This window comes from Strix aluco, chromosome 7 (genome assembly GCF_031877795.1).
Source record: "Strix aluco isolate bStrAlu1 chromosome 7, bStrAlu1.hap1, whole genome shotgun sequence".
NCBI lineage: Eukaryota > Metazoa > Chordata > Aves > Strigiformes > Strigidae > Strix > Strix aluco.
In genome coordinates, this window is record NC_133937.1 from 13248630 (window position 1) to 13320718 (window position 72089).

Below are 72089 nucleotides of genomic sequence, written 5' to 3' on the forward strand. Positions count from 1 at the left end.
CAGTTACATAAAACTAGAATAAAATCTTTACTGACTTAAGAAAAAAAAAAAAGTAGTATGCTTTTATTTCCACAGGCATCATAGAAATTACTTTAATTCATGAAATTTAGCATGTAAAGAATATTTGCTTAAGTTCAAACATTGTGACACAATTTAAAAATTTTGTGTGGAAAAAAGAGTTTGTTTACATGTCTTAAGATAAAAATATATTCCAAATTTAGGAAAAATATGTACCATCACAATAATTAAAAAAAAATACTATGTCCTGTTTTCATTTTATGATCCCTTTCCCCCATCCCATTTTTTGGGGAAACACATGGGGATAGGGAAAAATTATTACTATTTTTTCTCAGATGTCTTTTAAAGGATTTTTTCTGGTTCTGGGTGGTTTTTATCCATTTTATTGGGAATAGTATCAGGTCCAAATTGTACTTTGCTTCCATGAGGACTGATGTGTATAAATATTAATGAGTCAACATCTGGGGTTGGCTATATTCTAAAAGCTGTATAACTGTATTTCAGTTGTATCTGTGGACTGTAACATCTCATTTGAATTCATGAGACCTATTATAAATTTTAAATATATATGAAGTGATATTAAAGTCTAATGAAGAACAAGAATCCCATCTGCTACCTGCAATCTAGTAATACCTTTGTAGCATAAGAGAGGGAAACAGCAACATAAGCAATGAAGATGGAAACTTGGTTTTTTATTAAAACTTCAAATTTGTTTTGATCATTCCTTCTAATTCCTGTTGATAAAAGTCATGGTCCAAAGTGGCTTTTTTCCAGATATCTGTAGAGATCTTTGTGTTTTAACCCACTAAAAGTTTGGCAGAGCATCTAACTGCCATATTCCTCTTAAAGAAGAAAACTATATAAATTCCCTAACATCAGCCTATTTTATATGCAACTTTGCTCACACATGAGATTCCTTTGAAGATGCCTGCTCCCTTATTTCTGTGGACTGTACGACAAATTTAATTTAGGGTCTTCAACTGAGCTTTGTGTCATGAGAATTGCAGGGACAAGAAAGGTACTACTTGAACATTTATGCTACCTGTAAAGATGCAAGATGTTCTTCATGATACTAAACAACACTTTTTTTCTCACTTGCCAATACTTTTCAGAACAGATTTTCTACAAATTTCCATCAAGAGTTATTTCTGAGTTCAGACACAGAGAAAGATTTAGCTCTCCAAAGTGTCTACCAGGAGGTTGTGAATACATACATGATGGTAATCTTGGTGTTTCTCGTATCCCTTGCCTAGGGATTATAGGCCATTGTAATATATATTTAAAGTGCATTTTTAATTGCTCTTTAAAATTAGATTTGTGGTGAATGGAGGAGCAGGCAAGTTTTCCACTGATATCAGCAAGGCTGGTACTTCACAATGTGCCACCCCTTGTCCCATTCACTGGCATCACTCACTGTAATATGTAAAGGCACCGTGGACCAAAAAGCCTCACCAACCCATTCACAGAATATCTGTAGTATAATGAGGTGTCACTACTGACTGTAGCTTTACCTAATATCTCATTTACCAAGAAAATATTTTTTAATTGAGTTTTTATGAAACCTAGAGAGTAACTGAAGAAATTTGGCACGCTGTTCAGCTGTGGGTTGAGATAACTCCCAGGAAAACCTCTGTGCTTTTGTATAGGTAGATACTAGAAGTGTGCCATACTTTGCTGAGAATATTGCATTTGCTACAGTACAAATCCATGACAGTATCCAGCAGCCTGACACTTGCACTCAAAATTATTTTCATTATGCAATGCCAGCGTGATCCCTATACGTGTTTCTGAACAGGACCCACGATCATATTTGACTTGAAGGAGCAGCAAAACTGTAGTTGCAAGAAGGGTCAGACAGCACTCTCCAGTGCCTCAGTCCAATGGGATCATTGACGTAGAACAGACTTGGAGTTCTGTACACTAGCAAAGCTGTTTAAGCTATTCAAACTCAAGTTTGTCCCAGTATTTTTGGCCAGAATTTCTAGTTTTTTTCTTACATTTCTAAACATGTTGGAATAAGACTGACTGTTTATTAATAATTTGTGCTGTCTGTAATAATTCATGCTGCCTGTAATAATTGTAACCCTAGAACACTGAACAGTCAGAAACAGAGAAAACACTGAAAAAGTATCTGTATTTTTACATATATATCAATATATGTAACAGAAAATGACACACTTTTGGGTTAAACTCTAGTTACTCATCACACCAGATGACAACCAGGGGTTTAACCTGAGAGCTTCCTGACATCTCATTTTCCTCTTGGTATTTTCTCAGCTGCCTGTGCCCATATACTTCCAAGTGTAAATGGAAGAATCTGTCATACCACCAGAAAAATAGTTGCTTGCTAGTTATTTCCATAGTCACTGAAGGCAAAGATATTAAAAAACTTAGAAGAAAGACTAGTTTATAGGAACTCATTGATGCAAACTTTAGTGCTGTTCACATAAAACTTATGCACATTCACAAACAAGTGTTTATTCTTACCTATTAGATATAAAAGTAGAAACAGTCTAGTAAGAATACTTATAGGATAAAAGCAGTCTCAGAAAGAACCAATGGAACAATGATACTATTGCTTTTAGTTAACATGCTCAATTGTGTCTTAGAAAAGACAGATTTGGACTTAAAGAAGATCTTATATGCTAAGTGCTTAAATAACTTTTGAAGAGAAGCCACACTACCTTAGATTACTTGAAACTGAGAGATAGAATCCTTTTATCTGTGGGCTTTGTGGGTTTGAGTTTGGGGCTTTGGTGGCTTGGGGGTTTTTAGTTGGTTGGGTTTTTTGGTTTGGTTTTTTTTTTTAACACTATCAGCATTGAAATTGCACTCTGAATATTGTCCAGTCATGTCATGTTGACTTCACATACAATTACAGCTCTGATTTTCTATAGTTCCTAAGCAGGCTTCTAAAGGAAACAAACAAACAAAAAAACCCAAAAAATGAAAAACAACCAAAAAACCAAACCCAATCAAAACATAAAGGGGTTTGTTCTTTCACAACGTGCAAGAAATTGAAAACTTGATGGTTTTTTTAGGTCCTACAGCCATCTAGGAAAAAAGTTTGCAATAAGGTCTCTTACTAACATGTAGACCATCAGAAAGTAGAGAGAGACAAAGCCATTGGCAAAAGATTACCTTGGAGTGATCACATAATAATTTCAGGATTTAGGGGAGTAAATTCTGCCCTCAATGCATGAAAACCTACTGCACTAAATATTATACAGTATAATATAAATGGTCCAGCCTAAAGTGAACAGAACAAACAGAAGCATTTTCTTTGTGTATACCTAACATCTGAAATCTACTATCAGTTCTCATTAACGAGCTATGACTACATCTGTGCAGATTCATCAGCATGTTCCCCATCGAAGAGCAAAAAACCACAGGGCTATCACAGTTTTCATAGGTAGGGTCAAGAATTTTCCATGTTTCTCAAACCAAAGGAAAAAACAGCAAACAGGGAGGAAGGACTTAAAAGATTTCTTATTTCTTTCTCTGAAGAGGGGAGGAAGGAAACAAGAGCAGAAAGGTGTAATAAGATTAGAGAGAAGTACAGAAAAGCTGGGCTAACAAGGAGTTAGATGCACAGACAAGATGACATCTACTCTCTAGACTTCAGGAAGATAAAGAATTTTTTTAAAGTGCAGATTAAAAGCAGAATATCCTAATGAACTAAAAATCTTCTATTTTCCCTATATACATCAAGCTGTTTTACTGAAGACATTTATAAACTGTCAATACTGGACCCTTGTGACTGCCTCCATCATGCACCATAAATAAAGAATTTCTGTCTCCATATCACTGAAAGATAGGCAATCAGCTAGAGCATTTCCCTCGGCAGATGCATTTAAATGCTCCAGTGGTGCCACACACTGACTTCTACAACTGCCTTTCACCCTGCAGCTGCAGCAACAGGAAGAATACACCTCTCCAGAGGTAGGAAGAGGAAGCAGCAGCAGCAGCAAAGCTGACTTGTTACAATTTCTGTCACTTCACAGAAGAAAAATTTCTGCTCTGCGAATAGAAATGTGAGTGTTTTACAAATGGCACAACAGATGCAGTGCACTGATGAAAATGGTGTAGACAGTGATGCTGCAAAAACTCTTCAGGCAGAAACATAGTTGTCATGTACTGAACATCTCACACACACACTGCCACAGCAAAGTCTTTAAGAACGTTTGGCAGGGCCCTAAGCTAAACCCCTGCTCTTTCTGAAGTATTCCTTGGGGTTTTCATTTCCAGATGGAGAAACAATAGAGCTGAGTTCATCATGTCATCTTCAGGATGACATCTTCCACGATGAAACACCCCCTGTCACTGAAATACAGTGCCAAGCATTGGGTATGAGCCTAGTACATGAGGTGGAAATGGAAACCACAGCCTTCTGCTACAGAGATGCAAGCCAATAGTTGAGTCATCTCAAGACCTTCACATAAATCCTTACAGACTGCTTTTTACATTAGAAAATTGATAAAAATATGTGCTGCCAGGATCAGGTCATTCAGGTGGCAAGATGGGACTAAAGAGAACAACCACAGAAGTAGGCGTCCAGGTAGAGTTTTATAATGCACAGTATGCTCTTTATGCATTCCTGGAAGCATACAAGACCATCACAAATCTTAATTAAAACTGAATAACAAAATAATTCAAGAGTAAAAATAAAAATCAATACTACCTGAAAGATAAATCAAGACCTTACCTTGGCAAACAGGTCGGCAAAGGGATGACTGGCAAAGAATTCATTCAGAGCTAATCTATGCTAGATATACTGTTTAGCTGCATTATCTGATGCTACCTCATCTTCTGACTCAAGGTCTGTCTCATTTGTTAGCTCCTGTTCTTAACCTCTGAATACAATGGCAAAGCGATTGCCCGTGACTTTATGCTTTTCAGTGCCCAGGAGAATGGGACTACTGAACTGCCTCAAAGAGCTAATACATACTTCATGATGAGAAAGGAATGGCCAGACCCACCAAGGAATGTTTTGTTTTTTTTAAAAAAATTATTTTATAGCATCTCTAGCAGCATATGGAATTTTCAATGCTATAAAGTGCCCGAGATTTTCTTAAAGTAAAAAAGCATGGCATATTGAGACAAAAAATTCCCAGACGCATTCCATCCAGTTAAAATACTCAGGATTCATTCTGAACTATATGAGTCCACTGTGATTCAAAATGTTAAGTGCTTCATCAAATACTATCAGATAGAAGGATTTCAGTAGCAATCCGTGACTATGAAAGTGAAGTAATTGCACAGTGGGCTTCTACAGCAGCATATAATCTCCTTAACTCTTATAGAGGAACCTCAGTTTGACACTTGCTTGGCTTCCTGTGGGCAGCCTGTGTGTCAGATGCTTTACGCCTTTCAGACTCATTAGAAACTATATTATAGCTCACTATAATTGAAGTGGAGCCTTCTCACTGCAACAAGTTCAAAAAGAGAAGAGGACATTTACAGAAAAAGAAATGAACTTGGACATTCCTCTCCTTTGCTTTTTCTTTGTTCAATGTTAGATATTTGGACATGTATGAAAACACATAGATCCCTTGAATCCAGTTTCTTCTACTGCCTAAGCCAGGTGTGAAGTTGTAGTTCCATATCTGCAACATTACTCTCTTCCTCTGGATTCGATCACCATTTTACAAAATCAGCAGTTTGGAATTGTTTTGTAGAACAAATCAAGAGGGAAAAGGATCCAGTCCTGTGTGACACTAGATGCTGAATGTAAAAGCCCTTGGAATAATAACTGTGTAAATTGTTTAGGTTTATGGTAGTAAAATCCCAAGAACCAAAAGGTCAGTACAGAGGAAAATAATTTTGTACAAGAGGAAAAAATTCTTTCCAAACAAACAAAACATGACCATTCTACCAAGCATTATTTTATACATAAAATATATGTACACATACGTGTGCACACGCATGCACATGCATACATACACCCCTATAAACTGTATCTGAAATAATATTTCAGAACTATTTTCAATTTCATTTTAGAATGAAATACTGATAAAACCCTGACTGGGGAGAGGAATATGAGGAACTGCTATACACTTTTAAATTGTGTGGAGCTGCAACTTAAAATGAGATTAAATTCCTTTCAGTCTTTGCTTAAGAAACAGCCCTGGCACTTGTAACACCATATGGCATGTCAAATAAAAAAGACACAGCAAGTTAAAATTAGGTTGATATTGATTGAGTATATACTGAAATTTCCCAGTATAATTGTATTTATGTAGAAGGGCATCTCTTGACTAAGAGACAAATGTAAGGTTTGCACCTTCATCGCCACTCACCAGGCAATTAGAGGGACAGAAATCAACAACTGAAGTCTACACTCCAAAAAGACTGGTCTTATAAAAGGTGCTGCAATGATCTGTCTCAGTTCAGGATACTGACTGCTCAAGTCTTCTGAGACTGGAGCTATGAAACCACCAACAACCAGGTGTGCAACCTATGTCTGATAGGCAAACTCTCCCCTAATATCAATCTGTGTTTCTATCCTAGGTAATTCTGAGTGCATTTGATATTATATTACCTCACATGGATAGTAATAGAGGAATCACCTGCTTCATGTAATGGCTAGATGATACCACTTAAAGAATGCTTTTATGCCAAAAATAGATAAAACATTGAAATAAAAACCTTTCTGCTATCAAACATTTTGGCAGTGTAATATAGAAGACACAGCCAGTGTCAAACAAGAGTTGAGACTGCAACAAAGTGAGGAAGCCTTCTTTAGGGAGACTTCCTGTTCGGAAAGAGTTTTGCATGTGCTGAGACAGCTAATGACAACTTACTAAAAATTTGATTTAAGAAGAAACATGTACTCATTATCATGGAAATACTTTCTCTTTGCCATATTTTTTCCTGCAGCCTCTAAGAGATGCCAGACAAATATCTGTCCAGATCTTTAACAACATATAGAGTATAGTTAATATAAAGATAACTGGAACATAAAACATGCAGTTAATATCTCAGATGGTGGGAAGCTTTCAGGACAGAAGATTAGTATCTGACAGCATAAAGACTTACAATGACAAGACAATACTCTGTTAGAATAGCAACTAACCTCTTGCAAAAGTGATGACATGAATTATAAAATCAAAAAGATAGATAAAACTACTGCAAAATGAAGGATTAAACCCTACTTATACTGCAACATGATTTCTTCAGAAGCTTTGTGTAAATAGTAGAATGAACTCAACTGTTTAAAATAAATTACTGCAATGGTACAGACAACAATGAGAAGGGGGTTAATTAACCTGATGAAAACACAACAATAAATTAAAAAAAAAGCATTCAAGTCAGCTCATTTAAAAACTGTAAGTAGAGGACATGGTCTCAGGAGCATGCTGGAGGTTGTTACAGTTAGTCTTAGATGAGCAGTAAAAAGATGATGTCTTCTGCGAAAGGGAGATAAGGATCTCATTTGTCTAATAAATGGCATGTTGAATCCCCAGAGAAAAGGAAAATGAAACTGGTCTTCACAGAGAGCACTAAAAACTGATGCACAAACCTGAAGTGCACCTGCACCTGCACATACATCCACCACCCTTCCAAGAGATACATGCAGGAATATAATGCTGGTCACGGATTTCTGAGGAAAAGTTGTAACAAAAAATAAGAACGAGTTTGTGCTCTTTGTTTTCCCTTTTGATTTCAAAAGCTGTAGAATGTAATGGGTGAAATCCACTGCCATTAAAGTCAAAAGCAAACCTCTTGCAGATTCCAAAGCAAAGTTAATTTCACCTAGCAATTTCATAAAATACACACATCATGAAATAGGAAAATTCCTTACTGTTTCATTATTCTTAGTGCAAATTAATGGTAATGGATTAGGACAACTCCTCCAGTATTAATTCCAGCCCATAGAAGTTTTGGCAACTTCACTGCGTTCACTGGGACAGTGAGCTTGAAGATTTATTCACATCAGTGATGATCCAATCTAATCTTAATTAAAAATGGTTAAAAATTAGTAATAGAACTAAAAAGATGTGCCCCAAGTATATCCTGCCAGATGAAATGAACAGTGCTATCAGAATCGGAATTGAAATAAAATCCCATCTGTTTGCTCAGGTTTTATTGCAATGCACCTGCATGCTTTGTGCTTTTTCATAGTTCCTCTCTTCTACTACCAACCTTGCATTTTCATGGCTGGAAAGAAAATTACTTCTCTTTTGGGAGAAGCTCACATTCTTTGCTGATGATATCCAAGATCATGCTCTGCCACACACAGAGGTTGCAAGATTTCATTGACTTGTCATCACTTAACAGTTCCAGTGGAATGGCACACATAATCCTTTAACTGAAAATCCTGTAAAAGGCAAAAATAAAATAACTAAATAAATCCTGCAAGGACAGTGGATCAAGCCATTATCATCATCCACAGACCATCGTATACACCCTATGTTAGCACAGCCCACTTGTACAGCTCTGCTTTTAATCACTGAACTGTGGCACCATATTGTTTCAAACCAGAAAGAAGAGTGCCTTTTGCTAAATCATCACCAACACAATCTGTAGTACCAATATCAGATATCCTAAAAGAAGACTTAAATTATTACAGAAAAACTTAGAAAAATGCGGTCACTGCACACAGTCATGTAGCTACCAGCTACATTTATAATTTATGATTTACAGATTTATAGTGTGAAATTGCATTATGCAGTATCATTTACAGTATGAAACTGCTTAGATCTATACAATCAAAAAGCAAGTTTCTAGGTCTTTTTTCTTATCAAACAATGAAGTTATGGAAGTGTTAGTAGCATCTACTACAGTAAAGTTAAGATTTTAACTTTAAATATGGGAATATTTAAAAAGAGATGAATGTACTTATGTAGTTAATGCATAATCCAGTCAAATTCTTCTTCTAATCCCACTGAGGAGAAAATAAAATGGAGGAAAAAGTGAAGCAAAGAGCATTCAGACTTTAAAAAAAATAAAATAAATGGAGAGACTAGAGAGTGAGAAAAGAGGAAGAGGGAGAAACAGCATTGTGCCAAAAAGAACAATATGCTTACTCAACCTGAATTCTGTTATAGCTGATGCAAAGTCTCCTTTGTTGTACATGGGCTTTGCAGTGAGTCCAGTAAAAATCTAGATAGTGGGTTTAAACTAGTTAGTGTTTTAGGATTCATCCTCCCCAACACATAGCTGGGAAAACTTGACTTTAAGATGAATTTACCTTTGAAGAATAGAGGGGGAAAAAAAAAAAGGGGGGGGGGAAGAAAAAGAAAAAAAGAGAGAGGAGGAGGGAGGAAGGGAGAATAATCACTACAACAAATAAAAAAAAAAAAGATTCAAGAGCTTTAGATAGGTTCGCAAGTAATTCACAAAACCACGGTTACCACTGTAGAAACTGCATCTGAGCACAAGTTTCTCAAGAAAAATTTAAGAATTGTGAGGATCACAATAAGGCAGGTATTCTTCCTTTCATAAAAAGCTGAAATCCAAAGCTAAAATGTTCAGTTTAATCACAGATATTGATGCCCATTATCTCACTGCTTGTGACAAGGCAAAAGGAAGAAGCTAAATGAGACTCCAATACGTTCGGTTTCAAAATTTTGGTAAATTCTCTCAATCTGAAAGTGAACTGGCCTTCATGAGTATCTGGACATGGACAGCAAAAATTCGCAGAAGAGCAAGTGACATATTAAATAAAACCCCTTACAATTAAAACTTACAGTTATACAGTTTTCTGTGATAACTTTTGCACATAGAGATGCTCCTGCTTTCATTCATAGCACAACTTAAAGTCCACAGATAGGTCTTTAATAGCAATTACTATTTTTTTTCACTTGCAAGTTACACCAAAACCACATGGATTTTAAACCATAAATAACTCTACATCCAAAATCTCGTATTCAAAGTGGGCATCATTCACTTTTCTTCCAATCAATTATCTGTTTTCCCTATTGATTCTTCTACTGCTCTGTGATTCTAGGTATGGCTTTATTCACACAATGTAGTTAAAATTACTCATGCCACATTCTAGATAGACAGATCAAATAACATATATTAAAGGAGTTTGGTCATTTTAGTCCATAATGGGAATGATATCACATAGCCCAGATGACAGTGACGTTAAATAAAGAACAGTGTCCAGAGACTGTGAATAGTGTGATGGCAGATATTTTTCCACATAAATCACAAAGAAACAAAACCACACAGAACTTATGAGTATCTGGAAGAGTAAACGATTCATGGGGAGACATCACATTTGCAAGACTATGCTGTGGACAAACTTTCAGTGACATTCATGGAAATGTTGTTCTTGGTTTAACCTTAATCTGCACAGTGTGTTCATCTTTCTGCTCAGCCTAACACTAGACGCAAAGCCAAGACACACTAATTACCTCACACAACAGATGCTGAGATCAGATTTGACAAGAGTATACTGAGGCTCAGATCACAAATACTGTCACCTTAGAGTGGTCCTGGATTTACATATCCTAAGCATTTGCGCAAACATGTACCAGTTTGGGAAAACTTGGGAAAAGTTCATGAAGAAACAAGCCTTAGCTAGGAGGTAGGAAAAAGCAGTTTCCTAAACTGTGCATCAGCTGTTACAGACTGTGTTAGCATGCTGGGCCAGCTCAGGGACAGAGGTAGCAGCAATTTGGGCACCCAGCTGCACTGACATGGGTTGAAGGCAGCTCACAGTTGCACCTGGGGAAGCAGAGGAGGGAGCCAGTCCTTCCTGCCTCAGCCAGCACATGGCACCCCGCGCTGCAGCCTCTTTGACAGGCTTAGCGGGTCAAACGCAGTTGCATGTTTCCCACATTACTGCTCCTCCATGACTGGGTGAGGAATGCAGTGCAATCACATGGTCATTTGAGCATACCCATTTTCACTGCATTTCACTTTCTGAACAGCTACCCGCTCTCTGTTTAGGCATTTCACACTCACTTACATTAACAGCTTTGGTCCACTCTCACATGCTGTTCCCAAGGCGGGTATAAAATGAGGAGTGAGGCTTATAGCTGTTGGCATTTTATATCTCAAGACATCTGATATGTTCCTCCCACAGACAGATTTTCCATGCTCTAGCTATGCCAAGTTTGTTAAGCTTCATAGCCAGGCTAAAAAGAGAAGGGAAAATTCTCTTTTTTCCAGGTATAATGTGGTTTGCAGCATATGATCAGGTAGTCTCTCCCTTCCTAACAACCCTATACAAACATAGTGGGTGTTTGTTTAGTTGTTCCCGATGGTAAGGTTCTCTGCACAGCCCTTGCAAAATAACTCGCATGGGTCCAGCCTGATGCTGCAAGGCAGAGGAGAAGCTGCTGCTGGCGAAGCTCAGCATATGGCAGGCTGTGAACACAGCCAAGCCAGGGGCAGAAGCAGCTACTGCCTCCTGTCAGGCCATGAACCTCTCACTGCTTGCCTCAATCTCCCAGTCCCTAATGACAGCATAAATGCTGACAGAAGTGAGCCGAAAGTTATTTTTTGTCCACTGATAAATAGTAATACTGCACCTACCAGTCCCTATCTACTGCTTAGGAGAGAATGAGAAAATGAAAGCTCCACACAAACTATTTATTTCCCCCCCCCTTTCAGAAAACTATTTTGAGTAACAGGCGTTTCGGATATGTTTCCAATTCTTGTGTTTGCCATATAACACACATATCTGAAGGGGTAGATGAATTGCAATGATATAACAAACAGTTCACGGGAATGAATATATGCATTACAATTTTGTAGCTCTCCTGTGAATTGGATGGATTCCTGTAACCTTTTGTTTAAAAACACTTAGCATGATTAGAGTGGAAAACAATAGAAGCCCTATAGATGATTTAAACAGACTTCTGAAATATTAACATTACTCCAAATACTTCCTTTTCCCAACTGTTTTGCCTTAGTGATCAGATTTGGATCAGGTGGATTACCTGGTTTAACTGAGATTTTACTTCAAGCTGTTGTCAGCAAGAAAAGCCGAAAATGCACAGGACAACATTATTACACAAAAGAAGTGCTGAGACTGTAATGCCCACTTATTGTAATGGCCCATTAGTGCCGAAACATTACCCACTTTTGATGGCAATCAGACTGTACCTGCTAATTACTTGTACATATGGGTGTCATGTTGGCTTTTGCTACTTGATTTAATTAGATATATACATAGCACGTATGAAGGGACTGTTAGAGGAAAACAGGAAAGGAGTAGATGAAACTAATAGAGTTTGTAAACATTATTTTTTTCTGTTATGACTCAATTAGCATCACACAATTTTTGTATGTGTGTGTGAGATATATGTATCAAAAGTGTCAAAAGAGAGACAAAGAAAACAAAATGGTCTAATGCATTAAAAAGGAGAAAAAACAAACAATAGGATCAAGAAATAATAGCTTTAATTTCATGGCATTATGCCAATCGTGTCCGTTTTCTTCCCTTTGCAGGGAATCATTCATAGCTGTAAAACTCTTTGGTGAATACTCCTATCTTTATTTCACAGAGAATCCATAAAACACAGCATCCCTACCTCCATTTCACACGTTTCCTGAATCATCAGAAGAAAAGAACAAAACATTTAAAAAGTGTGGATCCCACCACAATAAGAAAATATCACAGAACCTCTAATGCTATAGCTGCAACAGTTGCTGCTGTCTGCTTACATTTTCAATAGAAAAGGACAATAAAAAGGGAGTTTTATGTGGTTTAGGTGCAGTTTCCATTTTAGATTTTGGCATGAAGGCTTTTCAGCTCTTTCTCATCTGTTTAGAAATGGTATGTCCTAAAGACTGTCAATTTTCATTGGAATACAATGCAGGCCAAGACTATTTATGTTTCCAAAGTGACACATTACCATGCTGATGGTAAAGCCACACAGAAACAGTAATGTTAAATACAGCTTACTGCAAACCCAGGACATGTTTTGGGATTTTTTCTATACCTGTGAGGATATGTACCAGAAAACTGCTGCTAGGAAAAGACAAAAAATTGCTGATATATCACAGTACTAGAATTGTGTTAGTTTATGAAATGTGTTTGGTAACCATGGGTACTAGACAATTTCATAAGGAATTCGCATAATCTAGGAACTATAAATAGATTTGGAAACAAAGTAGGAGCTTAATTGCAGTATCCATGGGTTGGGAAGCACAATATTCTTTGTAACATAATTCATTTCTATGTGTTCCAATAAGCATTTTTAAGGTATTTATGGCAATACCATCATGTCTTTTATTGTGCGTGCATTTCTTCTTTTCTAGCCTACCTCCCCATCTCCTGTGACTCAGTCAAGCTGAGCCTGGGTGATAATGAACAGGAGAGTAATCATGAGCTCTCACTCAATTTATTTAAATTTTAGAGGAAAGAGTGCAGAATAATGTGTACTAGCTAACACTAAGAAAAATTAACCATGTGAAAGATGCACGGAGTATTAGTCTAGAAGTTGACAGAAACTACTGCTAAAACACAATCATAAGTATTTTTTCAATGTTAGAACTATTTTTTAACTCTTTGCACACTTACCTTTAAAAAAGAAAGGCAGAATAACTGAATATCTCATCAAATGGATAAATATAGTAAGCAGTTCCCTACCTGAACTCTGGAGGACTCAACATGCAGGTAACTCAGTTAACTAACTCATGGTCTAAACCACTTCAAAACAAAGAAAACAATAAATTAGGTTCAGTATTGCAGCTTTTGAACAGAGCTTAGAAATTCATGACAATACAGAGAACTCTGCTTCAACAGATAGGGGCTGCTATAATTATAACGTCTATTCATATTTTAGCAATCTCCTTCACCAGCCACATCACTCCTTTCAGTGTCTGTGCTTTAAGAGGGAAAAACACTTGTAGATTTTTGGGGAGATTTTTCTAATGTAAACAGAAAAAAAAAGCAGCAGCTTGTTTCAAGATTACTCAGAGACCTCACAATGAAAACACTTCAGCCTCATAAGCTGAATCTGCCATCAACTTTGTGAACATTTCTGATGAGCTGCTTACATTTGAGTGACTTACTCATATCTTTATTCAGCCTTCTTTCATTGCAGTATTAGCAAAAGCTATACACATATATATTTTCTCTAAATGAACTCCCATCCAATCACCGGTATTTCTAATTTAATTTTAAGAAATGCTTCAAATCTGAACTAGTCAACCTAACAGGGCCTGTGGCAAAATATTCAAACTCTACTGAGAATCAGAGTAATAATGCAGTGGGGCTTCAACCACAAGCCACAGTTCAAGTTAGCATAATTCATCATCTGTTAATCAAATCACTCTGGTCTCCAAGGCTGTGGCTAGGCTGGGTGAAATAACCAGAAGCAACGCTCAGAGTGAAGACAAAGGCTGGGAGCACACCAAGCCAAATCCAAGCAAACGCTCCAGCAGTTTTTCTCTGTCAAACTAATTCATGGGTGCTCATTTTTTAATGGGAAAATCTTAATGAATTTAACACAAATTGCTCCTTTTCTAAAGGCTAACTAGCATATGGATTTGTACTTACATAGCTGGAGCTAATTATAGATTTTTTTCCATGCTTTTTGGCTACCCTTATCATTAAAGTGGAAAAACGTGTACAGTAAAACATTAAGGCAAAGAAATGTTTTTCTCATCCTAGCAAGTCTCAGTTATTAGATTTCTCATTTAAAAATAAAAGTCACCAGTAATCTCTGCCAGCACTGACTGGTCACCATCAGGTGCTTAGCCAATAGCTAAGCATTTTAATTGTCTAAAGAGCATTTTCATTACTTACCTATGAGTCTTTAAAACATTTACATTGTTGAGGGTTTACTTGCACTCTACACACAGAGGCAGACTGAAGGATGCCCCAGGGAGCTCAGAGTACCCAAGATACACAGTGGGGCTCTCCAACCTCAGCACATCAGCACCCAGTCCAGCTGGCAGGTCTGCAGAGATCTCCCACTGAACTGCCCAAAGAAATACACTCCTGCTAGGCAGGCCTCTGCCTAGGGAGGGAGAGCAGTGCTTTGCAAGGAGAGACACAGCGTGAGATCTGAGATCAAGGAGAAGGCTAGGAGGACCACTGCCATCCCACTCTGGAGGTGACTGGGTCATTTCCCAACAGTCTTAGTGCTTTCCCATATGTTCCTGGGACTGCATTTTGGATCATTAGCCAGAAATTAATTCTTTCATGTATGAATATCATGATCTTTGTGAAAGAAAACTTATGAGAACAAAGGTGTTAAAACAAAACTTTCCTTTCTCTTAGTTTATTCAAAGTTATGCTTGACTTCACATTCATTAGTAGGCATCCTCATGGTCAAGCTTGACATTCAAGCTAATAATGTAACCTCCAAGTTTCAGGAATGAAGAAAAGTGTATACAGTGTTCTTACTTGCATATCTTTCAGACTAAACAGGTCCATTTAGGCATTAATTTTGTTACAGTGGAAAAAAATTAAAACTTTACCTTGTGTTGGTTTTTCAGTATTCCCTAGAGAAAGAAATCCATGCCAGTTATCCCATTAGATAGTACTTTTTCAGTGAGGGTTAGAATGTTAATGCAACTGTAAAATCAGATTTCCTTGCAGAACATGAGAAAACTTCATTAATTAGTATCATTTGCAGATGTGGCCACCCACCAAAATGGTTGGCTGCCAAGCTTTTTGCTTCTCATAAGTTGAGAAGTCAAAGACCTGTCACAAAGCAGAAAGATGACCAAATGTTTGACAACTTACAAACAGAAGTTAACCAGGATATAATTTAGAAACATTACATGCCTGTCAAGGTAAAGGACATATATCTACCTACCTGATGGTGAATGTATATATGTCTGTGAGAAGGGATACAAGATATGTTTTATCCATGTGTTAGTAATTCCATTTTTGGATATTAATTCTAAGAATTATCAGCTTACCATAAATGCCACAGGAAATTGAAAGTACAGTAGAAATTAATACTCTTCGGCTCAAGCCATTTTCTTCAGAAGCTACATTGAAATCTTTTTGTAAGTTTTACCCTAGCTGAAATAAATCCTAGAATTTTTATTAGTTGTTAAAATGAAGTAAATGATTTTGCTCTTTCTCTGCTTCTCCAATGAGGTCAGATCACAAAAAGAAAAAATAAGAGCAATTTTACTTCATCTAAACATGAAGTATAGGATAAAAATGGCAATTGTACAAAGAATATGTGATGATTCACATATTAGACTTGTAATTGGCTAAGATGAAAAATAGGGCACCATTATCATCACTTATATTGAAGGAGCTCTAGTTCACGGAATAAAATTTATAGAGAGTAAAAGACTGTTTTAAGAAATAATTAAAACAAATATGCACTAATTACAGCAGAAGGAGATTGTAAATTCTTAAATACTTTTTTATAAGTCTGTACTACTAATGAAATCCAAACACTCCAGATATTTCTCTAGTACGAAAATATTTGGGTCTCACAGTAAACCAAGAATGTTGGTCCTAAACTTACAATTTGCTCAGCACCTTTGAAGGCTTCAAAGAGATTCTGAAAATCCTGTGACAAGCCATTATGGAATATCTATCTTAACATGGCCTTATCAAGCAAGCCAGCTATTGGAGAAATTGAAACCACCTCCTCCAAAAGCAGTAAATATTCATCGGTGGAGTCCTGCAAATACGTACGGTAGTCAATATAAAACCAAGTTATTTAACAATCAGAGATTAAGAAAAAGCTTAATTTGCATCCGTTATGTGAGTTCATTTCTTTGATCAACATTATGTAATGGAAAGGGTATTTGAAAGTGAATGGTTTATGGCTAACATCTGGGCCAAATTGCTCTCTGTCAGATTTAGTGGGACATTTAAAGAAATTCACAAAATAATATGATTCATCTTCCTATCAAACCCCGGCTTGGTTTTCCTTTCCTGAGGTTAGGCTGACATGCATCTCTCACTTATGCACCAGTGTAGTCTTCCTGTGAAATTCAGTTTTGGAAAAAATTTCAGTTTTGGAAAAAAGTCTGTCCAGCCACCACGTTCAACCCCTCCCATAGGGCTACAGATGTTCTGTATTTTAATGTTTGTGTTAACCTTACTGCACACATGATCTTATGAAAGACACTAAAGCATACTGGGTTTCCATCTCCATATTCCCATCAAAAGATCCAATTCCTTCTTTCCATTATTAGAGACAAAACCAGTACTCTACAATTTTATGTTTTATGGGACATAAACTGACCAGTCCTTTTTAAATTAAACAGTTCTGAATTCAAATTTAAGGTTTTGATATTTTGAGGTAACTGATCTTCATTTTTTGTATAAGAAAAAAAAAGACTGTTTTATTAGTTTTATTAAAAACTAAACTAATAAAACTAAAAATTATTTATTTTTCATACCTTTTCTCTTTCTTCCCCATGCTGAAGTTGCCCAAAGGAATTCTTAGCCTTTTCTCTGTGAAGGGCAGGAGAAAGAGGAGACAAGACATTGTGGATTTTGCCACTGACAGCCTCTTTGATTTGACAGGCTACATCACTACTCCATACCTCAGAACACCATTCCTTATACAACAACATTCAATATTTGTGAAGTGCTTAGGACCATCTGGTAAAGGATGTTCAAAGAAGAGACAGGTAAAGCTAAGGCACATGGGTTTTGGCCAGACCTTCAGTGACTCCTAGGAAGAAGGTGATAATCTGTTAGGTAAGAAGATAGTGTGTTATAAGGTCATTAGTTAGTCTTCTCTGTACATAACAACCCTGACTTTTGTTAGACAATAGTCTTCTCTTAGCTTTAGATGCCTAGCTCTCAACCGACCACAAAATTTGGTTCTGATTTAAAACCATAATGTACATCACAGGTATTGCAAAAGTCAAAGCAATATAGACAGAGATTTACTCAGATCAGTTGTTAATACTGTTTAAGCAGCAAGAGCAGCTAGTACCTGCAGATTTTAATGTTAACTTCAAAATGTGAATTACTATGAAATGGAAATGTTTAAAAGGAACATAGTATACAGATAGCCAAGTAAGCACAGCTTCCAGTATAGTATCATGAAAATCAGTGTTTCATGAAACTAAGCTAACATGAAACTGCAAAATAAAAGCAAAGAGGTTCTTCTCTTAGTTCTTCCTTGCACAGACTTTTGAGGAGTTACATACAAGACAGTAAGCTGTGTGGAAACTTTAGGTTTTTCCATTAAAATTCAAACTCAGAAAGAGCTTTCTCCTCCATGTTATCATCCTTAGGGCCTGTTTTATCTTTTCCAAGGGACAAGCACAAATTCCACCACTCTATTAAATTCCTGCTGCAAGGATGAATAACTTGAAGGCTGAAGCTGCCTACTGTTTCTGTGGTTACCAAAGTTTCCTACTCACTGAATCATGTTTCAGTCTGGATATTTCAAGCTTCTATTACTGGTAGTTGTGGTTGTTTTCCTCTTTGCTGTAACTCAAACACAGAAGTATTTTGTACCTTTAGAACAGTCTTTGACTTTCAACCTCTGGCCAGTGTCCCAGGATGCACCACCTCCTCACCTGCTATTCATTTTAGATGCTTTCATTTACTCCATCCTACTCCATAATTCCAAACCCTACAGAAAAACTGATTCTTGTAGTGAAAGGAAATGAGTTACCAGACGACATGGAACATCTTCCAGCCATAGGGCAACTTGTCTACCCTGCAGGAACTACGTAACAGAGCAGTCTGATATATTGAACAGGTACTGATTAACTGTACAAAACCTACTTCATAGGGCTAGTGATTTAAAGAAACAACAGACATCCTAAACACAGATAATCAACTCTGAAATGGGCACATTTTTTTTCCTGCTTCTAGAAAGCTCTTTGGTGAACAGTAACATCAGCAGCAGGACAGTGTTACTTCTCTGCAGTATTTTGCTAATAAAACAGGCCGTTGTTTTACGGAATTCAAGTTGGCAGTTTTAATTCAGGATAAATGCCTGGTTGGACCAAACTACAAAGTTACTGATGAAAAACCATATAATAAGGTCACTCCTACGTTACATTTCTACCTAGAATATAGTGAAACTAGTAGAGCAAGATTTTGATTATATCAAATGGCATCCTTTTTACTGTATATGCTTTGTAATTTCTCACTTTTAAAAAATACACTGTCAATCCCACTAGGAAACACACACAAATATTCATCTAATATAAAAGTGCAACAACTTGCCTGCATTTTCCCCTTGTATTTTTCCTCCATTGTGCATATACACTGTCTGAAGCATTTTTTTTGTTCTTTTAAAATTAGCTACAATTGTACTGAGTTTTTAAAGTGAAACCTTTGAATCTTGACAGGATTTAATTAAACCTATCTTATACTTATTTAATTTTAAAATAACTACCCTTGTGTTGGGGTGGAGGAAGGCAAGAATAGCTGAAGAATCAATGAGTGACCTAGGGCATTAATCAAATTCAAATTGGGGGAGGGTATAAAGACTCTCTGAGGAGCTATTAAACACCAATTTGCAGGTTCTAACGTAAGAACGAAGTGAAGAAAATAGCCTTAAAATTTTCTAATATTTGTATCCTTAGGCAACTGCAAAATTTAGAAACTAATTTACTAGGTACACCTTTTTAAATTACTAGGATGTTTTCAAGAATAAGATGCTGATCCTTTGCATATTTTCCAGGAAAAGTTTCAAATCTTGGGAGGGACTTTTCTGAAAATTACTTTTCTTTGACTCTGTCTTCCAGTTTTATTGGACTTCTGTTATAAGGCTATGTCAAGTTCAGATAAGGAGAGTGTCATGGAAGCAGTCTAGTGATACAAAATGTGCTTGAATGGGTTGATCAGTTAATTAAGTCATTAGAACTGTGCAAATAATTCATTTTTTCACAGGGATGCAAAACTTAGAGAATGAAATTCCTTGTAAAACAAACATACAAAAATATTTTATGCAATTTTAATTTTTTTTAATTTTTCCTTTTAAAACAATATTTTTACTTTTAAATTTAAGGTTTTTAACCCACAAGATTTCGTTTAAATGTTTTGCTTAAATGAATTCAAAGGGAAATTGCTTGACCTTAGGTTTTTTTAATTTGGCAGGGCTGAAGTAATTTTAAATATCGTAATGCAAAACCCCATGTAGATTAATTTTAGTAGAATAAGCAGTGCTAAGCAAAGTGCATTTCTGAGTTGGCAACAGGAATAACAAAAAACAGAAAGCCAGATAATTTTGGAGCTTCATAAGGAATTAATTGTCAACACAAACTGAAAACAGAAGGAAATCAGGGAATTGCTGAAGTCCTCTGTTTCCAGGACAGCTGATACAATACAAAATGAACCTAGGTGATAAACTCCCAGGAAAGTTTGATTTTATGAGTTAGGGCCTTCAGGGTTCATGCTATATATAAATCAATGAGATCTATGTATTGTGATAAAAGATTGGCTTCTTTTTGCCTTCTGTTGACTGACAATGCAGACAGTTTTAATCAACAGAAAGCCACTGAGAAATGAGTGCGTGAACATTTTTAGGAACATATCACAGAACATCCTGGAGCTTCAGGATCCCTGCCTCATACCCAGAACATCAAACAAAGATGTTCTCAAACAGAGAGAGATGAGAAGCCTCTTCAGTAACAATGCTGCTGCCCATCTGCCTACTGACAAACAGATCTATTTATGGCATCACAGTACAGGCCCCCAAAATCACCATGAGTTTTGAAAGCCTTGGCCTGGTGAATTTCGCTAAGCCTGTCCTTTGACATGATGGGCTGTTAGATTTTTGTTATAATGTTAAAACAACACTATCATTTCCCTTGAATAACATACTGCAAATCGCAAAACCAAGATGATGGGCAGACGCAAAGACTGGCCCAAGGCAGTAAGAACAGTTGATTAACTGAGTGGAACACCTACAGAAAACTACTGCAAAACAATTGTGCAAATACAAAGGGATGTTTGAGGATTTCTAAACTGCAAAGGCAATGAAGCTCAAGATGAAGGGAGATCTAATTTGGAAAACTATGCAGCTGTCGGTATGCTAAAAGAAGATGAGTTCAGGAGGCTCTCACCCCACCTGACCCCCAGCCCTTTGGAAGATATAAAGCTCTACAAGTTTAAAAAAAAGGACATAGAAGAATCAGTAAGACTCAACAGTAATACAAAGAACTGGGCAGACCAGACCTGCCTTTCCCAAATTTTCCTAATAAAGTGTTGATTAGATGTTCACTGTATTCGAAGAGTAACTGTCTAATGAAAACTAACATCTTCTGATATCATATCTGCCACTGTATATTATTTCACTGTTGCTAAACGATGGTATTTAAGGTGACATTAGTAGCAGATTGATTTAATTTCTGTTTAAAAGGAAAATATACAATTTTAATTCCATTTACTTTTGCAGTGCCTTTTTAGCTCAGCTCTGACAGAAAGGAAGTCAGACATTTGGATAAATGAGCTAGGTTGATTGAATATTGATAAGCCAATTTTTAATTTATCAAGGTTATCTAGAGGTGCTAACCTGACGCTGCATACTAACAAGAAATATCACCACACTAAGTGATGTGTGCAGTGAAATATTTCTTTGGGGAAACAGTTCTGGATGGACTGGGATCATTAAAATTAGAACCTTGCAATGGGGATAGAAAGTGACTTCCTAAGGGGAAATTGAAAGCAGGTGAAAGGTGTGACAGAGAGACTGAGATGAATAGGTGGAAACTTTAATATTTTGCACAGACTGCAACGTAAATACCACATCAAATCAGTATGGATGAGAGAGAGAACTACCTTTGTGAAAAGTAGAGTTAACATGGCACAAAAAATGCTAATGCTTCAGTTCTCCAACTTTTCATAGCAAGCCAGGTAATCATTACAGATCTTACCATACAGTCTCCACATTGTCAAAACTCTGCAACGCTTGACAGCCCCCTACAAAGGACAATGTCCAAACAACTGGGAGGAAGCAAGTGAGCATTATTCTTCAGTCAGTGTATTGCACCAAGAGTAATGCCAGAGGAATATGTATGATTTCAGAAAAAGAGCACTGATTCCTCTCTTTCCTTATAGAAGAAATTTAATAAAATGACATTTTATAGCAGCACTGGACCAATCTCAGAAGTCTGCATGTTTTCATTAGAGATAAGTAATTAGAATACTTCATTTCATAGATTTTTCAATAACTTGAAAGCAATGTGAGACAAGTGTACATCAGTGTGGGCAGGAAATACTAGAAATAAAGGTTTTCTTCAGGAATTCTTCCTCTTGTGAAGTTAAAAGTACTGAAGCCTTACTTAAGAAATTTTTTGTGGTTTAGCTTCTGCTCACTCAGTATGTCAGCAGTAAGTAGCGTAACTGTGGCATCTTGCACATATCCTGACTATTCCCAGCCAGGACAGTCACAGCTAGTGGTGTCTCAACATTGACTGCTGGTAGCGCAGCACTATGCATGAATTTTCTACCATAGCTGTGTTAAGATTTGATTTCACAGATGACTTCCCTTACTGCTGTCCTGCATGAAAGAAGAGTCTCTGATGTAAATTTCCTTTGTCAATAGTAATTTTTACATCTTTTCCTGTTCTGCAAGACCATACTTTCTGTAATCTTTCATCTGTACTAATAAAAGTATGGGGCAGACGGATTGAGGTAACATTCCTCCTGACCTGGACCTTATAACTGACTCCTTTCATCAATTCCTCAAATGCTTTTCACTAATACTCTCTCAAAGTTTCAAAGTTCGTAACAGATTAATGCTGTAGTCGCTTTATGCTTCAGAGACAGATACAAAAAATGTTCTTACAGTATTTTCCCCCAAATAGGAATATAATTGAGTAGACTTGAGAGAATCTGTATCTCCCAATTGCATGCAGCATTCTAGTGGTGTATTTTTCATCTTTTCATTATTCTACATGTTCCTGTGATTCTTCTCTTGTATGAGATCAATTACTCCCTTGTTTGATGTACATGCTTAGTTCAGGATTTCGTTGATTCTTCACTGGTCTAAAATAATATCTCCATACTTTGTTAACTTTGTTTATCTTTCATTAGGGATATCTCATTTGACTTTTCAAAGGCAAATTCTTTTACACCCCATGCATTTGCCCTTGGTGAGTTTGGAGTTGAATTCTTTTGTTCATGACTTCACAACTCGTTACAGTTCAGCACAAGTGACACTATTAGCTGCTTATGTTTTGTCCCCCTTTTAGGACAACTTAACACCACCACCACCACTTGTAAAATGTGCTCTTCCACTTTCCCCTGCCATTTAAGGAGACCCATCCAATAGGACAGTCTGATATCAAAACAGGTCATTGAAAAGCTAGTTTTTGACACTATCTTAGCACCCACCTATTTACTCTACCATTTCAACACAAGTGACAATATAGTTATAAGTGCACTATTATTTCTAAAAGCTTGCCTTCGTGTTTCCATACAAAAATCATCACATTTCTTACTTGATTTGAAAATACTGATATTTCAGATGGTTACAACAAAGAAATAATCCAGGGTGTTTCCTACCAAAAAAATCCCCCTCAAAAACCCAAACTAAATATTCATGATCAAATTCTTATAACATTTGAGCAAACAATTAACAAATATGCTATTAATGTGTAGTGTCTAAAGCTACAAATTTGAGATAGATTCTCATTTATTGCACTCAATGCATTATGAATAAACGCATAAAAAGTCAAGATAAAGGAATAAGATATTACTATAACTGAATAAAGGTTAGTAACTCCTGGTAAAGAAATTGTTTAAAAATTATTCTAGATTCTGTAAACTATTTCGTACTGCCATAGGTTTTTTTGTGCTTGTATAGCATATATGTTTTTAACTTTGCAGCTGGGAGACTTCACTGATATGTTCGTATTTGTCACATCCCTCTCAAAGAGGACGCAAAGGAGTGTAGTGAAGCTGGAACTGATAGAGGCATAGTCTGAATTTGATCTCTTTTGAATGACCCATACTACTGTCATGGTTCAATTCCTCTTATCTCTTAGACCATATTAATTGGAAATAGAAAGCTAAAATATTAAATTGATAATGCACAGCTTTTAATTTCCTTCAGACATTATCACACTGCATCAATTTGCACAGCTCTGAGAATCAGTCTGTGAGAATTAATGATGCATCTCCATATCCGCATGATAAAGATAGAAGGCTGTGACAACGTTTACATCTGATACTATTAGAGTCTCTTCAATGACAATCATTAACAAGTCCATTAATGAGAACATATTTCCCTGAGGCACTATGGCCATTCGGCATTGTAATCTAGATCTACACTCTCCAGAAACTCTATTACAAAGCAATGAAGTAAGTCCCTGAACTATATAAAGGTTATCACCCAGGTTATCTCACTGAGCAAAAAAGATGAGGGAGACTTCCTTCAGTAATGGCAGTGTAGAGGGTTAAAACATACAATTGCAGTTTTGGGGTTTTTTTAACCAATAACTGGATTAGAAATACATTGGCTGAAAGCTGCATCCCAATGGCTTTGAATAACTGAGCAACACATACTCAAACCCTTAACTTTTAGAAGGTTGCATTTAACCGGAATTACAAAGTTCAGAAACTCATTACACTGATTAATATAATCATCTAATAATAATGACTGACTTGTTAAAACACAAATCCTGTTGGCTTGAAGTCTGTACACACAGATTTGACTGAAATAAGAACTACTGCAATATGCAATTCCTTATTCATCAGCAGATGAAATAATAGTTCAAGAAACAGAAGAATTACTTTAATTCCAAAATTATTCTATTAAAGAAATATACTCAGCTTTCTGTTTTCTATGAAACCGATTTCACCTCAGACCTAACAGATAGTGATAATCATTCACCCTACAACAGGCATCTAAGCTTGCAGCTTCAGAGCAGCAAATATTGCAGAGAAAAATAGACAGCTGTTCCCAAGTCCTAATACTTATGATGAGAATGAAACTGGGAGGGCATCACTGCTGCAATCTTTCCCTGAACTAATCTGGGAGTAAGCAGAATTTCAGACTCCTGGACTGTGTACTTGGTATCCTTCATCTGTGTTAAATCAAAAGTTTGCTGGAGTCTACAAAATATGAAGTCCTCCTTTAAATATGTATTTTTGAGGATGAATTTTTTGTTTCTTAAACTGCCACAGAACCACACCCAGCTATTCATTATTTTCATTAAAAGGCCCTTCATGAAGGCACAATTTCACAGAATGTCAGTCTTATGTAATGAAAAATAGATTATGCCCAAGATAAAAAGGATTGGTATATGTGTGTGGATATATATGTGTGGATTGGTATACTGAAACCATGAGTAGCCATTCCTGGAAAACATGTCCCTATAGCCTCAAAGTTCACTACGAAGCTAGTCCCATTTTACCACAAATCTGCCCTGGCCATGATGGATTTTGCTTTTGCAGATAAACATCCATTTATCTTAAAGTATTACAGGAGTTGAAAGACAACTGGCAATAAATGAACTGCTTATATTGCAATGCAAATGTAAACACTTCCCTCAAGAATTAGCACTTATCATTCAATGTATTTTTGCCCCAGCAGTAAAAATCTATAGATATTTAGAAGCTATTTATGCTTCACTCCGTGTACCATGAGAATATCTGACTGGAGACTGATTGTTAGCACAGTATTAAATACTAATTCCTCATAATATTTGTGTCATATTCATGGTAAGCTCTATGCTTTATTATCAAATTGAGATGAGAAATAAGATAAATATGGAGGCGATTAAATCCTACCCCTGTTTAATATTCGATTCTTCAATTTTTCTACGTAGCCTCTGTTAGAAACAGAAGAGTGTACTAGATGAAATATCAGTTTAAACCCATATAGGAATTTCTGTTGGTATAAACACAATCTAGTTTAGAAAAGCTTTAAACCACTTCTGTTTCCTCTTAAGTCTTGCACAGACAATTTGGGAGATTATGTACAATACCTGTGTCTTTACTCAGTTTCCTCAGCCATGTTATAATTTCAAGGCTAGTTTCCTAGAGGGAAAAACATGCTTGAAAATCTCACTTATATACTGCTCTCAGCTGGAAAGAAAAACATATTATCAACAGTCATGTTAAGAGCATTGAACTTCTGAAACTATTACTACTCTCTAAGAATTTAACATTTAAAAACAGAACTTGAAATTTCAAATAATATGTTATCATTTACTCAGTGATCATCAAGGTCGCTTCTAAGCGACTGCTGGTGAAATGTTACATACAGAAATGTAAAGCGAGTTTTGTGTTATAAAATACAATGAAGGATCTTAAAATCTAAATCCCTTCCCTCACTCCAAGGGAACAAATTATTTTTTCCTGGAAACCAGCATGCTGCTAGATTCAGACTCTGTTTGCCAAATCTGACTCTGGATGAATGTTTCACAGGGAAGACATAATACCTTGGAAAGGGAAAACACACATAACGAACCTGACAAGAACAGCGGCACACACAGGGCTTAACCATGGGAACAAGCACTGTGCCAAAATTAATCACATCCAGAAAAGTACAACTCCTTCATGTTCATCTTTAGTGCTTGCCAATAGTGCTGACAACTTTTAAAATATATTAAGAGTTTTTTGAAAACCTGCGAAGAGATTAAAGAATGGTGCTAAGTCTCCTCATACTCAGCTGAAGCAATAAATGGCAATGAATTTTCTGAAACACACTGAAAAACCTGCATCAGCACACAAAAGTACTTGAACCATATTTGTGACAATTCACAGGAAAACTTGAATTCAAAGTTCCCAGTGAAATGTATCTTTCCCAGTATATTCAACCACCTGCAGTGTTCTAACAATGCCAGCTCTCATCCTTTGTTGCACTGGCTAAGCAAAATGTCAGGCAGAGTTCTGCATCCACAGTTCTGCAAACCCACTTGAATTCAATTTCTTAATAAAAGCCTTTAAAAAAACCCCAACTTTCTAGGTTTTCACTGTGCATAGCATATAATTATTTTTTAGTGGTGTTTGCTTCTCTTGGCAAATCAACTGCTTTTTTTTTTTTTTTTTTTTTCCTGGCTCAGAGAAGCTTCTGCAAACTTTACCGCATCTGTTGCCTCAAGTAAATTTTTCATATATATATATAAACATCAGCTTGGCATCTTCAAATCTAGAAAGAGATTTAACTTAACATTTATTGAATCATCGTTGCAAGATCACTTCTCTAATATTTTACATGCAATGAAGGATCACGCCTTCCAATTCTATTTCAAGAAGGGCATTAAGTGTTGTCTGTTTTTGTGATCCATTACAGTCTCCTTAGGAGTCTACTAATGCATGACTTGTACTACTGAATTGTCTCCTTGAGACTTGGCATCTTCTTAACAAGACCATCCTTGGCAGGAACAGGACTTCCATGGTAGTAAAATAGTAGAGAGGTTTCTAATTACCTTTGGACAGTTAACCTTCATTATTGTTCCATGACTCCACTGAGTCAGTGTTTCTGGAAATCACTCATCACAGGCAATGTCTCCAAACAAGCTGACTCTGCAAGACAGGAAAGAAGCCTATTTTAGTGATTTAGGAATAATAATGAGAAATATACAAAGTGATGAAATGAAAAAGAAGAAAGAAAACAACATGTAATGATGCAAAGATTTGAAGGAAGGAAAATAGGATAGGACAGAAAGAGTGGGAAGGCAAAACCAGGTAGAAGGTAGCAGAATGGGAAGAAAGCTCAGGGACAAATGTAGGACAAATGACTACTCCTCTTGCTTCTCCATAAGCAGAGAAGTAGTATGTCAAGTATCTAAATCTAGATTTATACACAGAGAAATGTCAGTTTGCTGTACAGTATCTTGTTCTCTAGTCTTTGGGAGAGTCATTTCGAAGACAGGCTTGGACTCTTCCAGAAAGTCTGCAAACTGAAGGGGACACTAGTTTCCATGGACAATCACTCCCTGAAGTGTGTAGATTTTACCAGAAGAAGCCAAAAATGCTTAAATCTGACTCTCTAGATTGACCTTTCTGGATCTCCACACACACTTTGTGCAAATCATTGGGCAGTCCATTTTGGCTAGAGAAGTTGGCAGGTTTTGGCAGTTCAGTCTCAAAAAAGCTGTTAGTAACTTTTGTTAACTTCTCTGTATGTGATTATAAATGAACCTTTTCTCCTCTTCTAAAGTGCCAGTTGTACCGGGAGCTCACAGAGCTTCAGACAGGATTATATTTATCAAAGCTGTTCCTGCAAATATTACTTCTACAGTCTCAAATGTCATCTTAAAATCTAAAACACCTGCAAGACTATGATATGGTTACATCAATTGCAATTGGTTCACACAACGATGAACTGTCAAGTCTGTTGGGTTTGTGCTGTTTTCCCCTTATCTTTCACTTTTTGGAGTCTGCAACAGCATTATGGAAATGCATTATTCCTTGGAAAATTTAAGATCTGCACACTCTTTTCAATGAAAGACAGTATTCACCAGTTTTATTAACAGTAGAAAAATGTTGTAAATGAATTCAGAAGCATGAAACTGAGCAATTTGCCTCGTGTTTTCAATGTAAATAACATGTAATATAAGACATGCAGAACTGATTGCAGATCCCCACGTTGTTATGTCGTCAGCACACACTTGCTGCTTTGTACTTGGGAAATGAAAGTTGCATAGCCTTGTGTGTCTGACTGACAAAATCGTGAAACAAAAGTAATTTTCTCATTTGTGCCTGTGTTTACTGCGATCACTTCCAACTAAATGGTGGTCTAAAGCCATAGTTTCTGATAACCTCCTGTCCACCACAGAGTACATATGACCTTTTTAAATTTCAGATTGTTGCTGATATTTAGATTAGGCAAGCGCTCCAGTTAAAATGTTTGCCCTGCCAACTTATTTTCTGCATAATTTTTCCAGGGAATTTCAGATACTAATGACTGTGCGGATTTCCAAGTTTGACAGAGAAGAGAGATGTTAGATGGTAGAAATCTTTCTGCCAGATCATGAAGTATGAAAACTTGTAACAATTGTCATTCCTGAACCAAGACCTGAGGTTTACTTTAATCTAAAGTTTTACCTTTGTGAAACTGTAGAAAAAATAAAGTACAAAGACTACATGAAAGTCTCCTGAGATTGTCTGGTGTTCAGAAATTTATAATGCAGGAAGGCTTGAAAGTAGGATTAGGGTAGAAATCTGGATCTCAGAAGGGCACTCCAAACCCTTAGTCCAATACTTTTCCTGTAGGGAGTTGGCCAAATTTTCCATTTTCTTGCTATTTTTAATTATGCAACTGATGCAAGAACTGACTCCTAAATAGGACAAAAATGTTAGTCCTAACAGAATAAGATGTCTTCTAGAACTACTTCTACCCTTTTTGATAGAAAGGAATTTCAGAGGTCTTCAGAGATGACAACTACTTTTTCACTGAGTTCATTTAAGCTTTTTATTCAATATCATGTCTAGAATTACTTGAAAATTTAGCTTCCTCACACCAACCAATTGCATCCCAAAAATAACTTTCTAGATAGGTAGTTTCGAATCTTTCAAAATAACAACTACAATGTGGCATAATTGCAAGGAATAGTTTGGTAGTACAGAGAATATAATTATATGGTATTTCATATGTGAGTCATCCTGGGGACAGAAATGAAAGGGAGCAATAAAAATTAGTCAATCATAAGCTTAAAATATTCCGGCCAATAAATTTAAACAGCCAACACTTTACATATATGTGGCATAAGCAGCTCCTGGTAAATTATGCAGCACCTGGCAAATACTGTTAATTCCCTTGCACCTAAGTTAATTGCAGATTCCAGCAAGCAATCAGATATGATTAAATTACATTTTTGGAAACTATCAAATGGTTCAGGCTGAAGGAAGATGGCTTAAAATAGACCTTTAAAAGGTAGCACTAATTAGGCAAAGTCTTAATTCTCCTCTTTTCTCAGCTTCAGAATTACAGGGACAAATTTTCCTTTCAGAGCACCATGTGAAAAGTAGCTGTAATCACTGGGACTGTACAGGTAAACTGAAAGCAGAATTTTCACCTCCCATGGAGAATTTCTTTTGACCTCTTTTATACTCCAGGAAGAAGTATTCTACAGTCAAGAAATCAAGCTTTTTTTACTGGGTCTTCGCAGTGCCTTTGGAGAACTGGTCCATATGCAAATACCCAACAGCACAAGAGCTTTCTTCTTTAAAAAGGCACTAATGAAGTTAGGGAATGCTGGAATATTCTGAAAGAAAGAGGCCTAAGAAAACAGCTAAGCAAGCAGCGTTACTTGAGAAGACATAATGAGTAGGGAGTGGAAGGAGATGGGGGGTCAGAAACTCTCTGGAGTTATTTTGGAAGCTGTTTTCTATAACAAAATATGCAGAATACTCTATATCACCCCGATTTTAAATTATCTCATCTCTCTCTCTCTGACATCTCCTCTCATCCAGGTCCATTTTCCATTTTGATTGAAGTAACCTATTCCTCACTGACTTCCTTAACACTTGTCCCTTAGTCCTGGAACTGTCTCATTTTCACTTTTTTCATTGCACCAAAACATGCCTCCCTTAGTCGCCTCAGAGGCCTGACCTCCCTTCTACCTCCCATTTCCATTTTGCATCACACTAGAGACTCCAGTTAAACTACTGAGCCCCAAAAATGCTATGCTTTGCACCACACGAACCTAACACATAGCAAAATCTATCCTGAACTGAACAGCTATATTCTTCTTCTGCAGTAAACCACAAACTTCTGTACCTACAGAACCAGGAAACTGATTGAATAAAGATCATAGAGTAGCAAATGTGTTTTTAATGTCACTGATAATAGCAAAAGATAACTTTGTACACCCAAGCTAGGCAGTATAACCATGCTGTGATAACCACTATTAACAATAACAGCCACAATTTTCATGCTTGATACTCTAGGTCATTGCATCCTGCCTTAAAGGCAAGTGGCATGTGCCTTGGAGAGAAATCTCAGTTCATGTTCAGAATCTAATGCCATGCGATCTTTCAATCTTCTGTAATTGCCAAGAAAATAAAAATTATATTTTAAACCTTAAAAAATATACAAATATATTTTATGATTAGGAATACTGTGTATATGGTAAAAACGGAACAGTTACAGAAAAAGTCAGATGTGTGCTTTATTTTTAATAATATACTCGTAATAGCTTTCCCATTTTTCTCCTTCAATGGAGTAAAAGTATTCTACCACACCAGTACTTTATCTTGAATGACAGTACATATAGTTTAACATAAAGAGCTGGGAAATGACAAAACAATGCTGAAAATCTCTGGTTTTATGAGCTGTTCTAGCTAAAGCTCAGGCATTTGGAAAGCAGCAGCAACCAACTCATTTACTCAGCAGTGTATTTTCCCACTTGTAGCATACTATTTGTTCATCAATTTTGTATTACTGAGCCCCAGAGTGGTGTATTTCAGATGAAGTCAGAAAGGACAAAGTGTGGGTGGATAGACAGAAAGTGCTTGTACATGCCAGACTGCCTGATCAGGAAAAAGGAATTACTCATAAATGGGACTTCTGAGACAAATATTAGGCACAACTGTGCTTCCTAGTCCTGGAAAAATTAGACACAGCCTCCACTCCATTGCAGGTAGAACTAGCCTAAGTAGCAAATTAATTCTTTCTGATTTCCATGATTCATCTAGCACTAGTAGAGGGCCTGATCTTGCAAGATATACCCTTAGAAGCTGTGACCTTCATTGCGATAGATCACATGAAAAAGCACTGATACCTCTACATTAAGCAAGATCAGTTACTTAATGTAATTGATATGCTGGAGGGAGATCTAGAGTAGCTCCCCGAGGCCCCATATGAAAATTTATCAGTCAGACTGAGGGAAGAATGAATGGTCTCCTTGTCTTAGGTTGAATCAAGTTCCTTTAGACACTCCTGAATCTCTTCAGTACAAAGTCCTTGTAAGTCCTGGGGATATAAAAGTATATCTGAAATCCTTACTGGTTTTTTAATGGACTGATTACATAACAATGCCAGTATTTATAAACAAATTGCCAGGAGAGAAAGATCGTGAATTTCACAGGAAAATATTTGACACCATAACTGCTTAAACTACTGGAGGTATAAGTTCTGTGACTAATAAACTGATTAGCATATATTTTGATACTAACAAGAAGCTCCCCTCCTCTAGCATAAACTTATGTATTTGTACAAAATATACATTGATATGTGTTGATACATTGATATATGCTAGTTGCTCTTCTCTAAAGTATATATAAATACACACACACTTAAAATGGTTACACACATGCAAAGATACAAATAAATAAACACAAATAAATAGAGGGTTTCTTAGAGTGACATCTGTAGTTCTTCTGGATCATCTCCTCTTCACTGTCTGAAGCACTCTCATTTAACCCCTTGACTAAACACTATTTCGGGCTTTGAAAGGGTTCCATTTATATGCCCAGAAAGAAATCTTTAAGAAAAATTAACAGACTGATCAGAACAGCAACAGCAGTAGATGTGCAGTGGCGTGAATACCACCACCAAACAGAAGTGCATCAAAGTAACAATCCGTGGAATAAAGTAGATTAAGATATTATTCCTCTCCTTGATTTTTTTAAATGACCTCTCCTCCTTCTTTTCTTTTGAATACCATCTCTCCACTTGCATAAGAAATACAGCATATAGCTATCTGCGTGTGCACATGGGTTGAAGCATTTCTTTCTTGTTTTGAAGCTAAAGTTCACACATTCTTTTTAAAGAGCACTATACATCAAAGTACTACATAATTTGACTATGATTTCTTCCAGAAATAGCACTCACTGTCAGTTTACACACACTAAACACTATGGAAATTCAAAGAGAAACAGAGAACATTGCAGCTGCCCCATAAACAGGCATGTGTGATGTGTGTGTGCCCTTTCTCTCAATAAACAACTTGGCCACAGGAATGTTACCATGAAGCAAGGCAGAAATTATGGTAAATGAAAGTAGTCTCCAAGAAAGCCTCTTACTCTTTTAAATGAAACCGATGTTACAAGTACAAGAGGCCCCTTACTCTACAGCAGTGGCTTTTGAGCAGTTCATCGATAGCTAAATTTGAAAGACAGGCCCAAGTCAGGGAACTGCCTTTAGTGAACAAACCAGACCAAATCAGCACAGTTACAATGCTGTCTCCAATAGAGTACTGTTTTTAAATTATGCTTTCTTAAGACATGTAATTGCAACAGCAGTTTCACAGATACCAGAGATACACCAGAAACAGACTTTAAAAGACTTATATAAAACTCATGGTATCTTATCATTCTGCACCATGGGCTTGATGTTTGCTCTGCTGCAACTTCCTGCGTTTCTCATAATAACCTTATGTCCATCTCCAAGTAAAGCATCTTCAGGGATTGTGCTTTTGAGTGGGAAGTACTTGCTGTTTTCAAGCAAGATTTTCTTCCAGGAACTAGAGAGACTGGAAGGTTTTGGCCAGGCCCAAAGAGTTGTGGTGAGCGGAGTTAAATCCAGTTGGCAGCCGGTCACAAGTGGTGTCCCCCAGGGCTCGGTTTTGGGGCCACTCCTGTTTAACATCTTTATTGATGACCTAGACAAGGGGATCGAGTGCACCCTCAGTAAGTTTGCAGATGACACCAAGTTGGGTGGGAGTGTTGATCGGCTCGAGGGTAGGGAGGCTCTGCAGAGAGACCTGGACAGGCTGGAGCGATGGGCTAAGGCCAACTGTAGGAGCTTCAATAAGGCCAAATGCCGGGTGCTGCACTTGGGCCACAACAACCCCCAGCAGCGCTACAGGCTTGGGGAGGAGTGGCTGGAGAGCTGCCAGTCAGAGAGGGACCTGGGGGTGTTGATTGACAGCCGGCTGAACATGAGCCAGCAGTGTGCCCAGGTGGCCAAGAAGGCCAATGGCATCCTGGCTTGTATCAGAAATAGCGTGGCCAGCAGGGACAGGGAAGGGATCTTACCCCTGTACTCGGCACTGGTGAGGCCGCACCTCGATGACTGTGTTCAGTTTTGGGCCCCTCACTACAAAAAGGACATTGAATTACTCGAGCGTGTCCAGAGAAGGGCAACGAAGCTGGTGAAGGGTCTGGAGCACATGTCGTACGAGGAGCAGCTGAGGGAACTGGGGTGGTTTAGTCTGGAGAAGAGGAGGCTGAGGGGAGACCTCATCGCCCTCTACAACTACCTGAAAGGAGGTTGCAGAGAGCTGGGGATGAGTCTCTTTAACCAAGTAATGAGCGATAAGACAAGAGGTAATGGCCTGAAGTTGCGCCAGGGAAGGTTTAGACTGGATATGAGGAAGCATTTCTTTACAGAACGGGTTGTTAGGCATTGGAATGGGCTGCCCAGGGAGGTGGTGGAGTCCCCATCCCTCGAGGTGATTAAGAGTCGGGTTGACCCAGCGCTGAGGGATATGGTGTAGTTGGGAACAGTCAGTGTTAGGTTAATGGTTGGACTGGATGATCTTCAAGGTCTTTTCCAACCTAGACAATTCTGTCTTCCAGCTGAACTATCAGTACAAACCTAGATGACAGGGACTAATGGAAATTTGGTGACAATGATCTTAATGAAGTTGTTTGTTGGGTCAGTTACATGCATACATACCTGCATACCTCACTGTTAGTACCTGCAACCGGTCAATGTGTTTGGAGCTGGCAGAAAGGCCAATAATTGGATAGGAATGAGAAACAACTATTCTCATCTTTGAACTTTTCCTTCAAATTTATTTGCAAAGAACAAAGGCAGAACAAAGAGGAAAAACTTGAAAGGTTGGCTCCTGTTTTAAAGCAGGTTCTGCAACAAAGCCTATAGAGTTGTTATTCCAGTGTCTTTCCTGAACACTGAATATATGCTTTGAAAGCTGAAGTAACTATGCATAGCTTGTAGCTTTTTTTGCGATTTGTATTCAACAGAGTAACCAGAAACCACTTCCTTGAAAAATATCTGGTCTTAAAGTAGGAGACCATTCATCTGACACAGGGCTATCCACCAATATTTTTTCAGTCAATCACAGGGTTAGTCCACCTTTCTGTTGTGATATAATAAAGCTAAACTACAATTTTAGGCTTTAAAAAAAAAATGGTGGATATTCATAATTACTATCAACACAAAATTGATACTTTTGCTTTTATTTCAGAAGACATTGGTTATTCTAAACACTAAAACAATTCAAATCAGCTGCTGTTTGGTCAGACTTGTGTGTTTCTGTGCTGAAATTTCCTGAAGCACCTTCCCTCTCCTACTACTTAAACATTTCATTTGGAATTCAGAAACACAAAGACTAAAGTTACTCATACACCATTTTTAAAGTTTTTAAAATACATTCCTAAATGTTTGACACTACACATGAATGATAAATAAGGCTGTACTAATTAAAGCAAAAATAAATTAATAAAAAATAAATTTAAAACTAATGTCTAACAGATAAATGCAGCAGAAAGTTGGGGTTTAATCATACATGAGTTGTCTCTTCAGTTGCAAACCCCTCTCAGTAATTATCTTATTTACATTGGCTTAATACCATTTATTCTGGAGACAATACCACAACATTGGGAGCAAGCCAATTAATTAAAATCATGGCAAAAGAGAATTTTAAACTGTCCTTGCATGATTTTATTTAGAAGCACTTTATCCCTATAATACAGGGCAATATTATCAGTGCAGCTCTTTGCTTATATAAATACCATTAGTCTCCTTAGAGGTCATTCAGGAATGTCCCTGAGTACACACGTATATGGAAAGGTTTTTAGGCAAACAAGGATGTAGGAAAAGACTGGCTGGTGCTCCATGACAGAAGGGTGTTGGAACTCAGAGAGGACGTTTCAGTTCCTTGATACTGTGTGACACTGAGAAATGGCTTGGTCATAGCAAAGCCCTGTTTCTTACCTTTTAAAGAAAAAAGTAACAAAAATACTTCATGTCTTATCCACCAATCTATAAAATTTGACTTTTTGACAGAGCTCTATTGTTTTTTTTTTAAATTGACTTAAAAAAAAACCCAAGGCAACCCCCCCCAAAAAAATGCCACCAGCATCTACGGAACCACATTTTCATCAGAGCATGGCAAGAGAAGAATAAAAATGTTAATCAGTAGCAGACATTGATTTATTTATGTAGCATCATACCAAAAGGAATTAATCCCCTTAAATGCACAGGTGCTACTTTCCGAGTTCCTCCTTATTTGTACTGCCAAAGGACAAAACCATCTATTTTATGCCACAGGTAGGGGAACTAGGTTTACATCTGTGTTTACTTTCTAAATTACCTGCATCATTGAGATCCATTTCTGTCCCAGATTCCTTCTAATGCTATCCAGTTAACCAGCAACAATATAACCACCCATCAGAAACTGATGCTCAGAAAATTAACTTCATATTTAGAATAAGCCCTTAAGTTAAAATGTTTGTTAGCAAGATAGTACAATGACATGAAAACCCACACCAAAACTGTGTGCATTTTCAAGCTCAAAAACTCAGTTACTTTTAAAGCAATGAAAACTTATGTACATGTGAATGACGTGTACAAAAAGCTAAAAACCCTGAATAGTTGGTTTAAAACCCAAAATATTTATCTTGCTTAAAATCAAAGTGAAACAAAAGATTTCTTGCCATATCCCACCATTCAGAATTCACTTTCTCCACATGACAGCACTGAACTAAGAACAAAATGTTAAACACAAATGTGGTTAGCAAATTTGCTGGCACATCCACCGAAAACCCGTAAAAGCACACATACTGCTAGGCTTGACATCAAGAAGTTATAAATCAATTCAACACAGAAAACAGCTGAAGGACTCTGACAGAAAGGTCTGTCAGTAAATTAGAAGCTTGGTTGCAGCCACCTGCACACGTGTGGATGATGCTAACATCTGTGAATGGCATGCATGCTGACACAACGTGGTGGTCTGGGCTTTTAACCTGCCTATCTATCAGGTTTTCTAGTTGAAAGCAGTTTTCTGTCTCCAGCTAGCTCAGCTGCTATCTATGAATATTTTAACTCTCATAAAAAATACATCACCTCTACCCCGCACTGATGGTTTTGCAGGGCTGCCTGAGGCATGTGTACAAACTACCTAATTTCTCTGAAGAATTACAAGAAACACTGATTTTAGGATTGACAGGTTTGGATTATTTAGTGAATATTTTCTAGGTGTACTTGGTCATCCACAGAATGAGCCCGATAAGCTCTGTCTTCCTGTAAATTTTGTGTGATGGCATTACTTTCTAGTGCCTTGCCATCTTTTGGTTCTGAAGGAGAGACATCAAGACCATGATTCTTCTGGGATCCTTATCGCAGACCCAACCATCTCAGCCTTCCATATTTCTTTGGAAAAAGGAAACCAATATCATTTATGTCCTAGGACAAAAGTTCTTTGAAGCATTTATGTCAGTCTCCACATCATCATCGCTTTCACTCACTCCAACTCATCTCCTATATCGTCACTGGTTCCCAAGGCTGACTCCTGGGCTTCTTATCAAACTTCAGCAGCACCCTCTTCCATTAGTTTCTTTTCTCAGCATGACCTTGTACAGTCACTCTTTGACATATTGTCTCTCTTTATTCCTTCCTCTTAGTTCAAAGGGCTCTTGAGCTCTTTGCCTAGACAATCTCTGTATATTACCTGTAATTTTCTGCAAACCACACAAACTGAATTATCAGAAAGGAAAAATATGAAGTACACTACAAGATATGAATAGCAGCTATACTATATATTAATTCACTTATCATGAGGTTCTTCAGAGCTGAAAGCTAAATGCATAACTTAAGAAAGAAATTTACTAGCGAATAGTATTAAAAAGAACAGATATCTTACGTTGTATTAAAAAGATCATACACATCCTCTAAGTTTAATATATGAGTTTTAAAATGCTGCTGATTGTATAAGACTTACTGCACAGTGTTGAGCTTGAGAGTTTAAACATGCTATTAACATAAGAAAATTCCACTGAGAAAGTAATTCAGAATCTTCAGTAATTTAATAGATATGTATGATATCACTCTTTTTCATTCCCTCACTTTTACATTAGCATCTACCCAATTGCTTCACCTCATAAGACAGACAGTGGGTCAGAGATTGTAGAAGTGAAAGCAATCTAATTTCAAAAGTATCTGCTACTTCCTTATTTTTTAATTTGTCCTTTATTCTTCTGGGCAGATAATTAAAACAGTTTCATGCAATAAAACTGACATCAGCTTGCACAACAAAAGATAAAATCACCATTGTAACATCCTAACACATTATAAAGCCACAAATAGTATGGAAATATACCAAAGCAATGGCATAGGAACAACTGGCTGACTGAGATCCACCCAGTTCTTCAGCTAAGTTCTTTTAGACAAGGATATACTTTAATTTATTAAGCTATCCTAGTCCTTTCTTTAGGGGTTCAATGCTTGTTCTTAAGCACTATCACACTGAAGGGGTTCTACAAAATAATACTGGTCTTGACCTTTCATTAACTTTTGTTCATTACCCCTACTTTCTAGGACTGGTAATTCAGCTTGTACATCAGTGGTTGCCTCAGTACAGTGTAATATCTTTATTTTTTTTCCACCACTAGTTTGCCTTATGAAAGAGTACTTTTTTCCTAAAAATAATTTTAAAAAAATCAACAACCAAGAATTTATTTTAATTTGATAGTTTCTCCATTGCAAGCCAAACAATGAAAAGAAGCAGCAGTTACAATTGGTTGTACCTAAATTGTTAAAAAAATATAGAAGTCTTGGTAAAAACTGCAACATATCAAGTAAAGCAGACATGTGCTAAAGAGCTGCCGTGAAGCCCTTACATAAGTTGACTCACTAGTAACAGAAAAAGATTTCTGTCCCCCCAATTCATTCCTATCCTTCCTAGCTTTGTTCTCTCCTAAAATAATCTCCTCCTTCACTCTGGCCACTATGGACTGCTAGAGGGGAGCAAAGAGCTGAGGATTACTTTATTTCTTCATTGAGATCGGTGTGCTACTGAGGAAAATGAAGTGAAAATGGGGCCTCCCCCTCTTCAAAATGGTGAGGAATCATTTCTTTCTGGCAGCAAGTCAAGGAGATGGCACAGATGGATTTAGGAAGTGGAATCCCCAGCGGTACTTCCAGTGTATGCTATTGCAGCAAAGCCCCCACTCTCCCGGCTCCTTCAGTGGGTAACAACAAACGGTAGAGGCAGGAGCACTGAGGGAGCTGTGATCACACCAAATTATGGAAGTAGAGAAGAAAGGGAAGAGAATTCCACAGGTAATACAGAAAACAGTTTCCCAGGAAGAGGAAAGAACTTTCACAACACATGACTTCCTCATACTGACCTCTCCTCCTTCAGCCCATGCAAGGCGTTAACTAGTTAAATGCCAAAAGCCCAGGACTAGCTTGCTTCATGATTCAGTGAAACACTGATGTCAATAGCTGGATTCCAAGAGTGAGAGCAATGTACTTCTCCGTACTTCTCTTAATAAGCCTGACTTTTTACATCTGACCTACTGAAAGGTCCCAGAATGCTGTGCCGGTTAGGCTGCAGACAACATACTCAAAGCACTTTTGCTGCCAGCAGAGAGCTAACAATTTTCTGTCTAGTCATTTCAAAAGCAAAACATTTATTTATTCCTTGCAGCCAGCTGACAGCATCTAATGCTTTGACCTCCAGAAAGCATGCTGCAAAGATTCCCCCCAAAACATGGTGTAGCTAGACTGCAGGGACAATATGACTCTTGTCCCTTGCGGAGCTGCCTGTGCTGTTTCTCTGCCCTTGCATGGTGTAGCGACAGCTATGTGGCTGCTTGTTCACAACTGCAGCAGTTCCTGTGGCAACCATTACTTCACATTGTGACACAGAAAAACCCTAAATAAATGTGATAGATAAGGCAAACGGGTTAGAGGTTACAGTGCATTCAGAGGTTAGAGTGACATCTGCTTAGATGCCACCTATGAAATGGTTCCATACTACAGCATAAATACATATACTAGAGTCTAAATAACACAGTGAATAATGGAAGATTTACTGTAGGGCAGCTACAAGGAAAAGGCTATTAGATACTGGGGCTTGACTAATGTACTTGATGGTTTAATACATGCTTTTTGCCCCCAGTTTTCAATGGGCAGGCATCCACATCCCCAAATTTTTAACAATTGCTACTCATATGCCTCCTCGTGGGCAGAATTAGGAATACAGCCAAGAACTAAATGAGCAGGAGAAAAAAAAAAGCTACATTTCTACTGCTGGAGGGGATCCAGAAATGCACAAGGGCATCTGGGTACTCGGGTGAGCCATGACAAGGAGCAGAACAGGTGTTGCTCTGCATACCAGCTGACAGTTGCTCCCTCCAGGGCTCTCAGCCTGGCATCTCCAACAAACACCAACGTCTCACATGCTCAGAAATAAGAATCACTGGACCACAAGGCCTCTCTATCATGTTGGAGCACTTTTAAGTCGTTCCCAATCCCCAGTAATGGCAGCTAGGACTGCCTTAGGCTCACAGCCTTCATGAGTTTGGTGAGCCTGGATCCTATGCCTGCTTCCTTTACATGAAGGTTTTTGAGAAATACTGACAAGTAATGCCAACAGAAGTTTGATTGATGTCTGCCATATTAGAGTTTTGCTGGGTACATTGCAGGTTGGACAAAGGAGGAAGGAGGAAGTGTAGAAAGTTCCAAAGACATTTTTTTCTATGCAAATCTCATTTTTTCTATAACTTTTAATGAGTTTTAAATAAACCTGTTATCAACAAGCATATTATGTGAATTAATGCAGAGCACTAGAATGAAATGTAAAATGTGTTCAAAAAGATAAAACAGGGCAGCGTTATTGACTGTCACTTGTTTCACTGAAATACTGCATTCCTTCTACAGTACCACAAAAGCTCATCTTCTCATTACTTTTTATTTGCTTTACTTCCCTAAAATACATTTACATAAAGAATAAAATGTCATAATTTTATGTGCTCTGAATGGGACCTAGATAACAAGGCAGAGAGAATGCCTTTGCACTTCATAAAGGAGAGCTCAAAAAAGATGTCTCTGAAGGAGGAAGTTTACCGTAGAACACATTCATCAAATACATAGTGAAAACAGTATCACATCTGATAGGAAGTGAGCAGTTCTGGGACATTTGTCGGGCTCTGGGCCAGATTTTATCTCATTCACTCTGATGAAATCCAGAGCAACTCCATTTAACTAATTTTGTGCCACCTTACCCACAATCAAAATCTTGTTCAGAGGTACAAGTTCCTCATCAAAATATATCGACTTCTTTCCCCTGTGATGTGACCTACCAAAGACGACACTAGATATAGTCGTAAAGCCCAGTACTTAGCTATATAACAAAACTAACATCCAATTTAAGTTCCTTTTTAAATGAAGATGATACTCTTCCTCTTCCTAAAAATTTTCTGATACTCCAGAATGAAGTGCAATACATTAGGTGCATAGTATTAAAAAAATTAATTATCAACAGTTGTTTTCAATAACACAGCATCAGTTATAACTTCAATGGTAATTTTACAAGATGGTGAAAATAACGGTGCCACCATTATCAATACAAGACTACTTTTGCAAAGTGTGTTATACAGTCCTCAGTTACCCATTGTTTCTTGGTTTGACACTACATATGAAAGACAATGGTACAAGTGGTCATAACCTGGTTTATGGATCACTAATTGATTATTCACTGAACAAAAAAACCCATCTGAATTACTCACCCCGCTTCCTGTAGGATGGAGATGTCCATTCTGAAAAGATGGGAATCCAAATGCTACTTCACAGTCCTAGCCATAAGGAAAATTAACATTGATAAAAGTTTTGTTTTATATTAGCATAAATCCTTGAAAACTCCACTGTGTCAATGTGTAGAAAGACAACCTGACAACAAAATCTTTTTAGCTACTTACAGAGCATCACGACAGAAGTCCTCAAAGATTAGAAGGGTTGAATTCTATTGGTACTTTCTTGCACCATGTCTATGGACAACACTGCACTCTCCATCAGAAGAGATTTTGAGGAAAGGCTTCCCACTTTCAAGATTTGCACATAGTATGCAAATTACACACTGATTAACATTGTGAGAGATCAGTTATGTATGAGCTTTTCTTTTTTCCACTTGCTCCTAAAAGCTACTATTAGCCACATGTGAAAACAGGCCAGCACTAAACTGTACATTGTGATCAATGCATAGATATCAACTCTCACCTGTGTTTCTAGATTTGCTATTTCAAGCACAGCTGTTTGGAATCCTTCTTTTTCTCAGTGGACATATCAAGATAGTAAACCATCCTCATCTGGATTAGTAGCTATTTACAAAATTAAATCCACATTCTCTGTATATGCTAGGAGATCATTTGCATTCATGGTTACTGTTGAAGATAACACAGCAAAATTAATATAAGAACTTCCACGAGGCAATTTCTTCCCTTAAGTTGTGGATTTAGTATTTTAAATATCATTAATTTAAAATGATACTTGATCTAGGGTCAGAAGGTGCTGAACAGAAGATCTTAGGAGCCAAATGTCTTCATGTCAACTCCAGAGGAGTTTGACTCTGCAGAAGTTGAGGTTGCAGAAGTTAAAAGAAGTAAATCAAAAAGTTGAATGCAACAAGCATGCAACAGGAAGGGCTGGTTAAAACGTATGTTCTCAATGTAATTCACAGGTAGTGAGAGATGAAGTAATAGTCAATGTCCTGTTATTAGAGAGGGGTTTTTGTTGCTCGAAAAATGGAAAACAAATCTGACTAGAGCAGAATTGTATCAAATGTAAAGTTTTCCTAAAACTACTTATTGGGACTCAATGTTCTTTCTACCTGTGAAATCTCAAATGCATTTAATACGCTTTGAGCGCCAAATACTTTTTTTCTATCTGTGGAACTACATATTTGCTGAGCTCATCTGCATTACAGGACAGACTTCCCAGAGCCTGCCACTTTTCATTTTTTCTTCTTCTTCCTTTAGATGGCCAAGCTGTCAGGTTTGACTGCCTTGTCAGATGATGAGGAGTGGTTGTAGTCACCAAGAGAGCAATTACTTTGAACCCAGTTCACGGAAATCAGTGGTCCTAGCTGACAACACAGACAGATGAAGTAAATGAACTGATAAAGAAGGTGGTCTTCAAAACCTTCCCCATTCACAATATACAGTGTGGGTTGCCATATGCACATACACCTACTTCATGGAAATATATGCATTTTTACAACATATTAATTAGGAAGGTATTTATGGCCACAGCTCCATAGACTCAGCTGATAGAAGAAATTCAAACTGGATGCTTGTTTAGACAAAATTTTGTTACGCAAAACCTGTGCACAATTTTGTTTCTGTTGCAGCACAAAACTGATAAGTGTCAGAAGACTAAAAGGTGCTATGGAACAGAACTGTCTTCAGGCCAACATATGTATCTATGCCATCAGATTCAAGAGGAGGAGATGAGATTAGAGTAGTTCTAACCTTGATTATCGAAGCTCAAGAAAATTATTTGGTATGACTAGGGTATTAGGCACTTAATTAAAAATATCTTCCTGAACACATTTATAATTTTCCAGGCCACATTCTCAGAAGCACTGCTTATTTCCTTCTTCTCTTGCTCCTTTAATTTCCAACTAGCATAGACATTTTGTACCTACCACAATGTGGAGGTTCAATTCACTAATCAGAATGCAGCTTTAATGCATTACCCTTTGCGCTCCATTGCCAGGATTTAAATCCCAGCTGGATGTTCATATTCATGATGAGACTGCAATTATTTCTGGATCTCTGTTGTACTAACATGAGAACTTCACTTTCAGCAATAAGCAGAGAGGTTGTAAATTCTCTCTGTGTGAGCATCTGAGATAGCAAGAATCCAAAAGAATTTTAATTATCCATCATCCATATGATCCAGAAGAACTCTGCATTCACTTCTAAAAGATGTATTGTAAGAATCCACACAGGATTTCTCAGGGTTTTTATAATTAATAGAAATATTCAGATGAAGAACTTTCCTGTATACAACACCTTGTATGGAATATTTTGCATGAGTATTGCTTTCCAATGAAATTTCTGCAACATGGAAGTTGCCTGGGTGGCAGTGAGACAAAGCTGCTCTGAAAGTATTGTTATGGTAAATCCTAGAGGCAAAAGGATAGCCAATATCCTACATTTACTCTAGCTGATTGCTTTTAGGTCACTAATGTATCAAAATCGAGCTGTGTTTTAATTTTCAGACCTCTCAAAGTTAAGTGTAACTAGAAATTATAAGTGGTAAATATTGAAATTTGAATAATTTATTAGACTGAGAGTCTCAGGTTGAAAAATTGAGTTTAGAACTCTAACTGTGGCTAAATTATGTTAGTGCTATGACTTCTATATCCTTTAGATCATGAAAGAGATGAAGAAGCCTATAATGAAGTGTCATGTGAACGAACTGCTCAAACACTATTTGTAATCATTCTGCATAAACTGAAGTCTGTAAAGAATCTGCCTTAATTATGCATCGAGCAGTCACTGGTAGGTAAGTAGCTTTTAATCAGAGACCTGATTGCCAACTTCTTTGTACCTGATCCCTAATGAATTACCCTGTTACATGTCATTCCTCTAGCCAGTTAATACATCAAATGTACCTTTTTCATTTTGAGGATGTAACACACTTTAGACTAAGTCTCTATATGCCTCATTTTATAAAAAGGATAATCACAGACTGTCTATATTGCATGTGATGAGAAATTATGACACTTTTGTTTCATTATAACATCCTTGCCAGAAAAGCAGATCTGGGAGAAGTACTCCAGCTATAGAAAGAACACAGAGAGTAAATCCAAAGAGGGCAGCAGCAATTATTATGCATAACACAAGAGTTGGTATCTTGTCAGAGCCTTGAACGTAGGTGATAAATTACATTAGCAGAGAGTTGAAAAATTGCCTTCTTAAAATACAACAGTAACTAAAAAGGGAGCTGATCCTAACTAGATTAAATACAAACACAACAATCTTCTTTTTCAAATTAATGTTATGGCAAAACACAACATTATGCCTATCGTGTGTACCTGACTAGAAATTCAAATTTTCCATCTTTTTGCTGTTTAAAGTCAACAGCCTCAAAATATATTTGATTTGCCCTTCTCTACCCAATATTTGCTTAGGTGTCAGCCTCTTCAGTATACTAGGGAGCTGAAAGGCTGCAGTGCTCTAAGATTGGTTCAAGTCTTCCACTTCCAAAAAATCCAGTGGCAAAGCACCCCATTTTGTTCCTTCTTCTCTCCCACACAAAGCTGCACTTGAAGTGCCACTATAGCCTGCTGGGCTCGATAGTTTGGTTTCCCTTCTCGTTAGAGAACCACCTGCCCTTCTGTCCTGCCTTTTATTTTCCTTTGCAGAACTATGATTTGCACTTGGGCTGGTTACCAGGGTGACTCATCAGAACATTTCTGCAGCAAGTCACTAAGTCTGTAATATGAACTCTGATGTTATTTCCACTATTTCTTTCTCAGCAGAATCACCTGACAGTTCCAAGATGGGAAAATGGCACTCAATTGTCATTATACAGTCCCTTACAGAGATATGGGTCCAAGCCAGAATCCCGAAGTACCTGGTGGATAACACTCTGAGTTCATCTCTAGAACTAAACACTGCAGCTTACAACCACTCATAGTTCAAATAAACCTTCTCCTAGTCATAGAGTCCTAGAGAGTCCTTTCTTCCCCTGCCAACCCAGCTTTGGTAAAACTACCTGATGATATGAAAATTCATTATCACAAACCACTAACCAAAAGCAAATCAAAATAACAATCAGACTAATTACTTTGTGACGTGTGCGTGTAGGCAGGGGGTTCCTTTTGACCCTGAGCTACACAGTAGGATAGACTATTAAATATAGCGTACTTTCTTCTGGTCTTTTTGAGTTTTGTTTCAGCATTCTGCACACTAATTCTGCCTCCCACCTTTAGAGTTTTATCAAACCAATTGAATAAAACAGCATATTAAAGGGACATCCCCTAGCTTAAAATGCTTACATAGGGCAAAATTACCTGAAAAATAGGAATGGTCATGGCTTCTTTTTTCTTAAACGACTTTCATTAGGAAAGCCAACTGTGCCTAAAGAAAAGTCCCCAAAGTACTTCAACACCTTTCTAAAGTACTTCCCCTGCTTTCTAAAAGGGAAAGTTTAGAGTTTTGTGACTCTAACACAGTGAACAAAGATCGCATAGCAAGTTGTGATAAATTATGTAGATTATAGTAGACATCGGAAGCAGTGAATCATTCAGTATCTTGTATATTAGTTTCACTGTAGGCCTCTTTGCTGCATACTTGTGAGAACCCAGTCCAGTAGATCACGCAGACAGTTCTAATATTCCAATAAAAACTTTTTTTCAATAGCCATAGCTTCCCCTTCCTGCTGCTTGCTCAATTATACTGAAAAACTATATATCAAAACTAGAGACTATTAACAATCTGGAAAATATGCGCAGCTTAATCACACCAAGGTTAGGCCAGCCAAACCCAAAGTAACTATTGCTGCTCAACACCATGCAAACCAGTTTTAAGGAAAACAAACTTAATTACTTACTAAACAAACACGCATATCAAAGCTTAAACAACACAGAGAGTAAACAAAACAGACTCCTACATAAGGTGAAGCATACTCTAACAAAAAAGCATAGTGCAGAAAATAAATGGGGTCACTCAAGTCACCCTCCCTACCACACCTTGGGTGAAGGAGACCCAAAACAAGAGCGTATTGGTTCTTTAAACTCTGGTCAGCATAAATATGAGGGAGCTGAGACTTAGAAAGTTTGTTAAAGAATGGTGTATTTGGGACTCGGTTTAATTCCCCATTAGTGCAGAGTAAGAGGACTGGATCTAGGAAATGAAACAGCTGCTGCTAGGTCTCAGTGAAGTCTAATCTGGTCCCATGAACTGATGGCCCACTTGAGGCTGGGGTACATCTTTTAGTTCAGTTTCATCCGAAAGAAATACAGTTCATGAACTACAAGACCTCTCTGTGATATGAATTAAAGCATGGGGAGCAGAGATTCACTTCAAAACCCCAATATTAATCTGAAGTACTAACATAGACACACACACAGTGGTATGAAGAGGAAAAAATTCCTTTATAGTTATGGTGCAATCAAACAATAACAAGTTTTCTTGCTTTACAGCTTCCTTCTCCCGTTACAGCTTCATAATAAATCTTTGCCCAGATAAATTCTGACTAAAGTTGCAGTTTTCTTGAGTACACAGGGAGTCACTCACCTTAGATTTGGCTAATCAGGAAGTACAAAGAGTTAAAATACAACAACTATGTGAAGGAACTTCAATCACTCCTGTTGAAAATTGGAACAATAACAAGAAGGCTACACACAAACATTACAGACACTTTGGCTGTGAACATGCAAAGAAAGGAAAAGACAGACAAATTCTCTGATGCAGATAATCTCAAACAATTTTGCATTTTCTTTATATCCTTGAGCTTGTGAGGGGGGTAAGCTCTGAACGCCTCCAATTTTGTCATGAATATTTCACACATCTCTAAGACTAACAACACTTACATACATCAGAGGGGTGCTATGAGACTTAATTAATGTTTGCAAATCATTGTGAGACACAGGGATGAAAGGTGCTACAAACTAGCAATATCTCATTGGTAAAACTCTCAAGAACAGATCCTCAGCTGGTGTTAATTTTCAGTTCCCCTCTAAAGTCACTGAAGCTATCCAATTCATAAGCACCTGCTCCTCAAATCAAATGGGTTTTGTAAGAGGACAAATACCATTCTTATTAGAAAGATACCTGCAGAATAAAGCACCAGTTTATCAGCATGGTCCCCACACTGACTGAATTTTAAGACATGTTTTACTTCTGACAAGTGCCTTCCTTAAGCTATGAAAAAGGTATTTCTTTATGGTTTTTTAGCAAATGTTTGGCAACCCTAAAAATGAAACGCTGTAGTTACTGACAAATTCTGTCTTGTTTTTCTATATATCAAGTACAGATATAATGATCACCATCTAAAACAGCTTAAATTAAAAAAAGGAGATGGACGCTGGCCTAAGGGTCTATGTGCACTGCAGTGGGACAGAGAAGACTGGGGTAGGTGCCCTGGTCATGACCACCAAGCAACCAGAATGTCCAAATAAAGCTCTTTTCTATTCTATGTGGCTTTGTCTATGAAGAATTTCTGATGCTCAGAAGACTACCAAAAAAAAAAAAATAAAAATCACCCTACAATTCCTCAGCTCTTATGACTCATGCTTGCAGGTGCAAACGGTTACCAGGGTGACACACATTCACAGGCTACAAGCTGAAAATCGTGTGTGATTTCTTACCACATCTTGCAACAAGCTGTTGCACCAGAAGCCAGGATTCCTTCTGTGAGAGCTCAAGTAATTAACCCACGAGGCATGCACTGAGAGAGCTTGTAATGGGAGTAAAGTATCAAAACCCTGTTGGTTCCCTGCCTGTGTCTTTAATACCATCTGTCAGTATTGGCTATTATGATTGCTTTCTGAGGCCAGAGTGCTTTTAAAAGTTTCAGTCCCTGAACATCAGGGAGCACTTCTTGCTAAGCTTATATGAGGATTTTTGAAATGGTCAGCCTTGTAACATCTTACAAGTATTTCTTGAAAACTGTTCTCAGAACTCAGTTTCCCTCTCTGATCCACCCTCCCCCCCAAACCAACAAAAACACAAGCTTTCTTTCAAATAATTACTTTTCAAACTAAAAAATAAAATATAATCCAAAGTACATTTAAGAGTAAAATACCAATCCTTGCATATCAAAAGATTGAAGAACACACATAAGAAACCAGTTTAAGAAAGCAGACCAGCTTGTTATATCCATTCCTAAATCTCTTTGATGATCCTGTGAATCTCCCCTCAGGGACAATATTTGAGACTTAAGCTTCTGTGGCAGCTATCACTACACCTGCAACCCTGAATTGCCCAACTGATTCAAAACATCAGATTCAAAACATCAGTATTGTTGCTATTTAGGAAATCGTATCTGTAATCTTATGACACCTGTATGCATCCAAGCTGTCAGAATCGAGCAACCCTCATGCACTTCAAAAGATTAAAATGATGAAATAATAAATAATCACATTTATACACACCCTTCCTTAGAGGATCCCCAAGCACTTTGTGAAAATATGATTTAAGCCTCACTGTGCCTCTCTGCGGTCACATTATTCTTATTTTATCAAAGGAAAAATGTACAAAAAGAATAAGGGTATTCCCTAAGGTCACTTGGCTAGTCAGCTGCAGCACAGGGAGTTTAATTTACGAGATCTAAACTCTAGTCAATGGTTCTGGCTTCCTGAAATAACTAAACTCTCCGAGTTACATAGAATTATACGTTCCTGCACCGCCCTGTACATTTTCTTTTCTGTGCCATTTGGGAAAACACCATATATACATTTCGACTCATTACAGCACTGTTCTCAACTTCAAAGCATTTTGAGCATAAAGAGGTTTTCTTATAATGAAGATGATTGTAATAAAATGAAGTGCAGCTAGGATCCATGGGACAAAAGTCTGATACCATTCTGTGGAGATTCTGCAGATTAAGAGACACACACCCAAACATGATCATAAATGTAACTAACTAAAAAGAAAAGTACACTTATATTGTCTCAAAAGACAATCATGCTATAGGGACTCTCCTTTTGCAGAAGTCATCACCAGCTTCTTTTTCTCTTGAGACACAAATGATATAAAACGTTAATTTTGTAGATGAACAGATGTAGAAGATGTAAAATATATAATAAATAATCTCAATTATTGCCAAAATAAATGCCTCCCCCCTCCAGTTTACTAGCAGGAAATACACTGTAAAAGCCTAGGATAAAACCAGGATAAGATAGCTGCATTTTAATTTAGGCTTTGACAAGTCTTAGCACAGATTGCTTGAATGATTCCTTCTGCTGAACAGGGATGTATGCTGGCCAAGAGTCAGAGTGCCAAAATGCAGCCCTAAGAGGAGCCGACTTAAAAATCCTTGTTGTGCCTCATTCAAAACTCCAGTTTGCTTTTCCCTTGCAGTTTTAAATTCGCCTTTGCAATCCTGATTTCTTACAAGAACTAAAAAGAATAGTAAGGTTGTGCAGCACACACTGGGGTGAGGGGAATAGGAAGGCTACAAACAGAGAGCTCAATCTGCTGTGCCATATGAACAGCTGGAGAGGTTTAAAGACACCTACTACCAAAAATAATATCCCATTTGGCCACAGAGAGGGCAAACCAACAAACCTTACCTAATGAACTACAGATCAGCAAGGTTGTTTGAATTCAACTTTCATCACAAAAAGATGAAAGTCAAGATAGTAACACGGACACAGGAACATCTTTCAGGAAATCTAGGCAAATTTCCTAGAAAGCTTTTTTTTGAAGTTTGGAACAGATCTTAGCCAAGTTTTGAACATCCTGTGGCCAGCCTGCAGCCCAGGATTGGAAATACACAGTACTTTTAGAACGATGTAGACTTTTACTAGGAAAAGGTTCCACTGAGTAAGTAAAAGCACCATCAGACTGCAAATTTTTCTGTGCCGTTCACATTAAACTGAAAGAGCTGAAGGAATCCATTTCGTAAGAAGCTTCAAGAACAAGGTCAGGGTTTTAGACCAACAAATGTAAACTTTTTTTGATACATAGATTCCCTAACATGTTCCAGTTATGCTGGACTCCTGCATGACAACCTACAGACAATAAGCTTTACTTTTTCCTTTACTTTTCATTGGCCTCTTAGAAATAGTCTATGGATCTGGAAGGAAACTGCAAGTTAAGATCAAAAATGCCATAAGCAAACTTAACAAACTTTTATCTCCTGAGAAGGTAACAAAGCATCTCAAAGCAAAAATGCAAAGAGGAGGCATACACGATCAGGAATTTGGTCTTAGAATTGAAAAGGGGACTCAGTCGGGGTACTTTACAACGTGACTCAACAGGGCAGAGATTTCATCTGGTACATATAAAATTATACAAAACACTAAAGAGTAAAGAACTTTACAAAAGGGTGCCAATCCCCTAAACAGGATGGCATTAATGGTTCCTTTGCATGGATACAGGATATGATTTTTTCCCAGGGGACTTTTTCAACAGTCATGTTAGAATGTTGTCAGATGTTCATGTTTTTTAATCAATATACTTTTTATGTGGGAAATTATTTGGGAGGAAAGATTAATAGAATAGTGATATTAACAATGTAGATTGATGACATAGGGCATATCTGAATGTGAGGTCGCTGATCTCATGGACTACACATCCAGCTGTTTGGAGCTAGGGCAATCTCTCAAATCATCAAAGCTTGTCCCTGCTAAGTAATGGTCTCAATCTTCGAATCCCAGAAGAACAACAGCCATTCCTGGAACTGCAGATAACAGCATTATAATTGATTTGTCACTGAATAATCAAGTTTAGTGAGGATATTTCAACTGAGATATAGGGGAGATGCAGCAGGGCTGATTGTGTGCAGGTCAGATTAAGACAGTGGACTGCATTCCTGGCCCACCAGTGTCATTACACAGGATGTGGATAAGTTGTTTACACACTCTGTGCCTTGATTTCTCTGCCTAGAAAAACAGGGATGATGAGAATATGTGCTGACTCAGTAGCAAAGCAAACTCAAATCCACTGAAGTGTGCAGGAAGTACTGCCCATAACTCCTCCTGTCATAAACAGAGCACAACCATAATATGTTTTCTATTCCATAGCTACTAATCCTTTCTTTACTAGGTATTTCACAGTTTTAAAGGAAAAACCTTAAAACACATTATGGCAAAACCCCCACAACCACCAGCACAGAAGTGAAATCACTCTAACAACAAATCAATTCAGATAGCGTCTCTAACATGGCTCTGCTTTATCAAATCCCTTGTTCATATATTTAACTTTAAACCCCAGAATTATCATATTAAAGCCAATGAGATCTTTATTGCTGAAGAACTTTGGTAGATTAAGGGCTTTACTGTGATTTGCATAGGTCTCCATTTTTAATTTTTTAAAGCACATTTAGTACCAATATTAAAAAAAAAAAAAAATATCATGCCACATGTAGCATTTGGGCTTAACATCCTCCTTGACAGGAAAAAAAAAAAATATCCACAGAACAGAAGAAGCCTAGTGAGTCTACCATACAGTTTGGAGATAAATATCCTGCCAGGACTAGCATTCTGTATTTCTCAGTCAAAATAAGGGACCAAGGTTTTCCACAGCAAATATTCCATCTATAAATTTGAGATGCCTTGAAAAGAAACTAAATTTTTGCAAATTCTGATTTTGTTAAAATATGGATCGTTGTTGAAATTACTCAGTATTTGCCACCAACATCTGCTGTTACTGATTGCTTTTGAAAGGCTTGGTTAACATCTTTGTTGTCAGCGTAGTGGGACCTCTTTCTTTGTTCTGTATTCAGATTGCTTTTTTATTGTAACTAAAAGCTAAAAGTTAGAACTAAATATGCTAAAAGCTTCGAGGATAGCACTAGGTTTCTCCACTGTTTCTGGAACTTCATTCCTTTTTGAATGAAAAATAAAACAACGGTTTTTTTAAACAGCGTGAACTCAGACTACTGGTTGACTTTACATGTCTTGTCTTCTAACTTTGTATGGTGGCAGTAGTGTGCCAGGCATGCTTTACATAAGTGAGGAAAAGAACTTTTGTTATTTTGATTACATCTTTCAGGTCTGATTTTCCATCTTGCTGCAACAGTCACATGCCTTATTTTTAAAAGTGCAGAGACCAAAGCAGATGTTTTCCAGGTGTACTTTAACCACTGTAGAACAGCTCTCCTACACCCAGTTCTTCTGTTTATATGCTAGAGCACTGCAGTTGATGGCAGTACTAAATTATACAGTCAAGTTCAATTTGATGCTCACTCTCAAATTATATCTTCCCTTACATCATTTCTCCACTTCCATCTCCTAATCAGCACTCTCTGAACTTATATTTATACATTTGATTATCTGCTCCCAAAGGGACCACTATGGCATTTACTCTGTTTCAGCCTCACTCTTCTGATTTGTCTACTGCTCTCTACTTTTTCTAGCTGTCTTCGTCTGCCTCAGAATTAAATATGCCTCCCATTATTTGTGTTATCAGTATATTTCAACAGATTTCCCTTGAAAACTGCATGACACTCAGGTAAGAACCATCCAACAGTGGAGAGAACTTTGCTCACTTCTCCTCACTAGCTCTGCCAGATTTGAAGGCTTTGATTCGAGGCTTTCATTTTTGCACTCAACTGAAGAGGATTCCTCTGTCAGAGGAAGCCAGACATCCAAATTTGGCCAACTTCTTTTATGTGCAAACCAATTTGCACAGTCTCTTCCTTCTACTCAGAGAAGAGGAAGCCTCTTTTTCTATTCTGAAACCGCAATCCATGAGAAATGATTCCCCATGAATAATCCAGGACTATTAAAAACACTGAATTGCCACTTAAGAGGGCAATATTTTTCCCAGAAGGATCACTTTTCACAGGCGTAAATTGTTTACTTCCTTGCTACTGAAAGTACTTGCTTCTGTATATGTCGTCTAAGTTTGTAACAATTCAGTATATGCTGTAAATGTAAACGGGCTTTTACAGGTAGGTCTTTGGTTTATCAATAGTATTTACCACAGCTGGGCATTGCTTTTTGTCTTTCAAGAGCAAAGTTACCAGAAGCTTCAATTAAAATTGATCCACCTCTTTCCTGCTTACCTGCTATTGTCTGGTTAGTTGGTTTTTGTTATTTTTTTTTCCTGCTTACAGACAGGAAACAGATACAGGCACAGTTAATTGTAAAATCTTGCTCCATTAGACAGATTACAGAACATGCCAATTTAGTCAGTTTTATTACGCCCTCCTGGGTTACCCACTTCTATCATCCACATCTATTTATAGCTGAATTTTTCATGGCAGAAATTTGAAGTTTCAGTAACAAACTGTATAGAAACAGATCAGTTTCTGACAGCACGCACCCTTCTCAGCATCAAGATTAAAGATGTTTTGATGCCTAAAATGTGCCTTGAAATTTTCTCAGCATAAAGATACCAGCAAAGAGAATATGCAAGTAGTGTAAAAACTCTACTGCCTGGCTTTCCCTGAGAGGGAAAGTGGAATTTTGAGGTTGTATGTCCATTTGATATATAATTTCTCAAACGAGAAGTAATAACAATCATGGAGGTGAGGCATATCATACCACCTTCTGCCCAGTGCTCCCCATTCCTACCTAAAGAGGACATGAACTTCCTCATCAAACGTTAATGGTGCAGAAATTTCCCTGACTACAGCAGTCTACAGCACAATTTATAATTTATTACATTTAGGGCTATAAAGCCATGTTTTACTACTGAAACTAATTGTGTCTGACACTTTCATCACATTAAAACGCATTAGGCACCATGACCTTTGGATGATCAAGGAAGACCTAATTTAATAATTTAGAGACAGCATGAGGTCTGAGTAGGCCCCAAAGGGGAAAGAAATGTGGTATGAAAAATGATCCTATTTCTCTAGTGGGGATATTTGCTTACTAAATCTGCCAGATGAACTTTGGCTACTACTTTACCATAACATCTATGGATCACATATGGCACTCTAAGTTCTCAAAGTGCTATATATTCCTTATAATGCTGGACATGTAATGCTCTGTCAGATATCCTCTAAATTCTTAGAACAACAATCCACTTTTGCCTGCAAGACTCAATCTCACAACAGAAGTGTTTCTTAAACAGCAGCTGGAATAGCAAACAGGCTAACAACCGGTATTAAAAAAAGGCAGCCATAATCCACTTGAAGTTTATGTCACAAATTTGACATCTTTAAAGAAATAATTTTGTCAGACGCAGCATAATCAAACTTAGCCATCACTTACAGATGACTGATTCTCATCAGCTTAATCTTCATGTAAACGCTGATATAACTCAGTACGAATAGGCAAGTGGCCAGAAAACGTGTGAGAGTAGGGGATGAGCAGACAGACAGACAGACAATGTGGCCAATTTCATTCAATTTCAAAATATTGAGTCCCCAGGAAAGCGCTCAGTATGCACTTACCCTTACAGCAAATACTCATGTTCCATGGGGGTACATAACTCATGGAGGTATACACACTTTGTATCTGAAGCAAAATGCTCTCCAGTATTAGGGCTTGAGTGACCTGCAAAAACAGACTGCCAGTACCTTGCAAGGGAAATTGGAAGCCTACTTTTCTTCCACCTGTCCTTTTTTTTTTTTAATAGTTTCAGTAATTATTCCTTTGTTAATCTGTTTTTTAAAAATCCTAAATTCAAATTTTAGTTTAAATTAAGTACGACAATTATTGTATGTCAATCTCCTAAAAGACTTTTTACTGAAGGTTTAACAACTGTGAAATAGTTAGGGTGCAGAGTTTAATCAGTATGACTAGGAGAGAAAAAAAAAAAGCCAGCCACAAAATCATTTTCTGCAATAAAATTTAATACTTGACAGTATGTGCCAGATTAAGTGAAAAATGAGGTCTTATTTAGAGACAGATATGGGGCCATACAACTATCCCCAGATTGCATCTGAAAAACAATTCTTCCTTGTTTGTTAAATCTGTTTAGGTTTTCTTTTCATATCCGGACAATCCTTTTTAAAAAGCTCATCAGAACACAAATGTTAAGTGTCACATACTCAACTAATCTGCTTCTGGGGACTGAAGACTTGCAGTTCTTACCTGTGGCCCAGGAGGAAGCAGCTCCTAGCTCCTCTTGCCAAAAAGGCAGCTGGGTTACACTGCTCCTGGCCCTGCCTCCCAAGACCAGAATTTTTAAATAGGCTAATCCAGTGCATCAGCTCCTGCCTACCACAAGCCGATTTTCACAGCTGTTAAATCACCAAGCAGATACCAAAAAGGCATCATAGATTTACAAGTGTGAGAGTAAGTCATTTTGCTTTGTCTGAAATTAGTTTCTAACTCTTTTGTCACAAGGATTTTAAAAGTGAAATTAGTAAAATCCAGAGCAAAATCATTTTCTTGGTACATAAAAACAAGCTCTGTTCACTGTCATCCTCAGCTATGTCCTAATACACATTAGTAAGTAGTAATAAAATAAGCAAAAAAGTAATTTAAAAAAGCATTCAAACTTAATATAAGCATTAATTAATTTCTACCTGGTTAGGGAAGGATGGGTAAGGCTGTGAGATAGTAGGAGATACAGAAAGAAGAAGAAATATTTTAGGCAGGGAAATGAAAAAGAAATAGATCAAGAAAGATGGACCATGATAGGGAAGCTGCAGTGGATGCCACTATATGATACCAGAAGAAACCAAACACATGATAAAGACATTTAAAACTCTTAGTGCTAAGTGACAACTACATATTTATGCAACGTAAGTAATTGTTGCATAGATGTACCCACAACATTGCTGCAATATATTTGTGTAAATTCCCACTGACATTAGCAGAAGTGACACTTTCTCGATAAGAGATAAAGTTTTAGATGTAAACGGGGGACCAACATTAAAAATACAGTCTATTTTCTCCCCCTGCAGTGAACTTAACACTTTCAGGCTCCAGTAAGAAATACATGCCTCAAAAATCTGTCTAAAAAGGAAAGATTGCACTTTCTCAGCCAGTGTCATCTGCTATTAATCCATTTCATCTGGGATGGGACAAAAGGGTGAAAATGCACAAGCAGGTAAAATACAAAGCTATTTTACCTTCTGACCGTACCTTTATGGACTTAACGAACCATAAACATCTTGATAAATATATAGCCTGAGAACAGTAACTTGTTGATACAATATATAATTCACCGTATAAAATGAACAGCAAACACAGCCAGATTAATTTTCTTTCTTGTTAAAAGAATTAAGCTTTGTTCTAAGGTACTAACAAGCATGTATTTACTTTCTGCCACAGCTGCAACATCAATGGTCCTCTAAAGCTATTAGCAAAGTGACAAGAAAGCAGTTACATTCACTTTACAAGCAGTAGATGGTATTTATACTTATGTCATTTTCACACCTTGAGCAGAGTGTCCTAGTTTTCCAATTTTCCTGCCTCTCCATGCTATTAACAACTGTGTCATGCTTGTCTCTCCGTAATGCAAGCAATTTTGTTTTGACGCAGATTTACAGTCCTCATCATTTAGTATACTTTCATGAACAGTTTCTACGCTGGTTAGACTAGAATTTCGTGCAATTTCCTTGTAAAGCAACTCAACTCATCTTTGCTTGTGGTGTTTGCTACAGAGTTGCTAAGAAATCTTCATTCTAAAGTAGTAGTTTGCAATGCTATGAAGTGATTCAGGACATGTTGCTTCTCATTCTGCCTCTCAGCCCACTACGGGCCTGGAGAAGAAATGATTTATTCACAGGCGTGGGGTTTATTTGTTACACTCTCCCACCATCATCACTGAAGAGATGCCATGTGCATACTCTGCCTGTTTCCCTTCCCTCCTTCTGCCTTTTCCCAGTTGGGTGGGTATTATTTGATCATTTATGCACACACTGATGCTTTATGGAGAGAAAACAATAATAAATTAAGATTTCTATCTCATGAGATGCTGTCTGTTCTCTATCGTGCTCGGTGTTTTGAGAACCTCTGATAAATTAAGGCTTAATTATATCTTGACTAATTGGAGGGTAGGAGTAGACACTACTTTTTGTGAACTACAGGCATGGGGCACTGCTTACAGTCCCCTTTAGGTGGCTTGTACTAGGACAGATTTACTGCAGGACACATGGGGGACACAGAAAACCTACTCAGTTTGCACACAGTGGATTCCTATGACCTATTCACACAAGTACTGTGGAAGCAGCATGGATATGCAGCATCCCTCTCCTATGCACAGCACTCCCCGTTACTGTTCGTATTAACTACTCATGTTATGACACAGGAGAGGACAAGGAAAAAGCTGCTGCAGTTAGAAAGTGAATTGTTTCTACAACCGCAGTCAGTGCTTATGCATCCACATCCTTGGTTTGCATGGCAAAACATGATGCTGTGGAATGTTAAATATACAGGCAGAACAGCCAATTTACTTCTGTTATAAAAATTTAGTAAAGGTTTTGGTTTAAAAACCTATTCTTTTGTCTCTCTAAGCATTCACATACTGATGGGGAACTGCTGCTTTGCTGGGAACACAATCAATTAAAATGAAGAACAGTTTTTCTGTCATATAAACTTCTGCTGGGAATGCAAATATTATTCAAAGTGAAGCATAAGGTTTTTCTGCAATGCAAACTTCTACTGTAGGCATCTTTTTTGGCGCCTGCTCTGCTTTTTTTCTAATGAGTACCTAACACAAAGGGAAAGGACACAACAGCCATATTCTCAATCTTCTTTACCCATCCCACTCAGAGGTGCTTCTTTTAATCATTGCATTTAAGAACTCATTTCATCTTTACTGATCAAAAAAGCATAATTCAGTCAGCCGTACATCTCAACCTACTTTAGGAAGTGCTTGAGAAAACATATTAACATGCTAAAACCTAAGTCAGAGGGGATGCTCCCTTTTCAGAGGGTTAACTGAGTTGCTTTGCTTTCAATGTGGCAATACATTAACATCCTTCCAAAAAGATGTAGTGAAATTCCAAAACCACTTGATGTTGCTTAACATACACTGCTTGCTATTACATTATCACTGGCGTTTGGGAAAGCATAGCCTCTGTTCAGCAGTGTCCATTTGACCGGCACTGTTTGCTTCCCTTTTGGTTTTAGATCTTTTTCCTATTGTGGGACTCTTACTGTCATTGCAGGGGACAAGATAACACAGAGTGTACAGTTCGAATCTGTGCAAAGTGCCCTTGGCTGCACAAGTACTCCCTGTCCTTGAATACTAGGGAATTAATAAATATGATGACTTTTTATCCTGCTAAAATTAGAGGACTTGCCAAGACCAACGCACACTTTTCACGTATTTCAGCAGAGTCTGTTTACCTCAGGCAGAAAACCATCAATATAAAATCATTACTGTTGGAGGGAAAAGAGAAAAAAAAAAAATGTAGCCTAAAATTTTTGAGACATACATCTCTCTCTCGAAGGGAAAATTTCATCTATAATTTAGACAAACCACTGAACAGAATGGCATCCTTCCTTGAAATGATTTTCACATGCTCTAGTGCCTTACCTGCTTTTGATGTGATAACTAAGCTTAAAAGTGCTGACTATCCACCTAGAAAACAGTGGAAGAAAGTTTGGTTCTGCATACATTACACAGAACAATTTGGAGAGGAGAGCAAAAGGAATGCAACATTTGGGACCATTTTGTGTATTGGCAATAGCAGGCAAGAAAAATATCTCAAGGAAATTCTTCATATGAAATTGTGCAACACTAACTCTGGCTACATTCACCAAACACCAATTAACTGGGCTTTAAAAATGCTGATATCAAGAATTTGGGTGGGGAGGAGGTGGGGGAGGAAAGAGGAGGGGGAACAGGAAGGAAGAGTAAGAAACTTTGGAAGCAAAATCATTTCCATCAATTCCTGATTTTGAATTACTGCTTGAGATTTAATACAGCTAAAAATAGACCAGAAAGCACTACTGTTCTGCACTACTACCCAGGTCTTAAAACAGAAAGGCATCCTGTCTTGAAAAGATGCCAGCCAGCATAAATCCCTGACAAGCCACATAAAAATAAATGTGAATGGCACTATGTTTTTCATCCATACCCCTTGTAAACACTTCTGTCTTTTTGGAGTCCTGGCAAGACAGTCCCTGAAAGACACTGTGCACCTTGACTACATTAAGTATTTTCAGAAATTCCTTACTGTTGGTATACAAAAATGCAAATTTATTTCTTCTTTCTTTGCCATCTGTATGAGGAATCTGGGACAGGAATTCCTAAAGCACCTTTGCTATGGAGATTACAGCCAGTTACAGTGTGCCAGGTCAGATGCTCTGCAGTTTCTTTTCCTAACCTCCATGAGCACTATTGAAAGCTGAAATTTTGTTATCTCATAAACTTTCATACCAGGAACACAGAAATAGGAATGTCTTAGGCCACCTGTAGCATTGCTTTCATATAAATGGTTTATGCAAGGATACTCAGCCCAGAGTCACTCCATGAAAGTAAAAAAATCAGTATTATTAAATGACATTTTTCTATGGTAAAGTATCAGAACTATTCTGCCTCACAGACTGATCCACTTACTACCTTTACTGAATACAGCTGAGCAATTTTAGCAATAACACATTAGCCCAGAATTTATATATTCTTTTTAAATACAAAGACAGATGACAAGGAGAAACAAGAGTCTTCATAATTCTTCTCCAAGGAATATATGAAAAAACTGCCAAAATAAATTTTTTTCAATGCCTTCTTTACCTTTACCAATGGCAACAGAAAATGAAACATTCAACTTAGTGTTCAGAATCACAAACAGTGGTTTTTTTCTTGTCAAATCTTGAGGTTGTATTGGGGTTTTTTTTTCTTTAAAATAACAAGAATAATTTATTCATTATTGAGAAACTTAGCTTTCATCAGACAAAAATTTTAATGCTATGGATGAAATCTCAAAAATGCGAACCCTTCATGTTTCAAAACCTGAAACGCGAAAAAGAAATTAAGTTTAGATTAGTTTTCTAATAGCTTTGTGGGTTTACCTCATGAGATTTTAGCTTTAGTTGTTGAAACTACTTCTGTTGATTTATCAAGGTTCTTTAGAACGTGTAAACAAAACAAGAGTGAAAGATATTTTTCAAAGATCAGGGTATGTATGTACTCTACTAATAAACTTCATTTCTTCACAGTCTTCAAAGGCATCTTTTCATATCAACTTAAGTTCCTATACATATGCATTTCTATTTCTTTTAAATTTTAGGCACTGATACACATTGTGATCTTGTGATATGGATAGTAATGAGAGTTCTTCACAGAGCGTTAAGCTTTGACACCAGAGAGTTGGATACATGGCACACATAAAGAGAAAATATCCTCCCAAAACTTTTGCCACAGAAATGCTGTTCCATTTTTCAATCTCATTTTTTCAGACTTCACTTTTCATAAGTCAAAAGTGTATCTACAGACGTCTTGCAACAAAGAAATGCTGCAATTTTTCATAGGATTTATTGCAAAAATGCAGAAAAAAAAGTTTACATATTGAAAATATTTTCATTCCCCGTCTCTGAAAAAGTAAAGTGTTATGCTTGCACTTCTTGGGAAACAGGAATAAAGAAGCCTTACTCGTGCAACAAATATAAGCCCTTATTGCTTCCTTAATTTCAGCATGCAATAGTAGAACTGAATCAGCTGTCTGTAGAAATGAAGAATTCCTCTCATGTTGGGACAGGTTTCTTTATCAAACAAAAACTTGAGGCTAAAGAAACAACCTTACCTATAAGAGAAATCCCATGGGACTGCCCGATCTGTATTCCACTGCTTGTTATTACACACAACGTCAGTCCTAATCAAATCTGTGATCATCATTAAGAATAGAAAAGTTATACTGAGACATCTTAATCTTGCTAGGGGTGGAATAGCTATAGACAGCAGCTACATGAGAGCCAGCAGAGATTTTCCATCCAAAAATGACAAAACAAAAAGAGGGAAAAATAGGAGTCCAAGGGGTTTGCTAAATTTGGGAAGTTTTTATGGAATGAACTGGAAAAGCAAGATGTTCAGCAGCTTGAGGCAGAGCCAAGGCTTGCCCCATTTGGAGAATGTTGCCTAAGAAACCATGACCAGTTTTATGGAGAGACTTCTTTAAAGCTGTTTTTCTGTTGATGCTGTACCACCCCAGGGATGTTTCATTGTGGCAGGCTTCTGAGCCGCTCGGACCACTTTGTATTGGATATGGCCATAAAGAAAACATCTGGACTTCACTGAATTGATAATGCTTTGCATAAATATACAGTAATATATAGTAAATATACAATGTAGAGGACAAGCAAAATCGTTGTTATAATGACAAAGCCACATAGGTGCACAAAATACGTTGTCAAGGAAATACTGTATGCTACAAATCACCAGAGCTACACTGCAGACGTGATTAGAAGTCAAAAAAGTACACAATAAAATTTAGATTCCAGGTGTGAAATTCTGGAATCCAAGTCAGACATACCACTAGCCCGTCTCCCTTTCTTACCACCCTCTACAGATCTTGCCCCCCCTCCTTTTTTCTGCCTTTGAATTTTACAGATTTGATTTGCAGAAGAGTTCCACAGACTCATATTAAACAATTAGCCATTACTGTACTTCTTGGCTTTTCAAGATGTTGTTTCCAACTGTTCTAGTCATGTATCAGAATTTCAGGAGAGAGAAGTGAACAGAAAATAAGATATAGGGCGAAAAATGCTTTCTCACAACAGATACTTGAAACAACAGATGAATGCAGGTGAAGATGGAGCAAAGCTGTCCTGGGAGCAGCTGTAAAGTCTGCTTGCTAGAGAACATTGGTGGTGGTGAAGGGGCAAGGGCCATGCCAATGCCAGCTGAGCATGAACAAAGAGGATGTTTTCTTCATTTAAGTATTTTAAAATAAGGCTTTGCTGCAGCACTTCCCTTACGCTGACATACCCATGTAATCCTATTTATCTTGTGTACCCACAGGAACCTGAACCTCATAGTAATTTTCTGAAAGTTTGTTCAGTTTCTCAAGTGGGTTTTATCACCAACCACATGTCTGAATGATTGCTTCCCTCAACCAAACTAGTTTCGAGCTGGATGCACCATCCTTCACTCACCACATTCTGGATGAGCCCTTAGAAACCCCACTGTGCAGGGCATGTGGAATACATCAGGGCTCTCTGTCAACTCACATAGCTTTGCTCTCAAAAGCAGCTTCCTCGGCCTAAGGTATGTCCTAGAAGTGTAACTATTGCCAGTGAAATAAATCTGTTAAAAAGTCCTACAAATTAAGAGGAAAGCTGGGAGTTCATATCAAATCAGGTAACTTCATTGCCTTCCAATTCCTTCAGCAATTGAAAAATAAGGAGCCAGAGAGTGGCATCTGGATAGCCCAGAAACACAAAAAATACATCAATGTAAGAGCTAGCTGGGTGTTTTTTCAGCTGAACTTTTTTTCTTTTTTTTTTTTTTTTTTTTAAAATCAGGAAGTGTCAGTTTGTTGAAATCTTAGACTTTTTATGAGAAATCATGGATTTGGACAAAAAAAATGTTAATGGGAGAAACTTCTCAGGCCCCAGCTCCTGGGAGCTTGCACTGTGGTTTGCTGAGCTGTTTTCATGTTCCAACTATTTCTCTAGCTGGAACTCCTAAGCTTCACTAAGAAACTTGCAGGCTTTATTCAGGGAAAGCAGCAGATTTGTCTGATACTCTGAAGGCATCTGGAAATACAAAATCTTCTTTTGATTCTGAACTTGTTGTTTCACTTATGATACCTCAGAATATTTCCAGAAAACATTTTATGTGAGCTCTCATACCATTTGAATAGTTTTATTTTTACCATGGAACCTATTAGTTCAGCAAGACTAATCATAGCCTAAAATCAGAAATACCAAAGTCATCATTGGCCTTAAAAACCCTTATGTGAAATTATATTGAACTGAACAAAACACATAAACTCTTCAAGATCCGTCATGCTTAGCACAAGTGATATGGAGGAGTTGCAAAAAAAAATAAAATCTGTAGGAACAATTCTCAAAGTTTATTTCATGTTTCACAACACCAGGAAATCAATAACACCACCAAAATATCTACAACTGTGAAAAGCCTTGCTGAAGAAGTTATAAAATACTTCATCCAGCAATTAAGTATCTACCAAAGAGCTTGATTAATGACTGTGCCCAAAAGGATGCAATTTACCTTGTTCGGTACTAAAAGAGGATTTGCAAAACCAGACCCCAGAGATCCTTGCTGATCTGGGGAAGGTCAGCATTGTTTATTAAACATTCTGTATTTTTGTATTGGCATTAAAAGTACTGTTGGACTTGAAGCTGTTTTAAGGGAATCTCAGCTCAAGGCAGAGTCCAGGATTAACTCATTACAAATTCTCATGAGAAGGGCTTTTATGAGATAAACAGTAATTTGAAATTTTTTTTCAGCTGGAATACACACCCTCTGGTTTCCTTTGCTTCCCATTCCACATATGTGGCTTTGTTTGTTTTGGTGTTACATATAATGCAAGTTTCCCAGAGTTTGCTTCCCAATGTAATCAAAAATGTTAGCAGCCCAAGTGACAGAGCAGACAGCTTGTGCGGCTCTCCCTCACTCTTGAAACCAACCAAGAAACAAAAAAAACCCACCAACTTGTGTGGTACATAGTTTTTAAGGCCTCTTAAACTGCTCCTGCATCTGATACTTTAATGGAAAATTGTGACAACCTGTTTTCACTAGAATCTGCTATTAATGTTTTACCTGGCATATAATTGTGAATCACCACAGTAGCTGGCAAAACTAAGAAACCTATAGATGACGGCAATGTCCTCAAGAGAGGATACCTTCCTCATCACCCCCACAGTAGCGTGCACGTGCACAAGCACGTGTACAGGACACCATATATGTTAGCCCTGCCCGAGAGTAGCAAACATACGCTTTTCTGGGAGGATCAAGTTTACTTCTGGGCTCATTCAGCTCATCAATGCAAGTCCTGAGACTGCTTTGCTGGGTCTTACAGAATTGCATCTTTTCATGCTCCACATTAAGAAAAATTATCTAGAAAGGCACTCTAACCACAGACATTTAAAAATCTGTAGAAGTTGTCAATTCATTGCATGAATTCACTACCACTTGAACCAAACACTGTTGCACAGTTATCTCATGTTATGGCTGAAGCCAGCAAGTAGCCAGTCAGTGCCACAGCAACCTGTGACAAAAAACAGTGAGAAAAAGGAGGCTAATCCACACGGGGCTGCAGAGGCGAAGTGTTCAGGGATCATGCTACATATGCAAATTTATTCAGATGAGGAAAACATGAGCAAAAGCATACATAGTTGTGGCTTTTTATTCAGAAAATTATCAGTTTCTCTATTGACTATTAAGAAACCTGAAGAAAAAAAGGACAGCAAGCTCAAGTTTTGAGACAGGAAAAAGGAATGGCAAGGCATAAATTAAAATCTGTAGTACAGTCAATTACCCACCAAGGGAACAATTCCTGAGGGTTCCATCTAGTATTAATGTAATATGAAATATGAATTGTTCTTTTCATATACAGCATGTTTTCTTTTGTACCTCTCTTCAAGAGAGTCACTGAGATAATTATTTAATTACATAAGCAAGAACTTTAAATTCATAATTCCTGCAATACTAATGTAAGAGACAATCTCCACTCTTTTGTCATAATATGTAGCTATTTACTTAGAAGCAGCTGTTTTGTAATCAATTAATTGATTGCATTTTAATCTGTCACATCATTGGCTTGCACTGGTTAATAAAATTCCCCATCCCTCAGATCAACTAGTCATGGTTCTCAAATGAGGAATCAGAGCAACAAAACTTAATCCATCATAATTCAGCAAAGCTAGAAATGTTATTAATGTAATAATAGACAGAAAGTAAAATGTACAGAAATGACTGCATTATAGTCACTCACTTGAAGAAATTCCATTTATTCAAACAGAATCAAAAAAGGGGTTGTAATCTTCCATGGGCAAAATTTACATTTTCACTAGTTAAGCAGTTTGCAAAAAAATTAGATTTTAATATTCCTAAAATTTTGAACATTTACCAGATAAAAGACTTTTCCTAATACCAATTCACATAAGACCAATCCAATTAAATTTTTTAATAAAATCCAATTTGCTGCAATGTGATTGATTCGAACTGTGAAGTGCTTAAAAAGATGCACAGCAGGATGGCAGAAAAAAAATGGGCACAATCTTTACTGCAACATTTAGCACAATAAAAACAAGTCTGCTTTCCCCTCTGTATCTATTCCCAAGTATTGGCTGTCTTAATGCAAACAACACACTACAAACACCTCCATCTCCAAGCGAGGTTCATCAGTATGCACCAGCTTATTGCCTTATAAATCCAGCAAGCACAGAATGCATAACCAAATTGCAGTACATCGCAAGCCTAGTAATTGAATGTATACTTGGAGATTTGCTTTGTTCTAATACATCCTGGTAATGGGACAGAAAAGAGTCAGATAAAGGCAGGTTAGAACAGAATGATCTTTGAATTCAGTAATAAGATCCCTGGTCTTTTACAGGCACACTTTCTAAATTCCACTGACAGATAATGTTGCTATATGGCAAAGATGGTACAATTATTAGCTGCAAATCACCTAACCTGAAAGAGTGATTTTTTCAGTTAATGAATAATCAGTAACAGACTTCTGCAACAATGCAGGATGATAGCAGTTATCAATACAATCAGATCACACCAGATGGGCTTTTCCACCATACACAGCCTCTAATATATTGTATTAAACATCACTATTACTTCTTTACTCCAGTTCAATTACTAATACCAACCAGGTACAACTAATACCAGGTTGCTGTTCCTGCTTTTGAAATACTAACTGATGAGATGCAGACATTTTATTAGCTAACTTCAGTGATACTGTTAACTATTGTGATTATAATATTTTCTGATATGTGTTGCTTTACTTAAAGTTGTACAACCCAGATAAAAGTAATTGCAAGGCTATCTCAGCTTCATTTAAAAGTGGGGTTAGGGGGAAGAAGTGTGTTCCAGAGAAAAACTAGAGATCATGCCCAGAGCAAAGCCAAAATGTGCTAAGAAGGAATTGCAAGAAAATCCTAAAATTCTATAGTTTTAAACTATTTCCAAGCTGTCTATTGACACTCGTGTGAGACTTTTTTCAGCATACTCTCTGATCAGAAATAATTTTTTAAGGCTAATCTTCCACTTTATTCCTAGTTAAAAGAAACAAAACTCTTGAAGAGAGGAGAGAGGGAAGAAAAAAAACTGAGATGTTGCAACACTGACAAATCCTCCACTAACACAAATGATACACACTAATATGCTGTTAATACAAAGAGCAAACCTTCCTTTTTTAGGGTAAGCTATATTTTAGGCAACAAGAAAGAAGTGCCAACCAGACAGGCATGGAAGGACATCTGAGCATCTAGATGAGTAGACTAGGTTGAGAGAGGGAGATTTAGTGGTGGAAATCACTTCCAGCAAAAGCCTGCAAATATAAATAGAAACAAACTAATCATGGAAAAATGTAAAGGACCCCATTGCAAAATTTGGTCCTGGTGAGTTACCCTATCCATGGGAATGCAGGCAGTACTGGAAGGGTGCCTTGCATTGCGGATCACTTCAAAATGTATTGTGCAAGACAGCCCTTTCCACCTCTTCCACCTGCACTTCAGAGGTGGCACAGTGAATAGCTGAAGCATTTAGCATTTCCCTGTGACAGCACTGACCTGGCAGTAATGTCATACAAGTAAATGCAAAGTCACCAAATTACTTCCCTGTAAAGTGAAGAAGGGAAGAAAGATAAAATGTAGACTTGGACAGGCTTGAAAAGTTAGCAAGTGAGGTTGAATGTATTAGACAAGAATAGAATATGTTCTCCGCTCCATTAAATCACACCAATCCACAGATGATTATTTAAAGTTAAAATATTCAAATACCAGTTGGAAGCCACAGTAATATCTTGATTCACTATCAGCTACTGATTAAGTTTCAGGAATATTGCACTATTTAGAAAGACTGCAAGATCTAACAATCAAAATAGACAATGCATCAATTCTTCTCACCCCAGAAGTCCCAAGGGCAACTGATTTTATCATGAGAGGGGGGATCTGACTGTATACCCTGAAGGAGTGGTCCAACATAGAACAGAATATTTTCAGAATCACATTAGCTGAAGAGGAACAGAAGACTGCATATGAATTAGTGAATGGAATTTAATATAGTTTAAAAGGCTGTTAGAGCTCAAAAAAACCCCCCACCCTAGCTAGCTTCATGCAGTTTTGTATTTATTCTGTATTTATGATCTCTCCAGTATAGAAGACAGAGACACATGCATACCTATACTTCTTTCTGCAAAAAACAGCTCAATATTAGAGCAGAAAGCCAAATTGGATTCTCAATTCCTTCACTATCAACAGCAGATGTAAAGCTTCTGAAAAACAAATTACAGTTCTAAGTTTTAGCTCCCCAACAGACCTGCCCTTAGTGTGTACCTTGCTGTTGCCATGGCCTTCTATTCTGCTGGCAGTAAACTGCCACAGCATTACTAAGCTTATAATTTGAAGCCATTACAGTTCTGTCAAGTAGGCTTTGTATTGAAGCATTATTAACAGCTGAACTGGTAAATCATGACCACCAAGGCCACTCTAGTTCACCTTACTCAAGGCCTATTTATGCAGAGCTGATAGTCATGTTTATTTTTAATGACAATTAGGGTGTATAATAATAGACTGAGAGGACAACAGCACTAGATGACTTCACAGGTATTCAGGATTCTCCTCTTTCCAAGGTGCATCTTTTCTACCACAATGCTTGCACCTAATAGTAACAAAAATCTTCCAACTTTCATTAAGCCATGGAGAAAATCCTTCTCCAGGAAGTATTTATAGCAAACCATAAAAATCTTATTATCCTTCTAAGAGTAAGGCTACCCATTCATTGCTGCTGCTCCACCCTTCGGCTTTACTTTTTTTTTCAATGCCATGGGACCCACAAAAATTTTCAATAGTATAAAAACTGGAAGTCATCAGACCTTTTCCCATCTTTTCTCTACAGTAAGTCTCAAAACATAAGATGTGACTTAGACAGGGAGGATCCTAAATCCCTAAAACGTTTTTGTTTTGTCCTCTCAGTTTATTTCCATAGTATTTTACTGGATTCTTACATGTAAATACATTCATTTCTGCATTTCATGGAGGAAATAATAATTGAAAATATATTTTTTTACCACACTTGGATTAAAAGGATACAGAAACAACATTTCACTTGTCCTACGGGCTATACTTAGTATCTTCCATGCACAGACTGCAGAAACATATAGTATAGAGACTTCATTGGTGTATGCTCAACACAGTTGCATTATTCAAGAGTCATGAAGGCCAAAGTGATTACTTGGGTTCCCTCAGAGAAGCACCAGTAAAATCTTTATAATGCTCCATGTTGATGACCAGCATTCAGTTTGTATTACATATTTTGCGGAAAGAAATTCACAAATATTTAAAAGATTTTTTAAAAAGGCACTGGAATTGTTTTTTTGTTCTTCCTCCTGTAGATAGAGATGCTATATTCCTCTGGTACAGGGCTTAGAGGAAATGATAAAAACCTACAAAAACCTTAAAAGCTTCTGTTTACCAACAGTGTCACAAGTTCCTAGGCCTGTTATCATAGTCCCTTTTCAGTGCTAATAATAAGAATTGCATCATCTTTGGGGTAGAATTCCAATTTTTCATATTAAGAACTTCCAGGGTCTTCAAACATAACAGAAAAGCATCTTTCTCTGCCTAATACAAGTCATTGGATTTATGCTATACACTGTATACTATTTTAAAGCACAGTATTCTTGAAAATACATTTGCTTCTTGTTACAATATTCCAGCTTTAGTGAACTACCAGGCCTCACCGTATTGCACTATAACTGTAACTGCTCAGAAACAGACATAAAGCAATGAAAATGTGGTGCATAAAGCGCTTTATTTGTAACTGAAGGGATGTTCTTTAATTATTAGAAATATAAGGGAATTATGATTAAATTAGGACATTCTTCAGGGTGAGAATATCACATCACAGAGGAGACCATGTTTTTACATCATAATAAATCGGGATCTATTCTGTCATTTTGAATTAAAATTGATAGGCTTTTTATTAACTCCTATATATCTCATAGCTCCAAGAGTTATTGCTGGTGCATCAATGTAGAAATTTTATTAAAGGTGAAAGTGCGTGAATATTATAAATCTCATTTTGATTTCTGAAACTTAATAAACTCATTCCCCTGCTAAAAAATTTATCAGAGAACTGCACGTAAAGAGATTATACTGATGAAAAAACAGACTCTTCTTTTATCGACATACACAGTAGTTCTGTTTCAACACGTTTCAGTCAGCAACAAACTCCTCTAAAATTTTTTTCATAAAGTTCCTTTAAAAATGTGTAATATTCTTAAGGAGAGAAACAAGCAGTAAAAGCCCCCCCACAAGATCATGTACAACTTCTTCCTTGCAAAATCAAAAAGGAAAGGTAAACCACTATTACTCCGTGTCTGTCCTCATTAGTCCAACCAATTCTTTTCTGCTTCCTAAGTGATCACAGTCCTGGTCTACTGATGAGAAAGGGTTTTACTGCATAATTTTTGCCTACATCCTTGGGGTCAGTTTCTCCATTATTATCACATTAGTGTAAGTTAAGATCCACACTGCGGAAGAGATAATACAATGAACATAGAGAAATCTGGATGGTTAATAACTTCTTAACATGCAGGCTATTCTTTACATTGACGTAACTCTTTAGTGACAAACACTGATACTTCACTTAGTAAAAGTATGCCAAGATATAAGATGATGTAAGTGCAATATACCAACACAAATCCTTCTTGCTGTTAACCATCCACCATTTTAATGTCTTACCCATTTTCACACTGGTAGTGCAGTGAAATTGGCTGCACACAACTAGCATTTGCAATCATCCCCAATATCTTTTCTACTGTTACAAACATGTCTAAACACTCTCAAAGAGGGCTGTAGGCTCCTTTTATTAAAATATTCTAGTATCTCACTGATCTAACATTTTAGATCATTTGACTAACAAACCCAGGTTTATGCGTGTTTCTGTCTAGTGTTTGAAGAAACATGCTCAAAGCAAAACTAACTTCCAACACTACTGACCATCTTTCATTTTGAAATGTTAACTGCAAAGACAGACTTTTTTTTAAATGAACACAGAGTATCACTAACATCGAAAGACCCTTCACAGTGTAATTTCAATACCTATAGGTATAAAACATCAACTGCTGAAGGATACTCTATCTCAGCCTCCCACTCTCAATTCAGCCCAGATTCCCTCCCTTTCAATGGGGAGCTAATTTAGTGTAAAAAGATATTGGACACATCTATTTTGAGAAATCAGTTTGAGTCTCTGCAAGGAGCAAAGAATATGCAGCACTTTCTGAAAACTTTGTTCCTTTAAAACGCTCTTTTATTAGACACACGAGTTGAAAGCAACCATGTTCACCAAACATTTTTGAAATTCTTGCCCTTGGATCTATAAAGACTCTGTGCATGAAAATTCTTCCTCAGTCCCAGTGCAGGGAAAGATTTAGGGCCTGGGTGAATCTTCAGTATAGAGGTGAAGTTAATATCTTTGTCAATTAGCTCCATTGAAGTTTTCCCTACCAGTCTTAATCAGAGTTCAGGCATAATAAGAGTACTCTGCAAAAGCGACTCCTGAAACAAAAAGCACATATCTACACTTGTTCATCCTCTAGCCTGGAAACAGCTAGGTTAACAACTTTGCTCACAAAGACAGGGGTGCCCTCTGCCAACACTATAGCAACTAATTTGGTCCAATTTCTAGTGAAAGCAATTGTCTATTGGCAGGACTTTACATAGCAATATAAATGGGACTTCCCAAAGATATGCAGAGTGCCATACTGATAACTGCAAAGCTCAGTCCTGCTAGATTGCTAGCTTCCATCTCAAAGCTCAGCAACATAAATAAAACAGAGTAGGAAGCCTGCTGTCACTGCTATTGCATATTGTTCTTGAATAAAGAGATATCATTAGATTTCCAATACCATAAACGTTACATCTTTTATAAGGTAAAACACAAATTAAAAAGATGCATCTCTCCTGTCTAAGCAAAGTGGAATTATTCAAAGATTGGCATAGTATTACGATAGGATCATTTTTTCCTGAATTTTTTTAAAAAATTCATCTGGCCTGCAGCACAATGTCTTCAAAGTTCTCCATTTCTTTTTGGAACATCACCCATCCTAGAGCATATTTGCCCTGTAACCTGATAACGTGCCCTCAAGTTAAGGAGTCAGAAAGAGTATTTCATCTAAAATAAAGTAGTATTCTCAGTAATTTTTTCCAGCCAAATTGTACAGTGTCTGGCTTTAGCATGACTCACGTAGCACTCTGCAGTCTGTGTTTTCCTGTTGTTGCTAAGACAATTACATAGCTACAATGCTTTGGATGAGCCTGTGCTAAGAACAGGAAAGTCAACTCCTCTCTATTGTTACACACTAGTAGCACACTAGTCGATGGCCCAAAGAGTCCAATATACAAAGAAAATGGTTTTTGTTTTTTCCGCAAATACTGAGGATTAGAAATGAAAATGTTCCTGCGTTACAGGATCTCTGTCTTCAGGGTGGAGAGATATTGACTAAATAACCCTTACCTCTCACCCAGATTATTTGATTCTGAGCATTTCCTGCTCCAGGGGTCATCTTTTAAAGTTGCAAAACAAACTGTTTCCTTCAGACACCACTATAGTGTAGGAAATTGAACTGATTTCAGAGATTAAGCCATTAAAAATCTGAATGGAAAGATTT